Genomic DNA, 72,089 nt, shown 5'->3' on the forward strand with positions numbered 1-72,089 from the left:
ATGCATTTTTCACTGGACCAGAAGTAGGTTTACTTTTGTGTGCTGAAAAAATTGCTAACACAGGAGGGAAACTGAGGAGGGATGTTAATGACATAATGATTCTCAATTGAAGTTTGTTTCTGTGGTGGATTATAAAGGCAAAAGGCAATTTGTGACTGAGTCTACATTCAGTCTGGTTGCTGCCTTTTCCTGTACCGTTGTCATTGCCTCTCCAGTCGAGTTTTGAGAATTTTCTGTTCACGCGCATTTATTTGAGCGACTCTCATCCAGAAAGATGCAGGAGATCAGATACTCACCTCCAGACTGGATACATGTCTCTGCAGCAGCGCTGTGCTAAAGGTCATGGTGAGGCTGGCTGTGCAGTGATGGGACACCTATAGCCCTACGAGAAGAGGAAGAAATCCAGACCGGTTGGTCCAGTTTTGGGGTTACATCCTGGACTCTGTGCGTGTGCGTGCGTGTGCGTGTGAGCGTGTGTGCGTGTGTGTGCGTGTGCGTGTGCGAGCGCACAGCCCCAGCAGCTGCACAGCGGCGCGTTTCAAGAGCGCTGGATCCGCCCAGGTCCCAGAAACAAACTTTCCGCCAGCTCCAGCTCCCGGGCCCAGGCGTGGGCTCCGCTCCCCGCACTGCGGCCGCAGCTCCCGCGGACCCCCCCGCGCCGGCTCCGGCGCGCCCCCCCCCCCGCCCCCCGGCGCGGGCCCGCCCGCAGCCCCCCCGCGGAGGGGCCGCCCACCCCACAAGAGGAGCCGCTCCGCCGCGCCCTCCCCCTGCACAGCGCCCGGCGCGGGGAGGCGGGCGGAGCGGCCGAGCGCGGCGCCCCGGCACCCCGCGCCCTCGTCCCCATGCCGCGGCGGGCGGCGAGAGGCTGCGCCACCAGGCAGCCCGTCAGGCGGCGGGGAGCCGCCGGCAGCGCCCGCCCGCCCGCTCGCCCACGGAGATCCCGCAGCGCCCGGAGAGACGCGCTCGGCTCCCGCCGGGGCTGAGGGATCACGGCGCCGCGGCTTCCCGCGGGGACGTGGGGCACCCGGAGGAGGCGAGCGCGCAGGGAAAGTGACAGTAATTAACAAACCACCACCCCGGACGGTGTCCTGCCCGGCTGCCGCGCACCGCTTATGCTTATTTGGGGGGACCCGACCCGGGCGGCGGATCCCGCAGGATGACGGGGGATGGGGAGTCCTAAGGCGGCGTCGAGGCGGCCCGCCGCGGGCTGCGATGAGCCTGGGCCAGCCGGTGCCGGCGGGGAGGCGGGGAGCCAGGTAGCCGCCGCCCGCCCGCCGCGTCGCCCCGCGCCGCCGCCCGCCCGCAGCCCGCCGGGGGCATGGGAGCGGCGGGCGGCGCTCGCTGAGACCGCGCCCGGCGACAGGTAAGGAGCCAGCGCACGGCCGGCCGCGTCTGCCGATGCCCCGTCGGGTGGTGGTGGGGGAGCGGCGCGGCTGCCTGGCTGGCGGCGGGCGGGTGCCCTGCGGGCCGTGCCGCCGTGCGTCGGCGCTCGCCCGCAGCCCGTCCGCTGCCGTTGCTCAGCCCCGCGGGGACACTCTTCCCTAATGGGAAGCATCTGCCCTCCGGTACGGCAAAAAGAAGTGTGTGGGGGGGTGCCGAACCGCACCTCCCCCGCAGCCCCCTCCGCCAGGGCCGCGGCTGGCGTACGGCCCGGCCCGGCCCGGCTCGGCGGGAGGAGCAGGGCGCGCGGGACCCGCTGCCGCCCCCGTCGCGGTCCCCGCGCGGAGCCGTGCAGGCAGCGCCGCCGCCCCAGGCCCCGCCCCGTGCCCCGCCCCGTGCCTCGCCCCAGGCCCCGCCCCGCGCCCCCTCCCGGCAGGCAGCCCCCGGCCCGGCGGCGGCGCCGCAGCCCATCGGCTGGCGCGGTGCGGGGCACTCGAGGGCGCCCCCTGGCGGCGGGGCGGGGGCAGCCGGGACGGGCCCGCCAGGTTTCTCCTCCCAGCCGCCCCGAGGAGCCGCTGCGGCCGCGGCGCTGCAGGCCCCGCCTGGGCCGCCGCTGGCTCTTGCCCCGGCAAGTCGCTGCCATTTTTTCTAAAGCTCAGCGAGCACCTCCCATATGGAAACCTGGTGCCCCCTTCCAAAACTTGTTGAAATGAGTAGGATGTTTTTAAAGGGAGTTTTCATTAAAGTGACCATTAAGGAAAACAGCACCTTAATGTTTTTCAAGAAATTAAACGCTATTTGTCTTGTAAAGAATGGTAAACGTCTCATTAACTTGACCGCAGATATTTGAGAAACCTCTTCATCCCGATGAGCCTCTCCTTTGAACTGTAATGGTTTGCACATGATGGTCTTAGGAAAAAAATGTGTGTCTCGTTGCTAGCAGATCTGAGAAAATCTGACTTTTATACTAAAAGCAATGAACTAATGGAACTAATAATAGCTAGTGGAACCGAATGTCTTTCCATCGTTGTCACAGTTGTACAAGAGCAGGAATACTACAGTTCTGTTACTAATAGTAGCCTGCATTCTTGTATGGCTTTAATCTAAGAGCTTTCAGATTCTCCTGATGGTAGGGATAAGAATAGGGATGTTTCAAACTCATTTCTCCCAAGTTAGGCTGCTTAATCTGTAATTAGACATCTACATAAATTATTTTTAGAAATGCTTAGTGCTCAAGGTCAGTAACAGCTGTGTTTTCTTGTCTGTTCTAGCACAGTGTGCATCTTTAAATGATTCTCCATGAGTCTAGCCATCCAATTTAGACACACAGTTCTGAAAATCTGAACTTGAGTGTTGATAGCCAAGGAAAGATTATAAATATAAACTTTCTTGTTTACATTTCCTCTGATGTCTGTGCTTATGCTTTTAAATAAGTTGTCAAGTTTTATCAATTCTGTTCATTCATAGTTCCCATTTGGTTAAGATTGCAATGTAAGAGCACATCCAGCATCTTATAGTAATAGGTGGCGAAGGATGACAGAATCCAAGTCCTCCTTTCACTTTCTCTCTCAATTATACTGTTTCCCATATACTTTATGAATGGGATTAATTCAGCCACATTTTACCCTCCTGAAAGTCTGCAGACTGCATAAGAATCAGGCAGCTAGGCTAGGTGAGTTAGCTAATTAGGGACCTAATGAGGTGGAATTGCACTATTTCTAGGTATCTGATCAGGTAGATACCTGCTGTTATTCATCTTCAAGTGAATATGGATAGCCTTTTTTCGTTCATTGACTGTAGAGGGAGCCGTGGCAATTTGCTCGAACTAGATGCTTCCCTTGAAGTTTTCTAATTTTCAGGTGAGACAAGTACTACCCTTGGTGTGTGGAACAAAACTACAAAATCTATTGCCTTAGGGAGACAGCATTACTTTAGTAGAATAGATATTTAGTAGAATAGTAGAAGCAAATTATGGGGGGGAAGTTAACTTTGAAGTAGCAGATGACATGGAAGAAAGAAAACCACTTTCTGGCTGAGCTTTGCCATGAGTCTACAGGCTCTCTGGGGTGCTGCAGAACATCGCTAGGTATATAGAAGTTTTTACAAGGATTAAAGAAATCATCGTTTCTTCTCTGTTTCTTCTCTCCCACGCCCCGTGTCCCCGGGGCGACGCAGGAGGAGCGAGGCGAGGGGAGGCGACAAGATGGGGCAGCGGGCGGTGGCGCGGGCGCTCTCCGTGGTGCTGATCGTGGGGCTGGCGCTGCCGCCCGGCGCCCTGGGCTGCCCCCACCCCTGCGCCTGCTACCTCCCCACCGAGGTCCACTGCACCTTCCGCTCCTTGGCAGCCGTGCCGGCGAGGATTTCTAGACATGTGGAAAGAATCAATTTCGGGTTCGTATAGCAGTCTGTAGCAAAGAGTTTTATGTCCTTGGTGCATGAGCCTGGAACGCTTCGCACGCGTGCGGTGTGCCGGGATCTCTGTGTACTTTTCAAGCAGTATTGCAGAGGCAGGTGGTTACTTGCAAGCACTGTGTTTCCAAAAGCTACAATTATACTGACATGGAGAAAGTTTTAGTGTAGCCCTCATCTTTCAAAGAAAAGTTACTGTTATTTTCAAGTAAATATTTTTATCGTGGTGTCAGTTCTTCATGGCAAATAGGACAAGTAGTCTTTCATAGTTTATCAAGAAAAAAAATGTTTTAAACCTACTATGGGATTTCTACTAAATGCTGAATTTTATACCTGATGTAAAAAATTGTAGTAGCAGTAAACTTCTATAATGTAGCCAGGTAGCATTTTGGAGAACAATGAGATATGGCATATTTTAAAGCAATGCAGTAAAACCAAAGTTAATCCATTGTCTTTGGAGTGGGTTTATTTTGTTTTGTTTCCCAAGGAAATTAAGTGTAATATAAGCGTCTTTGGTGAGAGATTGCTCAGGCTCCAACTCACTTTCCTCTGCCAGGGTATTGCCAACTCACATCAATCTGTCGGATTGTGAGACAGGAAGGCAGGGACAGCTGGTAGGCTGCATATCATAACAGTGCTGTGTAGGGTCACTATGTGACATGGCATGGTGCAAGAGTTGCAGTCCTCTTCCGCTTGATAGCAGAGCTGCCTCACTACCTGGTATGAACTTACCCCGACTGCCTCAAGGCCTGTAAGCTGCAACTGATCATGCAATGACTGACTGTAAGGACCTTCATTTTTTTTTGTTGTTGTTTTTCCACAGTTAAAATTTCTATCCAGCAGCATTTTGTCCACCTAAAGACTAATTTTAGTCTCAAAATGCCCTTGTACTCAGTAAATCTGTATTAAAGCAATCTGTACTTTCATGCCATTTCTGACTTAAAAATGCCTCCCTCTCACCTCAAAACCACACATATTCACAGTCAACTCTCCCCCTGTACATCAACATTCTATGGCAAAACGTTCTATACCTAAATTGCTTTTGAAAATGGAATGTAGGCTTCTAAGTTTTTGCTGTTTTTATAATAAAAGTACATTATTTGATACTGCTAACATAAAAGCCCTTTCCTGTCTGTCTTTTTGTCACTACAGATGACATTTTCTGACTTGTGTCTCTTCCCAGGAAGAAACAGTCTTAACTATCTGTTGTTTCATTTCTTTCATTTTGGAAAAGGGCTTTTACCATATTTCTATTTTAAGGTGCTGTATATTTACAGGGTAAAGTTTATTTTCCTAACTGGAACTAACTTAGGAAAAAATTATTTGGAGAAGTTCATATTTTTTTAGAAAGGGTAATGTTTAAATAAATGGTTTTAATAAGACTGCGGTAAGCTTAGTAGATCTGTAGTAGGACTAAAAATATCAAAACAGTAGTCTAAATTTTTAGCAAATTCAGAATGTTCAGATAGATAACATGGTGAGGATATAAAAGTATTTCCTCCATATTCAAAGTATTTTTATTTCTCACTGTCTCCTCCCCTCCTCTCTAGAAAGTGTTGAAAAATAGGAAAAATGTTTAAAATTCTATGCTTAATTTAGAGACTTCATGCCCAGATTAGCTCATATGTTTAATTTTATGTGTACATATGGAAAACCCAAATGTAGAGCTACACCACCAAACTTATGACTTCCACATTAGCAAATAAAACCTGATTTATTTGTCCAAAGTGAAACTGAATTATTTTCAAAAAGTAGATTTTCTGTATTCCTTCTCTAAAAGCAGTTTCTGGGCTCAAATTGTATAATTGGAAGGTCAGTTCCTAGATCTTATGTAATTAGCTGATGCAATTACTTGTTGCAACAGTAAGTGAAGCAGGATGTGAGTTCTTGCTTTTCTCTTGTGCTGTTTGGGAGATATCCATTTTTAATGTCCTCTCTCCAAATCTTTATTCATTTATTGTTAGATGCTGTTTTGGCAACACTGTAGCTTTTCCAGTTTGCCAGGCTCCATAGCATCATTGGTTGGCTTCAGGCCATTAATTTATTACCATTCCATAAACTGAGCTGCATGGAAAAACATACTGACAACTACTAGAACTTAAATGCCTATTTATTACTCCTACTCCTAAATTATGGCTGAAGTGCCACAAATGGAGTGAAAAGAAATCTTAATGTAAACATGAACTAAGTATACTTGGCCTTGTAAAAATGTTTCAGTAACTTTTGGCCCTTTGACAATGTATTAGGATCTCTCCAGTTTTTCCTGAAAGTTGTTATACTAATTCTACATTTGCAGTCCATGATAGTCAGTGCATAAAATGTAACTGCACATGTGATTTTTTTCCAGGTTTAACAGTATACAGTCTATATATGAAAACTCCTTTGCAGGACTTACAAAACTGGAATTGCTCATGATACATGGAAATGACATTCAGCATATACCTAATGGTGCTTTGAAAGATCTTGTGTCTCTACAGGTAATGATAAAGTCTTTCTAAATTTTATAAGTTCTAAATTCTATGAATAACAGAAGACAAAAATAAGCATTTTTTGTAGTGTCTTTCTTAGGATTAAGGTACCATTTTCCTCCCAAATACACTGAAGATCTATTAACTATGCCTATGTCATGCTTGGTAATGCTAACTAATACTCAGTTGTATTCTCCCTCTTTGACCAACATATCATTTTTCTGTGGTGCAAAGGACATTTGAATGTGGGAGGAAAACTTTTGCTTGCTTGCTATTCTGTTTGGATGTAGATCAAAACCCAAAATTAATCACAGGGGGTTTTTGTTGTGTTTTTTTTTTCTTTTTTAGGTTTTCAAAATTAGTTACAACAAATTGAAAGTCATAACTGGCCAAACTCTCAAAGGACTTTCAAGCTTAATGAGACTGCACATGGACCACAACAGAATTGAGTTTATTCATCCAAATGCTTTTAATGGATTAACTTCTCTGAGGCTGGTCCACTTAGAAGGAAATTTGCTCCAGCAGCTTCACCCCAACACCTTTTCAACATTTATGGTCCTTGATTATTTCAAACTGTCAACAATAAGACATCTCTACCTATCTGAAAATGCTCTTAGGACCTTGCCTGCAGGCATATTTCAAGGCATGCCACTGCTGGAAAATCTTTACCTTCATGGGAATCCGTGGGCCTGTGACTGTAGTTTAAAGTGGTTCCTTGGATGGAATAAAGTTTCTGGAGGTAAGAACAAAAATACCAATGCTTTTTCAATTCATAATGTTAGATTTTTTCATTCTCATGTTCTGTGTATGGATGGTTTTGTTATTTCCTCAATATTATTACTTATGTGATGTCTATATGCACTATTACGTCCTGTTGCCATTCTATAAATGCATGTATTTAAAAAACAGCGTAAAAAGGAAGCGGTTGTGTGTCACTAGCTAAAAATTTGTATTCAACAACAGCCATTACATTCAAGATGGAAAAAGCAATAGCGAAGTTTATCATTGGAAGAAAGAGATCTGTTATAACCTTTTAGTCTGTTTGTTTGTGCAGCGGTGCACCTTTGACTAAGGGCTGGCAATTGTCCCCAACTAACAAAGCTAGTAACTATGTGCTCTCATAGGAGGTGAGAACATTAGATATGAGCTTGTTCAGCTAATGAAGGAATGTTAATCACGTTTCCAGACTCTTGGGTGAGTCCTTTAACTTTGATGCTATTCATGTTAAGTCTGTTATGGAATCATAGAGTCGTAGAATCATAGCATCATAGAATGATTTGGGTTGGAGGAGACCTTAAAGATCATCTAGTTCCAACTCCTTCCACTAGACCACATTGCTCAAAGCCCCATCCAACCTGGTCTTGAACACTTCCAGGGATGGGGCATCCACAACTTCTCTGGGCAATCCATTCCAGTGCCTCACCACCCTCATAGTGAAGAATATCTTCCTTATATCTAATCTAAATCTACCTTCTTTCAGTTTAAAGCCAGTACCCCTTGTCCTGTCACTACATGGCCTTGTAAAAAGTCCCTGTCCAGCTTTCCTGTGGGCCCCTTTAGGTACTGGAAGGCTGCTGTAAGGTCTCCCCAGAGCCTTGTCTTCTCCAGGCTGAAAAATCCCAACTCTGTCTGTTTTCATAAGAGAGATGCTCCAATACTCTGATTATCTTTGTGGCCCTCCTCTGGACTCTCTCTAAAGGTCCATGCCCTTTTTAGATTTGGAGCCCCAAAGCTGGGTGCAGCACTCCAGGTGGAGTCTCACAAGAGTGGAGCGTGAGAATCACCTCCCTCTACCTGCTGGCCATGCTTCTTTTGATGCAGCCCAGGATTCGGTTGGCCCTCTGGGCTGCAAGCGCACATTTTCAAGCCATGTTGTGCTTTTTGTCCAGCAAAACTCCCAAGTCATTCTCCTCAGGGCTGCTCTCAATCCATTCTCCACCCAGCCTGTATTTGTGCTTGGGATTGCCTTGACCCAAGTGCAGAACTGTCCTGTTTTCGGCTGGGACAGAGTTAGTTTTCTTCTTAGTAGCTGGTACAGTGCTATATTTTTTCTTTGGTATGAGAACCATGTTGATAGCACACTGATGGTTTTGGTTGTTGCTGGATGATGTTTGTACTAAGTCAAGGACTTCTCAGTTTCTTGGTTCCTGCCAGTGAGGGGGCTGGAGGGGCACGGGAAATTGGGAGGGGACACAGCCAGGGCAGCTGACCTGAACTAGCCAGAGAGGTGTTCCATACCATATGACATCATGCTGAGTATAATACATAATCTGAGGGAAGAAGGAGGTGGCACATCCGCAATTATGGCAGTCATCTTCCCAAGTAACCATTACGTGTGATGGAGCCAGGCTTTCCTGGGGATGGCTGAACTCCTGCCTGCCCATGGGAAGTGGTGAATGAACTCCTTTTTTTTCTTTGCTTGCGTGTGCAGCTTTTGTTTTACCTGTTGAACTGTCTTTACCTCAACCCATGAGTTTTCTCACTTTTACTATTCTGATCCTCTGCCCCATCTCACGTTGGGGGCAGTGAGTGAGAGGCTGCGTGGGGCTTGGTTGCCAGCCGAAGTTAAACCATGACAAGGACCTTGCACTTGGCCATGTTGAACTTCATGAGGTTTATATGGGCCCACTTCTCAAGCCTGTCAAGGTCCCTCTAATATGCATCCTTCATGTGTATCTGTGTTTCTTCATTGACCACAACTTCCTTTTGTGACAGAGCAAATCTCTTTTTAAGTATTATCAGAGAACACCTACAATCTTGCAATGTTTTTCCCTAGACTAACTGGTCTACCTTTGCTCAGGCTTAGGTGTGATGTAAGTATCACACAGTTTAGGCTGGAACACTTCTGGTCATGTGCAGAAGCAAAATACTAGAAACAAAAAAAAAATGCAGAACAGTTTTATAATCCCTTTATATCAGGAATACACTAAATAAAGGAGGTTTTGAATGTCAGTTTTAAATTTTGCCATCTGAGTTCACTGGTGTCCCATCTCAGGTAACTAAGTGCTTACTGTGGTAAGCCAGAGGGACTGGTGTTACATCAGAGTTGCCACTAAACTATTAGGAGGGAATTCTCATTTAATTGCAGCTGAAGATGTGGTTGAGTCACAAAGTTTATATAATGATCTGGAGCATTTATGGTGGATGATGATGGGTCTTGTCATCTTAGAATATGTAAGTCATTGTAGTTTTGTACTTGGCTATAGGACAATACTTTTTAAGAGCGTGTGATACTTGATTGTGTAATGTAAGTGTTCCTGCCTGAACTGATACTTGAGACATCCAACTTTCATCTTATATTTCGCTAACTTACATTTTAATATTCTTATATACTCTCTTGTTCCAAGTATGTATGTGCATTAGTTGTACTCAAGTTGCATTGTAAGTTACAACAATGAAATATTAGATGAACTTTCTTTCCTTGTATAGTGTTGGTTTGTTAAACATTTTTATTCAATTAGATTCCCTTTTTGCACTAAAACAGTAGTGATTATTGGAAAGAGAATTTATTCATGCCATTTTCATGTATGACAGATTTTATATCTTTATATAACTATAACATTAACTTCTTTGGGAATTCTGTCCAGATAGAGTTATTAAATTTCTTCAGACCAGTGTGGCCACTGCCAAGTTGATTGTGGGCCAGTTCTGCCATGAAGCATGCTTTCCTTATCTTTGAAACATCATATTTAAATCTGCAAATGATAGACTGGTTGAGTTAAATATTCTGTTTGTAGTAGCTTCTCAAGAAAATTGATTTGTCAGAGTAGCAAAGCATCTTTTTCAATTAAAAAATGGTATGAAATTTTGCCACTCTCTTCCCTTTCTCCTAGCATTTTGTCTTATAACCCACCCATATATTGTCCTTTCATTCCAAGATCCCTCATTCCTCAGGAGCGATTAGCATGACACTTATTCCTAGAATAACTGGAATACATTTTATTTACAACATGTTTCCAAATTAAATATGTAAGGCAACATTACCATTCTAGTGAGCAGAACAATGTAATAAATATATGACTGTTATTTTGCAGACAAGAGTCTTTCTGGCATTGAAGGAGAGAGGAGTCAAGGCTGTCATTTCCTGTTTTAGCACTCCTTGTCTGTTTTGGTGTTTATTTTATCAATACAGAGTTTACAGTTATTTCAGAGGTCAAGAAGAAGTGGCACTTTCATATTATTTTCTTCCTGCTGATGAATAGCTTGTAAGTGCAGGAACTAGTCAACAGATTTTGGTAGCTAAAGTAGAATGTTTTGTGTATTGCCAGTACTGTTGTTAATGAATAGAGAAAAATAAAAGCTTCCTGAATTATTTAATGAGGAAGTCCAGCATTTCTCAGGTAAATGCTGCATGTTTGAAAGCTGAGAGGATCCAGTCCTTCTCACGTCAGGTCCACAAGTTAGACAGGTAGGCTGTCACTGCACAGATGCAAACTTTTTGACACAACATAGGTTTTTACCAACTTACTTAAAAAATGTTGCTCTGAACACTTCAGTTCCTAGGCATTTTATTCAGAGGCAGTGAATCTAATTTTCAGAAGGGTGGAGTATTCAATCCTCTCATTAAAGTCAGAAGATAATGTGGTCAGTTTTGGAATCAGGCACCCATTTAATGGTAAAACAGGGAGGTGCCGTTTTAAAAGCCTTTCCTTATGTGTGTTCTGCCATAAAATGTTCCTCATGTGGTCCATTTAACACTTTTCAGAGTTCTGTAATTCTAGAGTAGAGATCTTCAGCTTATGTATCCTTTTTTTCCCCTTTTTCATTTATTTTTGTTTCTTTTTTTTTCCTTGCAGGTGTTTTAAAGTGCAAAAAGGACAAAGCCTATGAGGGAGGACAGCTCTGTCCTAAGTGCCACAGCCCGAAACAGCTGCAGAAAGAAGATATTCAAAACTTGAAAGATATTTCCTGTAGAAAACCTGTCATTCAGTCCTCACTGAGGCAGAATAGCAGTACTCAAGATGAAGAAAGTGGTGACAGTTATGAACTCCCTCTGGAAGAGCTTCAGTCCTCTCCATGGAACATTGTTCTAAATATGACTGATGAGCATGGCAATGTAGTCCACCTGAACTGTGAAATCAAAAAACCAACAGGCTCTACCAAAATTCAGTGGAATCAAATCCAGACTCAGGAGATTGATATAAATGCTACAATTTCACTGGATTTTGAATGTCCAATGAATCGAGAAAACTATGAAAAACTATGGAAGCTTATCGCTTATTACAGTGAGGTACCTGTCAAATTAGAGAGGGAAGTTATGCTTAGCAAAAAGCCTAAAATAAGCTATCAGTACAGGCAAGGCTCAGATTATGATGCTTTTTACTACACGGGTGTAAAAGCTCAAATACTGGCTGAGCCTTCCTGGGTGATGCAACCTCTTATAAATATCCAATTAAACAGACGCCAGAGTACAGGGAAAAAAGTGGTGCTATCTTTTTTTACTGTGTTTTCTCAGACGATTCTTACCAAAGACACTGGGCAGCAGAGAAGCTGGGTAATGATAGAGCAAAACCAGAGCACAAGGACAGCACAGAGTGTGGTGGAAGGTTCAGAATGTCAGCTGAGCTGCAACGTGAAAGCCTCTGAAACCCCCTACATCCAGTGGCTCTTTCCAGATGGGACTAAATTGCAGGCACCGTCTAATCAGAAAGACAGTAGATTTTCCATTCTCAGTAGTGGCCAGCTAATAATCAAAGCAGTGAGTTACACTGATGGTGGTTTGTACCACTGCATTGCCCAAGTGAGAGATGATATGGACATAATGGCTTACAGACTTCTAGTGCAGCCTCCAGCTGTTCAGGTAGCTGATTCAGATACAGTGAGAGTTGAAAAAAATGTTGGTGATCCAATAGTTTTGCCATGCAATGCAGTTGCCATCCCAGAGCCACAGTTGAGCTGGATTCTTCCAAACAGCCAGGTACTTAATGATTTATCAAACTCTTCAAAAGGATATATGTTGGACAATGGTACTTTGCTTATTCCAAAAAGCCACGTTAGGGATAGTGGCCATTACAGATGTGTGGCTGTCAATCAGCAGGGATCAGATCAATTTGTCGTAAGGGTCACAGTAAATAAAATGGTGTCTGACAGGTCATTTAAAAGGATAAAACTAAAAAAACGCCCCGGCTCAAAAAGTTTGTCAAGAACAAGGGGGCGAGTCATAGACGATGGAGAGGGATCAGGGGCAGGAGCAGTAGAGGAGTTACCACAGAGAAAGAACCATCTGAAAGACTGGGAAATATCCTTTAAACAAAAAAGTGATCAGGTGCCAGAGGCTCAGATTAAAAAGGGTAAGAAGAAAGGCAGAAGGAAAATGAAAATATGGAAAAGTACTGATAGAACCCAAGACAGCAATGTTGCAGAAGGCCGGAGGGTATTTGAATCTCGAAGGAGAATTAATGTGGCAAGCAAGCAGATTAATCCACAGCATTGGGCTGATATTTTGGCAAAGGTCCGTGGGAAGAATCTTCCTAGAACAACAGCTACAGCCATTTCTTTAACAACTGCACTGCCATCAGTCATGCAAAAAACTACTGCAGTCCCTCATCCTGTAGCCAGCCCCCCACCTTCAGAAACAGCAGCTGATATGGTAGATTCCTCTGCTGATGCATCACCTGTGGGTGAAGACGAGCTGTTCTCAGTCACTGTTTCCCACAACACTAAAGCATCTTCAGCCCAGTCCATGTTAACAAGGTCAGAAACTGAACCCTTCTCTGACCACAGGGCTTTAGGAACACCTGCAAGTATATACTCTGCAGAAACTGCTGTATCAGGTCCATATGTGACTCCTGTCTCTGTAACTGTGCAACCCCAAGGCCAGCAGCGTCTTGACGTCAGGACTGATAATTCAGTTGTAGCCAAAGAAAATACCCATGTTTTCACTGAAGAAACTCTATCCAGAGAAATTGTAACAAACTTCCCTAATATTCAGAGTAATTCAGTCACAGTGGGAAATGTAGAAAGAACTGTATCTTCTACATCAGAGGAAAATTCTGCTTTTGCTGAGCTACCTCTTGATGCTACTGTCCTAGCTGAATCTCAGCCTGTGGATCTTCACAGCGCCTCGGAGACAAGTGTGAAGTTAAATGAAGTGGACCCAGTAAGCACTGACACCATAATTTTAACACCTTCTCGGTTGGATGGGGCAATCCCAGCAGATTCTGTAGGCACTACTGCCATTTCTTCATCTGTTTCACTTTCTACAGAAAGGAGCAATGACTTGATACACCAGTACAAAGAAGTATCCACAGGTCAGACAAAAATGCCAAACTTAAGTACAGGTTTTCCAGCTGTCATACCTGTCAGAGTTCAAAGCAAGGAAGAACCTGAGACCCACGGGAATACAGTGACTCAAGAAAGCATGTCCAGCAGTTATGTGGAGAGTCTTCAGGGAGGAGAACATAGGAACCTGGCTACTCCAAAACCAGATCCCACATTCATTTTGCATAGTACTAATGCTCCTCATAAAACAACAGAGGGGATAAAACCTGCTTCTTCCATCAGTAGATTGACCACTCTGGCCACAACAACTTCCTATAGAAAGACTATGCCCTCACCTATTACTCAGCATGCTAGAAAAAGGCCTTATGGGAGAAGGAGATTGAGGCCAAACAGAATTCGACAAAGGCCAAGGCCCTTCCCCGCTGTTGTTTTAACCATGGAGCCTATTGTTCCAAGGACACCTGAAGTTGAAGCTGTGACCAAAACTTCTTCTACCACTCCTGAAAGCCCTGATCTTAAAAATAATGTCAAAATGCAGACTAAGGAAGAGGAGCATACAGAATTCACTGCTTCGTTAGTTACTGATCCAGTTGTCTTAGAGAAAATTACCAAAATCAGAGAAGTGGTCACAACTTCCTTCTTTAGGCCTACTGCTTCTCCACCTGAGGCAAAACATGTGACACTCTCTACTGCTCCTGAAACCTTTCCACTTCCAGTTACTGCACCTATCACAATTTTATCATCATATGTTGTACATGTCACAGTTCCCACAAAAGAATCAAACACACACCTTGAACTAGAGCAAAGCAAAGTGCCAACATACCACTCATTAGGCCATATATCTGAGGAGAAGGGCAAGAAAGCAGTTTCTACAACTATGGATAGTAAAGCAGAACAATCAAGCACAACAACTTCTCCTGAGCCTATGAACAGCTTGATACCATCTACAAAACCAGAATCTCAAGAAAAGCCTATCCAATTTGACTCAGAAGTCATAGCTAATGAAACAACCTTTAGAACATTCCAACTGATATATCCCACTGTGACTGATCTAAGTATTCCTGTGGGCACTGTGGAAGTTTTTAAGAACCGCTCAGTTTCAAATGAGCCATGGAAGCTCACAGTATCTTTAGAAACACCAGCAATAACTGAGCCACCTCAGCAACGTGAGATAAATACTTTGTCCTCCTCCTTCAGCACAACAGAAACTCAGACTTTCTCTCTTAGAGAAACAAAGAAATCTGTTGCTTCTCAGACTGGGACAAAGACATCTTCCTTGGATAAAAAGGAAGTTGTGTCACATGTATTTCATCATGATCCCACTTTGCAGACAACTGTAAAGCCTCCGACTACATCCACTACCTTTATTCCATTTATAAAACTTCCCACTCTTCCCCCTTCCATTTCAGGTGCTTCACATCCTTCTCTTCATTATACCACTGAGGAAAGCAATGCCTTCAATCAAGACAGGTTCCCAGAAGCAAAACAAGTTGAAGCAGATGGTGACAAAATGGTGGTGAGCTCAAGACACAGTGTACACCCTACTCCTTCCTCCAGCCAAAACAGGATTAGCATAGAGTCAAAAGAGGAGCAATTCAAAGAATTGTATAATAGCAAGTCAAACAACAGTTTACTGCTAAATCCAAACCTTCCCCATCCACCTGCTGGAATGATACCAGTCCTAAACCAAAGACTGCCTGTTGTGCCTCCAAAGCATGTTCCAGTAAGAGGCACAGTGAAGCCTCCATATGTTGTAACACAAGGTTCATTTCGCTATTTTATAACACACCAGCCTCTTCACTACACAAACAAACCAGAGATAACAGCATATGCAGCACACACCATCCAGGACAAAAAATCTTCTGCCCCTCAAACAACTACCCCAACACAAACCTCTCCATTTCACAGAACAAATTCGTTCACTGCAAATAAGTTCAGTAATCAGGGTCAGAACAGATACAATATTAATTCAAGATATTTTGGAAATAATTATGTTCCAGATAACAGAGGCACAGCAGGGAGACTACCAAGTCAAGGGATGCCCTATTATCCCAGTTCCAGAATGCCATTCCTTTTCAACAGAACAAGGATATTCCCTCACATAAGTATGCATCCTAAACCAGTGGTCCCTAGTCAACTAGTCCCAAAAGATACAAATGAGAAGGTTGCCCAGGTCTCCCCTACTAGGATTACAGTGCAGAAAGCTACAGCTATTCCAGCGCCTCCAATGCCACATGCTACAACCACCATATCACCATCACCAGTGATTTTGAAGATTATCCCTCCAACCTCTCTCTCTCAGCACGTAAAACCACACATATCCGCTACAGTTCATCCTTTTAAAAATGTCCACCATCGTCATCAAAAAATTCCAGCTGTGCCTTATGTGGGAGGCATTTTGCCACACAATTCAACTGTAATTCAACCTTCCACTAATTTCAAGGTACATGGAGAAAGACCCAAAATTATCATGAAAGGATCTCAGAGCATATCCATCCTTGCTGAAACAGATGCTTTTATCCCTTGTGATGCAGTAGGAGAACCCAAGCCTTTTATTACTTGGACAAAAGTCTCTACAGGTGAGCCACAGAAAATGTGTTCCTTCCACATGACTTTTAAGGTTACAAATACTTGGACCGTTGCATAGAAATTCAACATGATGCAGGAATAGTCCAAAACACTGAAGAATAATGTCTGTGTCTTAATCATTATAGATAAAATGTCACTATTAGCAACTAATCATTCCAGATAAAAATAACTTTGTAGTAGTTGCTGTTGTAAAAGAAAACCTGTGCAATGTAATGAGTTTATTTTTTTGAAGAGGGAATAGCAGCCAACTCTGATTATTCACAGCAGTTAGAATTTATGATGACAACACTTATAAGTATGGGGGGGTTTAACATTGCTGCCTTAAATATTAATGTGTGTCATCTCCATAAGCAAAAGGAAAAGAGAAAGTATGTAAAGATTTAAGAGGAAACCTAAAGCATAAAGCCCTTGAAAGTTCCCACGCTGTACATGCTTGCAGACTGGTATGGTTAGTTCTGCAATAGAAACAAGACCAATTTGAGCTATGGAGAGTGTCAGAAGATGCCATGTGATACATCTGAAGTTGTAGTTGGTGTTAAGTAAATCAAAATCTTACATAAGACTTTTTCAGTGCAATGCATGTCTTAAACCCTATGACTTCCCATTTCTTTCTTTCCTCTCACCTTCTCAGGAGCTCTAATGACAGCCAACACCAGGTTACAAAGGTTTGAAGTCTGGAAAAATGGTACCCTCCTTATCCGCAACGTCCAGCTTCAGGATCACGGACAGTATTTGTGCACAGCTCAGAACCTGCATGGCGTAGATAAAATGACCATTGTGCTCACAGTTGTAGCCCACCAGCCCAAGATTTTACTTTCCCGCTATCGAGATGTCACAGTCTATTTTGGAGAGACCATAGCAATGGAATGTCAGGCTAGTGGGACTCCAAGTCCACATATCTCATGGATTTTCCCAGATAGGAAGATTTTGCAGACAGTCACTACTACAGAAAGCAGGATAATGCTTCATGAAAATCGAACCTTGTCTATCAAGCAAGCAACTTTTTCAGACCGAGGAGTTTACAAATGTGTAGCAAGCAATGCTGCAGGAGCTGATAGCATTGCAGTGAGGCTACACATTGCAGCCTTACCCCCCATCATTCAGCAGGATAAGCAAGAGAACATTTCTTTGCCCCTTGGCAGCAGTATTAACATCCACTGCACGGCCAAAGCAGCACCTTCTCCCAGCATCCGCTGGGTGGTCTTTGATGGCACACAAATCCGACCTTCTCAGTTTGTCAATGGTAATTTATTTGTTTTTCCCAATGGAACTCTTTATATTCGCAACATCTCCCCCAAGGATAGTGGGACCTATGAGTGCATTGCTGCTAACATGGTGGGAGCTGCCAGGAGAACAATACAACTCCATGTGAAGAAGCATGCATCTAATGCTAAGATCACTGGGAGCTCTCCTCAAAGAACAGATGTAACATATGGCAGCATCCTGCATTTGGACTGCAGTGCTTCCGGTGACCCCTGGCCTCGGATATTATGGAGGTTGCCTTCCAAAAGGATGATTGATTCTCTACACAGGTAAATTACGATTTGAGGTGTCACAGGTAAATTACAGTTTAGGTGAACTTAGGCAAAAGACCATTCATATCTGTACAAGTTTCATTCTTGATTTCTGTGAGTTTTGAATGAGACCTCCAAACCTTAAGAAATTATATCAAAAGATAGCCAAGTCAGAATTTAGCATAATTTTCTTGAAAACAATAGTACTCTTGAAAAGTTAATTTCAAGTGTTTAGGATAATCTGCCATTATCTGTCTTTTGCAGCCACTTGTAAATGTAGTAAAAAGTCCAATGGCAAATGTTAAGATATACAGCTTGTGTACTGCTTGTTCCAACGTGCTTAGTCTGCATGGAGTTGAATAGGTGCTTGCTTCACTTTTCCCCAAGAGAAATGGGATCACTGAATTTTGTTTATCTATCTGTTGTACAAATTGTTATACACAGTAAATATGGGGCAAAGAAAACATCTTATAATCATTTAAGTAAGCATGATCATCTTAACATTGTTGTAGAAATAAAAATTACCTTGCAATAAGGTCTGTGCAAACCCAGTTGCATATAAATGCCTAAACCAGTACCTTCTTCAATGTTCACATTATCAAGTAAAATATCACCTCCCCAAACCTGCAATAACTGTCCTAAGAACTTGCTGCAAACAGAATTTCTGCTTTAGAAATTATTCATTACTCACTCTTTGAGAACTATAGACAGATGAGAAATGTACTGAAATTGAAAGGCACAATTGCCAGCAACCTTCTTAATAGCTGAACATAGTCATCATTTTTCTCATATTGGCAAAAAAATATATTTATGTAGCCTGTAGATAGCACAAAACCCAGAACTGCTTTTATGTCCCATAGCGATAGCAACAAAACATTGCAGTTTTTTCATTTTCCCTCAGGATCTTTCTGTGGGCTGTTTTTCAAATACAGGAGATCTTTGTTGGGGAGAAAACTGGGGCTACTGAGGAAATTAGTTTTGACAACAATACACTATAGTGGTGTGGAAAGGAATAATACCTTTTTAGCACATTGAAAATCTTCTTTTCCATATTTCAAAGCTTAGCAATATTTTGCTTCTTTCTGATTGTTCTAAGGGTTTAAAATGTTATACCTGTGCCAGGGGAAGTTGTTCATCTTGATTTGTTTTTAGCTAAGGACCCAAGTGCCAGACTCTGTAGTTATGGTCCATATAGGTTTGTGTGCAGTATATCATTCAGAGAGTCCATATTTGAATGTTACAGAATACTGGACATGCAGTCAGAAGAGTCAAAAATACCGTCATTTGGTATTTAATAGTTGTTTAATGGTCAAAACCACCACTAAAGTCATTGAACAGAACAGAATTGCTTGGTTACAAGTGAGACAAATTATTTTTTTTCCATGTGATTTTTGGTGGTGGATATTTTGAACATTTCAGACCATCTAATTATCAAAAATAGTAATGCTCCTCTCCTTTTTTTTGGTATTGTTATTAGCTTCTTTCCTCAGGTTTGTCTCAATAATTAATACCTAAAATGTGATTTTGCAGCTCATGTTCTGTTCTTTTTTCTTTCCTTACAGTAGCTTGGAGGCTAGAATCAAAGTATTCAGCAACGGGACTCTGGTTGTCCATTCAGTTACAGATAAAGATGCAGGAGACTATTTGTGTGTGGCCCGCAATAAGATTGGGGATGACTATGTGGTCCTCAAAGTGAATGTGATGATGAAACCAGCAAAAATAGAACATAAGAATGAGAATAACCACAAGGTCAAGTATGGAGGGGACCTGAAAGTTGACTGTGTAGCCACAGGTCTGCCAAATCCTGAGATCTCCTGGGGTCTCCCAGATGGCAGCATGATCAATACCTTCATGCAGTCAGACGACAGTGGCAGCCGGACAAAGCGATATGTGGTCTTCAATAATGGAACCCTGTATTTCAATGATGTTGGACTGAGAGAAGAAGGGGACTACACCTGTTATGCTGAGAACCAGATTGGGAAGGATGAGATGAAGGTGCGGGTCAAAGTAGTGGCCGAGCCTGCAACTATCAAGAACAAAACATACGTCATTATTAATGTACCCTATGGTGATGTCGTCACAGTAGCATGTGAAGCCAAAGGAGAACCCACTCCCAAAGTGACCTGGCTCTCCCCAACCAACAGGCCCATTCCTGCCCTATCTGACAAATACCAGATATACAGGGATGGCACCCTTCTCATCCAAAAGGCCCAAAGGTCTGACAGTGGTAACTATACTTGTGTAGTGCGGAACAGCGCTGGAGAAGATCGGAAAACCATCTGGATCCACGTTAATGTTCAGCCTCCCAGAATCAATGGTCATCTCAGTGCAATAACATCTGTGAGGGAGACAGCCATCAGGGACAGCCGGAAACTTATTGACTGCAAAGCTGAAGGCATCCCTGCTCCCCGGGTCTTATGGGCTTTTCCAGAAGGAGTAATCCTGCCAGCTCCCTACTATGGGAACAGGATCACTGTGCATCGCAATGGTACATTGGACATCAGAGGGGTGAGGGAGACAGATGCAGTGCAGCTCATATGCATCGGACGGAACGAAGGAGGGGAAGCAAGACTGATTGTGCAGCTCCTCATCACAGACCATTTGGAGAAACCCTCCTTCAGAGACCCTGTCAATGAAAGGATCACTGCCATTGCTGGTCACAGCATCAACCTGAACTGCTCAGTCCAGGGAAACCCCAAGCCCAGCACAAGCTGGATCCTTCCCAACGGCACCGAAGTGCTGAGTGGCAACCGTCTGCAGAGGTTTTACCATAAGAGGGATGGGATCTTACACATCAGCAACCTCTCTGCTGGGGATGCTGGGACTTACCGCTGTACAGCCAGAAACCCGGGAGGTTATGTGGAACGAGTAGTCTTCCTGAAGGTGGGACTCAGGCCAGAAATCAGCAACCAGTACAACAACCTGGTGAGCATCATCAATGGAGAAACTCTGCAGCTCCATTGCATCACCCAGCCCAACCAGCGGGCGCAGATCTCCTGGACTCTGCCCAGTGGAATGGTTCTGGATGCCCCCCAAGCTGTGGGTCGCTTTTCCCTGGTGGAGAATGGCTCACTGACAGTGCATGAGGCTTCTGTATTTGACAGGGGCACTTACCTGTGCAAGGTGTCCACAGAGTATGGCACTTCTGTTATGAATGTGCCTGTCATTGTGATAGCCTATCCTCCCCGGATCACCAGTGAGCCAGCACCTGTCATTTATGCCAGGCCTGGAAATTCAGTAAAACTGAATTGCATGGCCATTGGGATTCCTAAAGCAGAAATAACATGGGAGCTTCCAGACAAATCACATCTGACAACAGGAGCTCAATCCCGTCTATATGGAAACAAATTCCTCCACCCTCAGGGGTCATTAGTCATCCAGCAGTCTACTCAAAGGGATGCAGGCTTCTATAAATGCACTGCTAAAAATATACTAGGCAGTGATTCAAAAACAACCTACATACACATATTCTAACACTAAAACAAATGCCTTTGGCTGAATACTGGTGTTCAAGTCACTGCCAAGCGAGTGCAGCAAGGAGAGTACTGCTTGCAACAAAGCCAGGAAGGCTGAGGGCAGGAAAGAAAAAGAATTAATCCTATTCTCATGCAAAGTGCATTGCTTTTGTACTCCATATGGTAGTAAGTCCCTGTAATAAAAGGAGGCAGTAGACATACTGAAACTGAGAAGACTAACACATTGGAAAAGGTCTTTAAATTGTTAGGACTGTAGTGTGGTTTTTCATGCTATCCAACAGCATCTGAGTCCTAAAGTGCTCTGTCCTTGTCAATAGTCCAAAGCTATTCCTTGTTCTAACAAGCACCTTAAAAGTACCAAAGAAGTATTAACTGTTAATAAATGAGCTGCAGTGATAGAAGTGCTTTAGTAAAACATAATTTTCCTTATACCCTGCAGCGCTTTTACATAATCTAGTCTTATAGAATATGATTACTAACCTTTCTGTCCATTCTTCTATCAGCTCTTAAAAATCAGACTAACTTAGCAAATAAGAGTGATCTATTTTAATAAAAGTACATGCAGACATTAGTTACCTTAACATATGAACAAACCTTTTCCAGATACTAAGGATGTTACAGTCAAATCATTCATTATATATTTTATATATATTTTTAAATCAGACTATGAGACTAAAAAGAGTAACAATGAACTTGGTCTCATTTTATAAATTATTGGTCTTTACAAGACTCTGAAACGTTACAGTGTTTTATAATATTAAGGTCAATATACTGTACATTTTATAATAAAAAAATATTTTCCAAAAATTGTGTTCACTGTGATTTTCATTCTGGTTTTAGAAAATAAGGAACTCCAAACAGTTAGAGTATGAAGTTCAGTCAAAAAACAGAAGTCAGTCAGTTACATATGCTCTTTATCTTTTTAAACATGATTTCCTAATAAAAACTTAACACTTTCATTTTGTATATTTCAGGTTACATTACAATTTCAATACCTTTTCTGCAATCAAGGATGGTTTATTGGATAATGTACATAATTTTGATAAGATGTATTGATCATGCTATAGAAATAATTGCTACAAGATGCTGAATATGCCCATGTTTCAGCAAATAACTCCAATCAGAATTCTTCAAATGTTAACTCACCTATAAAACACATAAATTCTCTGAGATACTCCTGAATTCTTAAAGTTCTGATTGTTCATAAGACTTATGTTCATGTTTTCAGACTATGATGAGAATAAAAGCTTTATTTTTATTTTCTCTATTGATCAAAACATAGCAGAAAGTAAAGAGTTATTCTAATATTTAGATTTTGTAAAAACTGTAAACTAAAGTTTTCCTCACTCCACAAATTTATCTAGTTTAGGAAAATTGTAAGGTGTTGTGAAGTACGTATTTATCATCGTGGTAAACAGAACTAAGCTAAAAAAGTAAAAAGTATTTGATTAGAACAAAGATGTTGAATTAAAGGATAAGGACAAGGACATTGCTGAAGATACAAGGGGCATAATTTATGTGATAGCATATTTTATAAAACTTATTTTTTACCAAGTCAGTGCAGGCTAAAAGTTTGTAGTTGCTACACAAACATTTAATAAAGCTGCAGTAATGTTACTGGCCTAATTGAATAGCACTTAATTATGTCTTAGTTTCTTTTTTATGGTTTAGACCCTTGGGCCCTAAATCAGCAAATCTGTGTTCAAGGTGAAACGTGTGCCTAAATATCTGGCAGGGATGTGGCTGTTTGTGAGAGAGAAGAAAGGAACAAGTATTCAAGATTTTTAACTAGGGTGCTCATGTGGTCTTTTCTAATCTGGCTATTTTCCTTGGACATGTCACAGATTAGATATGTCTGTAGTTCCTTTACTTCTAGTACTTTTTTTTATTTTATAGAAGCTCTTGGAATATGATAATAAGATTTTTAATAATAACACATCTTTTAAAAGAGTCTGAAGTCAGCATTTTAGTATTGGAGTAGGAGTCAAGCACTTCTATTCATTTGTCAGTCCAGTCTTCAGTTAACACTTACGTGAATTTAGAGATATTCTTGGATGCTGAATGACTTCTATATATTTCCATTAAGCAGAATTATTTTTTTTATGTTAAGAGAAGAAAATATAATCCAAAATCAAACATTTGATCTGTTGGGATCAGAATAAGCATCTGATAATATTTATTCATCAGTCCAGAATTTCCACTGCTGCCAATGGAAGTTTTGGAGGCACAAGAAATAAAAGGTTTGGCTCAAGACCTTTTCTTAATTCAAGTAAAGACTTGCATGCTTGCAAAATCCCCTCAGATTTGGACTTAACATTTTTCTATGTCTTATACTTTCCATGATGTTTGCCTTTACCCCTTTTATGAAAACATACTTCCAGTGAGAGGCCTATAAAATATAATTTTCTTCCAAAATAAATTAAACTACAGCTTAACAAATACCAGTGGAACACTTCTTACATTCAGGCAATGTTTGGCCCTATGTCCTCTCTGTCATATTCTCTCTCTACTGAGATACCTGTTGTCCAGGATATCAGTCCTGAGTTCCTTTTGTAGAAATACAGAAGTTCATGGGGAAACTAAGTCTGTTCCAGGACTTCTGTTCTTAGGTACGAATCTACATGTCACTTCACGTGCTGAATCGTGTCAATTGAAGGCAGTCACAGGACACTGAATTTAAATCATAACTTCTTCCTTTATTCCTAAGTAATTCTCTGCAAGTTGTGTTAAATAAATAAATGACAATTTCACATTACTTCAAGGACACAACACTTCATTAATTAGATTTATTTCAGAAGTCTTCATTCATCTTTCAGACCAAGCAGGAGCCATGCATTCAAAGACAATGGAGCTTGTACCTATTCTGATTTTGAGAGGTGCTGGGAAATGAAGTGCTTGCCCTTGGTTTGAGAAGGTTTCAAAATTTTCACTTGGTCAATCAAAGCAGGTCCTGGATAGTTTCCATGGGAAGGAAAACTTGCCATTCCTTGCTTTTTTCTTTGAAAATGGAGAAAAAAAAATGTTTGATGTCTTTTTTTGAGAAGCAGAGTAACAAGATGTCTCATCACAACTGCACAGATTGCAAATGGCAGGAATTTTGTATACATTTTTTGCTTTTGCTTCACAAAAAGAGGTTCACTGTGACCACGTCACTAACACAACCAACTGCTAATGATAAACATAGGGGTAGGAATATAGGTCAGAAAAGAAAAAAGCAGAGTATTCATGTCACCAAGGTCTGGTAAAATTCCTAAAACACCAGCCAGTTCACTTATGCGTTTTAGCGATTATCTTCAAAAGCTCATGAAGGCCAACTGAGGCACAAGAAGACTGAAAAAATGCTAAAGCTGTAGTTGAGGAAACATAAAACAGCCAGACCCTGGTATCAAGAGAGGTACTTTGTTTAATTCATTGCTAAACAATCAATCTAAAAGCATCTCTAGAATAACACAGTGATAAGAAGGAGCTGCTCTGGAAGTTTCCACAACAAATTGTATAATAGCAAACTAGTCACCTTCTCAGAAAAGTAATTAGTCCAGAGTACGGGAAGAGAGAATTAGAATGGTATATCTTACTTTAGCAGAACTTTTTGCATAGTCACACAGTATGTTCTCATGTCCAAACCAAAGAAATGTGATTTATTTATTATAAAGTGGGAGAACAGGTGTTTTCAAAACAGTTAAAGGGAAGCTTGGTGAACTGGTTGTCAATTAACAGGACATATCAACTGAATCCAGTTTAGGCCTGGTACCATTTCCACATTTTCATTAATGGTTATCAGGTATAGAGAAGACACTGAAAATGTCAGTATGGAAAAGACACAGAGAAAAAACTGAAAGAGATTAAAGCACACAGGACCAAATTGCAATTCAGACTGATATTTCTAGATTGGTGAAATGAGTGGAAATTAAAAAAAAAGTATTCAGTACATACAAATGCAAGAACTATATTCAAAAGGAAGAAACTGACTACGCATGCAGCAAGTAATTAGTGAAGAAGGACTTGGAGTAACTTAACAACATGATGCCATTTTAAACTGAACATCATCATTTTGACATCTATTCACAAGGACTGTGTGAAGCAACATAATGGAAATACCATGGATAATTACTCTCTTTGCAGCCAGGCCCAAACACAAAGAAATTAGAAAGGATGCAAGAAGGTGCTTTAGGGAAGATAATCTATAAGAGTAAGTTTAAAGTTGGGGTTGTCTGCCTAAGAAAAAAAGGCCAAATATTAAAAAAAAACAGTTAATCTAACGTGTAGGAAGTCCTTACAGAGGCAGTAGTCAGTTGTTTTTCAGGTAGGTTAGTGTGAGAAATAATAGTGTAACTTACTCCAAGCAAGCTCTAGGCTAGATACTAAGAAAACTTTGTAACTGTAAGAACAGTTGAACAATGTATTATTTTTTCCTTGAGAAGCTTTTCAAATTGCCATCTTTGGAGAAAGTTCAAAACAGTTTTTGGAAGAAGGGTTCACCGGAGTCAAGAAGACGCTCAATATGAGTTATGCATCTTCCTCAACTTTATTAGTTTCTAACACTACTTATATAGAACCGATACACATGCATATTCGTAAAGCAGAAATATAATTGCTTAGTAGTCACTAAACGCGCGCGGTTCTCACACCCCTAATTATCATGACTAAAATAAGCATTCTATCCATGCAGCTAATTGAGTTGCTGTGCTTCAGCCTTGTAGTTTGTTGCTTCCTATTTTCCTATACCGGGCCCTATCTTTCTTGGCCCTGCACCTGCTTTCCCAGCTGCTGTAGCTTGTTACAGCCACGGCCTGTTGGCACAACATAATTACTTGGTCTCAGGATTCAAGAATAGCTCAAGGCTACCTTTCTTGTTAACTTCATCACAGCAACTTCGGTACAATTCTGATTACAGGCCTATTCTAATACCAGGCCTGGATTGTGCAGATCTTCAGAGATTCTAAAGCCATGCTTCTGCAGCCATTCTTCTGCAACAGTTTGGTCTGATAACTGGTCACAGGTTGTCGAGATCCTTGTCTAAGAAATTGACAAATCTTGAGGTTCCCTCAACATCTACATTCCTATATTCCCTAGATTTTCCAAGGACTATGGTAAATGTTAATTCTATACACCAGTAATAGAAAGATTTGTTTGCTACTTTAAATCTATGCTTGTGATTTTTATCTACATCATCTTCATGATAATCTGAACTCCAATTCTTAACTTTTTATTACATGACAGGTATGGACACCTGAAAATTGTAGACACATGACAACTATGTCCACTGTGACCACATCTTTATGGTGGAAAATTCATGGAGGGATTTCTAGAAGCAGCTATGTCACAGATCCCTTTATTATTTAAGGAGTGTAATTTACAAAGGCATCTCACACCAGACCATTCACAGAGTTGCACAGAGCAGCAATAAGAACTGCAAGGAGTTTAGGTATTTATTTTACCCAACCTGGGTTTTATTTTTCCATATGTTTTCAAATAAGTATTCACCCTCTTTCAATGTAGCCAGCTAGTATGAAAATATTCTAAAAGCTGTACAAACACATGTATAGCTTGTACTCTCATTCCCTTTATTTTATTGTCTGCAACTTGAATTTTGAATGATGAAATACAGTGTAAGTCTTCACAGAGAACAATTAACACTCCATTAATCATTCCTTAAACATGTTTCCTGAAAATTATAAACAATAAGACAGAAGCCATTGCACACAGTGGGGAAATGCATGAAGAAGATCTTGGAGGATTATCATCTTGTGGTAGAAATAGGCGCTTGTTAGATCTGTTGCCATTTCTTGATATGTAAATCTGAAGGTTGGTTTGTGTGCCCTAAAGATTTGTGTAATTTTTGCAGCTATTCTTGTTGGCCTAACAAAAGGTATTATATTTCTCTGAAAAAAATTTCTTGCTGCTTCAGTCCAGTAATGCCAGCACTGAACAGTTAGCATGGATGTTAGTAACTTTGGTAAATATCTGGGTTAGAATCTCATCTGCCATAAATTGGCTAAGTCTGGCCAAAGAGCCACCCAAAATATTCACCCGTTCTGTGAGCATCCCCACCTCTTCTTTTGGAGGGAAGTTGAGTTTCATAGGTGATGTAAGAGCAAGAGAAAGAGAGTGCAAGCAATAGAAAGCATGGCAGTAACTGAGGATGTTCCTGTTTTTCAAGAGTCTTTTGCACATGGGAAGTTCTGACTCTCTACTTTTTCTTTTGAATAAACAATCTTTTCCTTGCCTGGGAGGTAGACATCTCATGTTTCTTTCCTTCCCATAGGCAAGACCCACTGTTACTCTTCATATAGTGAGTGATGCACCTGACACCTGGGGTTAGTGCGACAGGGAAGATGCTATGACATTGGATGGCAGCTGTGTAGCACCTACTAAGCACTTCTTTGAATGTGGGGCCTCCATAAAGGGAAATGCACGTTGGCAGCAACACTGTGCTATGGCTTCTTCCCTACTCCATGACCCCATTTGTCAAGCACAGCTGGCCATAATATCAAAGAATTCACAGACTGGCCACATCTGGTGTGCCAGACCACTGAGTGGGAAAGAGGCATTAATACATGATGTCTCCCAGCTGCCAGGGACTGGAGATGGCAGCCAGTAGTGCAGGTCTTGATAGGTGTGGGAGTGGAATGTCATGAGATGGATAGTCAGGTTATAAAATGAAAAGAATAAATGGTGCTGTCAATTACCTCCTGTGGTGCTCTGTATCACTCAAAGCATACCTGACATCATATGCATGTTCCATAACCCCTGAATTAACAACACATGCATGGGCTTCACCATTACCTTTACTCCTAGCATCAAAAAATCATTAAGGATCTGACTGAAAACTAGTTTTTTTTTCCTTGTTTCTACCACAGATGGTCAATGGTATACTCATCAACTAAGAGCTGCTCTGTACTTTTCTGGAATGTTACAATTCCAGCTTCTCTGGAATGTTACAATAACAAACCAAATGAGCAACATTTTCATAAACTCCTGTATACCAACCTGGGAAAAGAGAACTAGTAATTACGGATGACAAATGCACGCACTTCCTGTAGAGCTAGCATGCAAACTTCCCACTGAAATCCATAGGAAAGTGCTTGGACTCAAAATTGTCTATAAAAAGAAATCCTTAACAGTTTCCTAACTGAATCATCATTTTTGGTATAGTGGGCCTTGGAACTGTTAAGGAAATTGAAAATCTGAATATTTTGAAAGCAAAGGAAAAATATGGCAATTGGGACTTGGATATTTCATACAAGGGACATTTCCTGTGTAAAATGGAGGTTAACATTTAATAGTATTCTTTTAGAGAGCTAATACCTTGTTGAAGTCTCTTCACACTGTGCAGGACAGATACTACCCTGTTCATTTGTTTATATAAATCCTGCTGGTGTCTTCCTTAAAATCTGAATAGAAGTCTTACTAGGCAGTCATAGTGGCAGTATTACTGTGCCATTATTACAGCATCCATGGAAGGTGTGTTTACATAAATAAATATACATATTTATGAAAAAATGTAACAAGCATCATAATATATTCTTAGTAAAGTATTGTAACCAGCAACGTTGACATAATTAAAATATATTTCTAGTCATCTTTAGGTCTCACATCTGTAACTCAATATGGTGTGCGCGTGAAGAAGATTGCTTACAGTGTAGTCAGGCAAGGTGGGTTGAGCTGATCTATTACTAGATTGCTGCTACAAAAAACCCCCATGCTCTGCTTTCCCTGTTCCAGCAGTAAATTTCCCCTAGATCCCTTTACACCAGCTCTTTTGTTAATATAGGCTCCCTCTCAGCCAGTTCAACTCATTAATTTCCTAAAAAACTAATGGTGGGGTGGGGGGGTGGGGAGGGGCTTGGAGATTGTGGAGTATATAGTTTTCTGCCTGGTTAGTGAGCTGAACTGGCTCATCCAGGTTACTAGTGAAAGGCCCACAAGCAAGAAAACAAATATGCAGTGATTTGCAGTGAAGGGAAGCAGCATCATCCCTTCCAACAGCAGTAAACTGTTATGCTTGCCCTGACATTTCATCTGACTTTGCCCTAGGAGTAACTAGGAAAAAAAATCTCTTAGAATATATTGAAATTTTTGTATTATACCTAAACTAGTCAATATATATGTTTTTCCACAGTCTTCTGAATGCTTTCCTGAAGCATATGTAAGTGTATATTTCTAACTGTATGTGGTGATGCTGACCAGAAGACCACTGTAGATGGAGGAGTCACTGACCCACATCACAGCTACCCCTGGCAGGTGCAGGCTCATGCAACACTCTGCTGCACATACAGTGTGGCCTTCAGACCCATCTTGTGCTGCTCACATCCCTCCACTGTAGGATAAATTTGGCCAGTAACTGTAACAGAGGAGCCTGCAGGCAGCTCCCACTCAATACCAGTGACTACGCCACCTCCATGGCCTTGCCTTTACCTGACAGTGCAGCAACAAGTTCACACATGCATATCTTCTTTGTTTGACAGTAGCAATGATGACTAGAGTTGTTTTCTTCTAAAAAATAGCTCAAATGACCAAACTGGGGCAACCCTACCGTGGATGGGCATTGCACAGCGTTCTGCATCCTGATTAGAGGCCCATTTGGTACTGCATGACTCCGGGTTTCCAGCACCTGAAGGGAAGCAAGGTTATCTATACCACCCTTTCCTTCTTTATAGTGCTAGCTCTAATAAATGCCACTGTAAGGTATACTTTACAGAGTGCCTTTCTCACTGCAAAGCACAGTGTATTTATTCCTCTTGATAACATGAAAGCTGTACAGTCTAATAATCATTCTAGTGAAGAAGTGTTACCTTTATAAAAGACAGATTTGGTAAGAAAAAGAATAATCAGGCAAATTCTCTTTTACAATGGTTTTCATTGTTTTTCACAAACCATGACTTAATTGCACATTCTCTAGACTATAAAGGAGGAACTCTCTGAACCAAATTGGTAGCAGCTTTCCAAGGCCAGAGGAATTTATGCTGATTTTTCCCTGTATTCTGGATGACTTGAAGACACTTGCCCTCAAACAGACCACAACCCAGCATTTCTCATAACCTTGCGCAGCAAAAGAAACATTTATCTATACCCTAGTCACCTCAGCATACTGAACACACAATTATGCTTAATAATGGCCATGAAGCTAACAATAATAAGAAAAACAAGTGTCTCAAGAAAATTCCTTTTCCCCTCATTAATGAACATTTTGCGTACCCTGGGAAGCACTGTAAGACACACACTTAAAACAAAGGTCTGTGTGGCCCCATGAACTTATGCTGTGTGTCATGCTGTTTCGTTAATCATAGTGTTTTGACTCATATAAATGGTTTCTTGCTGTGTCAAGAGAAAGCCATGTAAAGGGTTAAATGGAGAGGAGACATAAGTCTTTAGATACATGACCCCACAACATTAAAATTATGTGCAATAAAAGGCTTGGGGGACTGAGTTTTGAGTTTTCTTTATTGTGAACTTTTTTGGTATTTCAGACTTCATTTTGAATGTATTTCAGCTATGGGGTGCCAAGCCTTTAAAACAAAATGTATCCCGTTAATGGTTTCCTCTTACATCTTTCAGTTCCATTCTTAAACTGCTGGACAACGTTTAAGAGTTTTCAGCTTATGCAGCTCAACTTTTAGAAAAGTACAATTATTAGGATAAAAATAGTCCTAGTGATTCATGCAACATGTCAGCGAATCTGAGGGAGATTCCTAGCTCATAAAAAGCAAAACAAATAAGAAACAGGCTCTTTTTTGCATAATCACACACAGCAAATGCTGAAAGGCTTAATATTTGTTAGTTAAAGGGGTCAAAAGACTTTTTTTCCCTCTCTGATTAACCTCACATAAAACAAGGGTAATACATGTATACATAACATACAAAAGTTTAAGAAGCAAAACTACTTGATCATGGGAAACTTAGTTAGCAAAGACTGTCTTGAGCCCTTCCTCATTAGAGATTTCTTCATCTTGGCTGATGTAACCTGTCAGCCAAATTCAATTACTGAAGACCAGAACTGTGCTTCCTGACACTGTATGGTTTTCCACCAAACTGAGGAAAACAAAAATCAGCAGTAATTAGAGATGTCAGACAATCTCTGAAAACAAAATATAGCTCAGAATAATTTCTTATTCTCAGTCATACTGCTTTTGCCACCCTTGCTACTAGCTTTCTGTAAAATTCAATTGAAGTTGATAAACCTACATATGCAGCAAGGTATTACTAAATATAGACAGAAATGTGATAATCTGGTTCTGGGTATGGGAGAACAAAATGGCTAAGGTCTATTTCCCATTCAGCAAGAACCAAATGGATTGTGCCATCCCCATTGTTATAGCTGTTCTCTAAGTGCCTTTGGGGAAAAAAAAAAAAAAAAAAAAAAAAAGGAGGAGGTAAGAAGCTGTTGCTTATGGCCATATTCTAATAACCTGGGTCATAGTGACTTACTCCCAGAGTAATCCTATGTCATGCTATTCAGCATGGCTGTCTGTATCATAATCTGCTTTCAATCTTCATCCAGATAGAAGCCTCAGGACTAAACCGTTACATCAAGTTAGTTATAAATTAAAGATAGCATTCTACACATATCCATTTTCTCCAAAGGTGCAGACCCTGATATGTGTGCATGTGTTTGTATGACTCTCTCTCTTTAGATAGGTATGTATGTGTGTGTGTGTCTTTTTGCATGTGTATACTTTCTGTGGTTTTACACATATATTCTCTTTGTGTATATATGTATGTATAGATGTGCATACATACATTTTTGTTTACACTCTGCCCTTATCTTGTGGATTAATGAAGAGGATAAATTGTAAAGACACACTGATTAAAATACAGTTTGTCCAGATTTATTTGCCCTGATAAGAAAAAAAATGTTCTTTTCCTTGACTGAAAAGCATGAAGTACTGTACAGTCCTACAGAATGAAATCTCAGATTTGAGGAAGACCAGCCAGTGTTCCAAACTGTTAGAATACCACACTTGCCTTAGGCTAGTGGAAGGAGCACTTTTTGTTATTTTGGAAGTACCTAGATAGTCCATGTCACTCAGGGGCTCAGTTATTGTTTTTTCTGGTAAAGGAGTATCTTCCAGTACATCTTTGAATTTCCCCTCTTTATCCCTCTCAGCCAGCATGAGATGCTTTGGAAATTAATGACCCAGCTGCAGATGCTACAGTGAAACAGTAAATTTTGCAGTTTTTATCATGTCAGGAAAACTCTCAGCTCTGGAAGTCTTTTATCTTATGTTCTGCCAGCATGATCCAGAGAAGAGACTAGCAGTAGCTAGCAGTAACTAGCATCTGATAATGTTACTTGAATGAGATTTACAACCTACAGAAAGAAAATAGATATTTTTTTTCTTAAATCCATCTTGATTTTCCTTGGCTTACTAATGATAGAAATGAGCTGGGGAGGATCACACTGTACATTTGAAAATACATATTTTAAAAGGGCATTGATGAAGTTTTCAATTGTTTTCTTGGTCTTGCCATTTTTCTCTTAGAAATGTAAAGCTTCCCATTTTCCAGACTGCCAAAATCTGTATCTAACACAGCAAGGGAGAAACAGTGTCTGTTCTCAGGCATGCATGGCTGGTGGTGGATATTTATACAGCACTTCCTACCTAACCTTTCCCTCTATTTTTTACTAATCTGCAAGACATGCTGAGAAAGATAAAAAGCAAGATTACAAGATACAACAGGCAAGACATGCAGAAGTAATCAAAAGAATTATTGCTGTTACAACAGGCTGATGAGAATAGAGGCAAGTGAATAAATACTGCTTTGTTTTGTGTTGGTGTAATCCTATTGACTTTGGTGATATTACACAGCTGAAAATTAGGAAAGATTTTAGCCTGTGGTCTCATTTGACACATAGACATAGTACACTCAAACCTTGACAATGACTATTTGGTGAAGAAAAGTTAAGAGGATGCAGATATAAGCTAGCAAATTCGTTTTTTTGGAGGTTACTTTATTAGTATTAGTATTAGTATTAGTACTAGTATTAGTATTAGTATTAGTATGGCATCAAGACTATTCTAGGTTTTAGTTCAGGAAACAAAACTTTCATTATGTTTGGCACATATTTTCAAATCACAGGACAGTAGCTAGCAGATCTTTGTGTAAGAATAGTACATGAAAAACAAGCACTGAAAATGTTGAAAAGAATTATAAGAAAAACATAACTGAACATACAAAGTGAATAAGAATAGCACCAGAAACCACTGGATTGTTTAAGTCAAGTTAAATTTTGGAAGATTTATTTGCACAGTAGTTCAAATGTGAACTGCCTAAACTGCCTGAACTTGTTTGTGTCTGATAATTTTATTTCATGTGTCTATTAAATTAGAATAACACTCAGACACTGAGTCTTATTTCTACATTAGCTTCATAAAGTCCCTGAAAGGGTTTAAGTATGAAACCATCAACTAAGTGATCCAGCAACTCCAGCCTTTGCATTTTGGGACGGGCAGGGGTATGGGATTGTGTTACAGGCATAGCAAACAGTAATGTCCAAATTAAGATTTCCTAAGTCAGTGCAAACATTGAAAGCCTCAGTTTGCAGATATTTATAATTTCACTAAACTAATTGTTTGGATTGAAATTTTCCATGCTTGTCCTTTGCTTCTGATTCACGATTTATGTTTTTATTTTGTTTCTTTGTAATTCTTAAAAGTTATTGCTGAAAATGGCTCAGTTTTTTCCAAAAACAAAATTAAGGAAAAAAAATCTGCCAATATTGCAATCATTTTCCAACTATTTCATTGAAGCATTTGGTGAAGACCATGATGTTTGGAAGAACATAATTCTAGGATTCTAGGATCAAAGAGGGGAGGGGTGTGTGTTCTGTTTTATATCCCAGTCTCAGTTGGCTCCTTCTTCCCCCAAGTGATGTGCGTAAGGGTAGAACAACACACTGGATAATATGACTCCCACCATGAAAATGCTGTGAACTAAATTCTCAGTGCTGCTCCCACATCCTGTAAGGATTCCAGATTCCAACTTGTGGAACAAGAACCCAAGATTAAGTTGCCACACGTTTGGCATGAACTTAGATGTTCAGCATCTTTCAGAATAGGCTAGGCTTCTTCACTGTGCCCAAATAAACCTCAAGTCAAATTGAATAATGATTTGATTTGCTTACAAAGTATTGCAAACTTTGAAAATGCTGAACTAGATTATAAGGAAAGGAAAAAATACCCAAACAACAAAAAAAAAAAACCCACCAAAACATCCACATGGGAAATCAAGATGAATCCATGATACCAAAGGAATGTATTTTTAAAATGTCTTGACTCTGACAAATGTAGTTATATTGAAATCAACATTAAGTACATTGCTGGTTCGGACGTCACCATGTGAAAAAAAAAAAAAAAAAAAGCAAACAAATTTCTAAGTAAAACATAAAGACAGGCAATTACCAGAAGACCATAACCTTCCAAAAAGTGTCTCACATCTACATGCAAATGAAGACACATGTGATTCAATAATTTTACTTACAACTGTTCTGGGAACCTCAGCCTGGGACACCAAGAAGATAAAATGGGGGCCTCAGGTCCCCAGGTAGTGTGCTAATTAGTCATAACCCCATATAGCCGTATTGTGAAATTCTGGGTAAGCATGATATGCTTAGAGAGCTTACTAAATGTTTTCAGACATTTGAGAAATAATTATCTTGGCAGAATAGCTCTTTTAGATGGTTTTATGTCTCCTTTCAGGAAAATGTAACCAAATATATGGCAATTGAGATCTTCCCCCTCTGCTCCAGTGTGATTTTGAGTGAGACTGAGGGTTTGGAATTGAAATAGAACTGCTAGAGTGATCAAATCCCTCCTGCTTTATAATACAATGTGTGATTGAGAAAGAAACGCATTGTCTAGACTTACCTGCTGGGATTCACTGCAGTGAAACTCAAGGTTCTGGTCTCCTGGTCTTCCAATTTAGACATCTGTTGGAGCACGTCAGGGATCCCTGGAAGCTCACATGCCCAGGCCTCTTTTCCATAAAACAGAAAATTTAATATGGAGCAGAAACGTGGCTAACATGCCAATATCTTGCCTTGATACGAATACAGGATATGGGAATTTGGAACCCTTCCTGGGCTCAGTAATGTAAATAAATGTGTTCATTCTCAAACAGACTAAGAAGAAAACATTGTTGCTTTAGGATCTTTCTGGGTTCTTGGTTTTTTTCTTTCTTGATCTAAGATAGGGCCTTCTGACAGGCAAACACAGTAAGGTAGGAAGGATATCTGCTTCCAGAGATTAAGTTTACTAGATGATGACTACAATAGTAGCCATACATTTGATTTCCTTTCTTTCAGAGTTGTCTGCAGTGAAATATAGCTGGAATTTAGCTGCCATTTACCTGAAGTGTAAAAAATGGGTGCGTGTTTTATGCCCAGATGAGTATCTAAATAAGCAGATGGACATACCAGAGAACAAAAACCTGAAAAGAATATAATTATGTAATTTTGTCCTTATTCTTTAGGTGGTTTACATAGTGGCATGGAATCAAATGAAATATATATTTGTATGACAAAAAAAGCCTTTATATTTCACATTGTTTAGAGATTCTTTGGAATAAGAGATGTATTAAATGTATTTACCAAAATAAAGCAGCCCTAAACCAAAATGTGCTCGTATGTACTAGCAATGAGAACAAAGTTGGAAAATAACTCATGAGTGTATTAATAGAGTACATAGGTCATCACTGCCTTTGATTACCATTTTTTTTCTAATTCAGACTTTTTTATTTAGCCATGATATTGTTAGTGCTTCCTGTTTCTCACCACATTGCATTTCTGTATGTTTCAGAATCTGCTTCTGCAAGGTAACAATTATTGGCAAGACATTATGCTGATTTATACTGACATTACACTGGCATTAGATCCGCTCACTGTCTATTGCCAAAACTCTACTTCAGAAATGCAGGTACCCAAAAGTGAATCTAAGATTCAAGACATGTATCATGACCTCAGGAAAAGCTTTTGTACTTAATGTATCTTTCAGATGTTCTGAATGTATTAGTTGGCATTATAAAATGTATTCTCCCTTACTGTCAACCTTGTCTTGCATTTGGCAATAGACTTTTATGGCTACACCACCATTCCCTCTAAGCACTGTCTAAAACTGGACAAAAAATATATATAGTTTGGGGTAATATGAGGACAACTCATGTTAACTGGAAAAATTAAACACTTCTGAGTACATCTATCACATTATTTTAAAATTTCTCATGACAGAGGATTTCAAGATGTATTAAAGATATTGAGTACCTTCCTTCTCAATTCAAGACATCTCTAAAGTGTATCAGTTTATCAGAGGGAATAATTCACATTGGTCCCACCACTGTATTGCCATTCTCAGCTCTCGATTTGTACTTGCCTAAGAGGTCTTCTGAATTCAAAAATGTTCTGTATAAGGGGGGTTGTGTGGGCACAGGGCACAGAGCTGGTAAGATTCCCTTATGTTTTCTTTACGAGGACCGTAAGAAATATACTTTTTGTGTTTTTTCACTGGAAGGAGTTAGAACTATTAGGGATAGCTTGTATTCCAGTTGCTATGTGCCGGATTCAATCTGTATGGCTTTCTGAGATTCTGCTTTAAACAATTAAACACCAGAGTACCAAAGTTTCTTTCAGTTCTGTATCAATATTGATCAGTTTATACCTAGGAAGGTATTTTGCCACCTCTTTTAAACAAAAATAACCTCAAGCACTATGGACCTGTTCAGTCTTCACCTTCTAGGGATTCTTTAACTGTGTTCAGATGCAGCTGAAATCTGTGTGCCTGCATGTGTCTTCCTGTTGTTTATGCTTTCCTTTCACTTTGGGATATTTTTACAGTGCTTCATAATGTTAACCTAAATAGTGGTTCTTAAATTACTACAAGTTTTAAAATGTGTGAACATATATCTTGCAACACAAGACTCTTTCTAACCTTACTTTCTTCGGTATTTGCATTACTAAGACTTAGGGTTTCCTGTCTCCCCAGTCAGTCAAATTATGTTTTCTGGGATTCCTGATGGCATACTTCTAATGTAGATTTTCAGTTTGATATCTTAGCCATATAGTAATAAAAAGTTTTTGAATGGGGACAGCAATTACTGAACCTGGGCTTGCATTCTCACCAACTGATTTTAAAAGAATACTCAATAAAAGAAATATTGCTGATGAAGGTCGTAATGCAGGCCACTTGTATTTTCCTTTGAGGTCTTGGTATCTTTGGGACTTGAATGTAACTGCCCAGCTTACCAGCACTGAGACGATGCTAGACACAGGCAGCCAGAGGCTGAAATGACATGACACTGCTCTCAAAGTGTGGTCTCACATGAATACTTAAAACATGCGTTTGTTTATATTATATAGCTTCCTGGGCATTTGTCACCTTAGCAGTCTAGTCCTGCTGTCAGCAGTTTTGAAGTATTTGTTATTTTATACACTGTGGACTCCTCTGTGCTCATCCTCCCTTTATTTTCAGTTGAAAGAATCCTTAGAGCTATCATTTAAACTTGTTTTGATTTCTCCTACTGTATCTGCTGAAACTGCATGACATTTCTTAGCCAGTTGGTTTTGTTTACTGCTATAAAAATGTCCCTGACATTATATGTCAAGGGGATTGATATATTTTTTTAACAAAACCTTTTTCTCCTTTCACAATATAAGATTTTTAATAATGAATATAGCCATTGGTATGTTTTCTTCTTATATGAACAAGAATATATTATATAAAAACATATCAGGGTTTAAAATGCTACCACAAAAGTAACCAGAACATGTGGTGTTCAGCCACAGCAATAAGGAAGGGTCCTTTCTTCAGTTGTCTGGGGTTTTGTCTTCAGTCTAGTTCTTGGAAAATAATTCAATTTATTGTTCTTGGGAAAAAATATTTTATTTATTCATAACTTTAAGTAGGTGTGCCTAGTCAACCACTGTCGAGGGAAGAGGGTACCCACACCTAAGCGCTTTGCTGGACTGGGGCCTTAACCATTTTTCAAGCCATCTGCCAGGGCTGTGTGTAGTACACAGCGATGGCATAGCCTTCCTCACCTGAACTATCCTTTCCTGACTTGAATAAAATCCCTCCCTTTCCAGCTTTTCTTGGCAGACAGTCAAACTTTTTGGTTCTTAGCTTTGTGAATCTCTCACAGGAAAACTAATGCACTCCCCAGAATCTTTCTGCTTGGGTTGTGTCAGGTTTTGTTATCATTTTGTTATCATTAATTAGTCCAATAGTTTTAATAAGCCTGCAGTAATTCTTTGAGCTTTGTTTCTTATCACTCCAAAATAAAAAGCAGATTTGGTGAAGGAAATCAGATATTTTTTAATTAAAAGAGAAAGACCTTCTAAAGTAAACCCAGGCAACATCAGAGGTAGCTTAATTCTCTACTAAACTGATACAGTTTTTCCTATAAAGGCAAACTTTCTCAAAACTGCAAACTAGATCTTTTGAAGGACTTAGCACATAGTCCTCGCTCATATTTTACATTACTTCAGGGCTAGGCTGCAGCTGGAAGGATGAAAAATTTGATACCAAAATCCATATCTGATTAGTGTTTCAGAAACCAGGTTTCCCTAGCTGAAATTCTGTTCAGAGAAAACTCAACATAAGCAATGCTGTGCAGTTGCAGTCTGTCTCAATCCTATTCCCAAATTAAAACCCAATGTGCTTGCTCTGTGGACAAATACTCATTGATGTCTACACAAAGCTTAAGAAAAAGAGAGAGATGGATCAACATGGTATTCTTGCATCTGTCTTCCCTGCTCTCCTCCTCCATCTAGTCCCCAACCAAAACATCTGTAGTTAATATTTTCATAGAGGGAATTCTCCATCTCACAAATAAGATGCTTGAGTCAGTTGCTCTCTTCCAAAAAAGGATTAAAACTATAGCTTACAGAAGTGCTCTGATTCAGGTCTTCTAGGGAAAGGTGACTTTCTGTGTCCCTCTTATAGCTACTGTACCTCAAATTAAGAAAATTAGATATTTATGGAATCACAGATAGACCAAGTCCAAGTGCTATATCTTATAACATGGACCGCTCTCCCTGTTCAACCGGATTTTGCTCCTATTGTCCTAGGGAGAGGTTGTTTCAGTATCTAAATCCTCTGATGGTTAAATGGCTGCTAATATCTAATCCTTTATCAGTTTATACATAATTTTCTCTTTGCAAGATTATCCTTTACAAAATTCATGTTAGGGATGATTTAAAAATGTAAATCTGTTCATCTCCAATCTTTCCTCTGAAAAACCTTAGGCTTTCAAAGGGACAACTCAATTTGTTTTTTCACAGTTTTCGTTCCCTGAATTTTTATTTCCCCCAAAAGAAGCTTTCTTTTCCGAGCAGTTTGCTTCCCCTGCCCCACCTCAGTTTAATAGGACCCTTTCGTATTCCTAAATTCTTTCCTCCATTACCTTTTAAGACAGTTCTGTCAATAACTCTTCCCTACCAAATTTTTCCTGTGATTTAAATACAACTTCAAATAAAAGTTTGTTAAGTTTGGGGGTTTTTTTCTTTTTTTAAGTCACTGGTACACAAACTGTGACTTATCCCATACAGCTCCCTGATTTTTTTGTTCTAGTTGATTCTATTGATTAGCTCTCACAGCTTACTAAGGCTTATTTTTTTCAAAAAACATTGAATGTTAGATTATTTATACTGAATTATTTTCATTATAGAATGTTAATTTTTTCTTAATAGTGACTATTGAATCTTAGATACATTTGTATTGGGGGGGGCGTGGGCTGTTTTGTTTAATTACTTCTGGGGTTTTTTTCTATTTAAACTCTGTTGGCTTGCTATGGCCCCATCCAAAATTATTTTCTACATACAGTTTCTATAAATGTCTTCACTACTTTTCAACAAATCTTATATAGCTTTATTTCTTCCCAGCTGTATAACTGATTAAGGTATTTATTTCCTTCTCAGACATCCTACCATTACTTGTATCATCTGTTCTGAGAAATTAGTGTGTTCTATAACTGCATAATTCTCAATAGCACTTCTCTAATAATAGTTGACAATCACATTGAATTCCAGCCCAGGGGAGGTAAAGCAAATTCCCATATCAAGCTTCATTTTTACACAGCTTTGAGCCAACTAGTTTAGTTTTCCATATTATCTAACACCCCTATTTGAGACTGTCATGACATAAATGTAATTTTTTTATATTTTTTATCTTTTTTGAGAAGTTCTTGTGACATGTTCAATAAAGGCTGAACCTACACTGACTTGATTTTGTTGGTTTTAGTTTTATATCCTGAAGTATCTAAGACAGACACTACTCTGATTCTTCTATAAATATCCCTTCATCAAAAGCCCTGGGAATTTTTTTTTAAAGGAGGTAGCTCCCATAAACTGTGTATTCTTTTCCTTATTATGGTTTTGGCATAAATTGTGCATCCTTGCTCCCTTCTATGCTTTCCTTTCAAATGTAGATTATGCTTTATTTTTTTCTTGCTCAAGATATCCTATATATCAGCTTCTCTCCCCTTGGGGCCCAGTCTCTAGTATCTTCATGCCACAGCTCTTCCTGCTTTCTTATGGCAGCAGATGCTCTCTGTATCGCTTTAGCTCTGCATCTTTCATTGCCTTTCTGTATTCCCCAGTGTACCAGATCTTTTCTGCCACTCAGTTCCCCACCTTGAGTTCCAGTGCCCTGATGCTCCTATGCTTACATTATATCAGTGTGCTTGTTCAAATAACATAACCTCCTGCTCATCTCATTCATGAGATGTCTGCAAATCCTCCTGGCCATCTCATTCATCAGACTTCTTTCAATTCTGACTCATTTTTCAGATGTCTTTATTCCATATGCTCTGTCAATGAAGCAAAACATTCAAATGTCGCTCACAAGATTTTCACACGTGCTCAACACCAACATCCAGTTCCTTTTGCTGCCTCTTAATTCTTCAGAATCTCTCACTGCTGCTCTTGGTTGTCACTTCTGAAAGAGTGGGAAAAGGACATGTAAGACTATGTGTCCTGCTTTCAGGATGCTGGCAGTTTGCTTATTTGAGCCTTTACCTTCAGGTAGTCCTGCTGTCTGAATAGCTTTGGAATTAATTACAAAGCAGTAGTGAAACCCGAGGGCTTCAGTCCCATGCTGAGCTGCAGAATCTCTGTCCTATAGGTAACACACAGCCCCCAAGCAGACAGCAAACTAATAAACTGCTTGCAAACCACATGCCTTGTAAAGTGCATCAAACAAAACAATTTTGGATGGACAATTCATTTACCACCAAAATCACAACAGACACTGTCATCTTTCCCCTTCAAAAGCAAGTATATGAACTGTTACTGTTTTCTCTTCTCTGTGTGCAGGAGAAAAATACCTATGAATATTGCTTATGTAAACATTTTACAGATTGATACTTGAACTGGACAACAATACTTCTAAGTGGCCTTACATTCCTTATCCCCTGAAGTAAATGTCCTAACTTCTATGCTAACATCATGTATGACCATACTTTCTCTGGGACCTAGTAGTTGCGTGACTGGTCTTTGATTAGATGAGTAAGTTTGGGTCACGCAACATGGTCACAGAGAACAGAGCACTGATCCACGGCAAAGATGTCCAGGAGGTCTGGATTTGTTCAGGCTATCTTTGCACTCAGAGGCTTTAAGCTGTGTAAGGGACCATCTGGTCGTGCACAGCCAGAGCCAAGCTGGGACAAAAGCACACAGCAGCCTGAGCTCCATATCGTACACTCTAGCTAATCGGACAGAACAGAAATGTTGACATGACATGTGCTTACAGCATGATCTGGATCATGTTTGTACCCGTGGGTGGTGCAGAGGGGCACAGACTGGGAAGCCTGAGCCTATTCATGCACAGAGGAATAGCTTCCATGGGAGAGAAGGCAAATATTCTCTCTACCCCCCAAACATATTGGCTCGAATCAACAACCTTCCCGGAGTGGTTTGGCACATCACATTCTTCTCTCTCAGTGCTTGTGGGAACCAGAAGATGCTGTCTCCCAAGAAGCAAGACAGCAGAGCAGTCAGCAGCTGGAAACAGCTGGCTCTCACAAACATCTCTCAGTGCTCTACCAGCTCCTGGCTCTGCTGAATGTCATTCAAAAGCTGCTCTGCCTTTGGCCTCGGTGTCTTTGTTGTTGACCCTGCTCTATTTCCGAGTTAGCGTGCTTTCTCAGAGCAAGGTATACGTGGGTAGAGATGCAATGAGACAGAACAGGGCCCAGTACTTCATACCTTCCCCCATGTGTTTTGTAAGAAGGGACAGAAGATAATACCTCTGCAGCACTAAAGCATCTAACTGCAAATGATGGGTCAAGGCAAATCCCAGGGGGAAGCAAGATAGAGGGAAACAACCAAGTTTCATATTTTAAGTGAGACTCAGAAAGCCCAGCTGTCTTCACCAGCATCTGTTGGTTTCTTTAGGAACATTATCTTACTGGCTTTGGCAGTCCTTTAAATTTCTGTATTATACTGAGTTCCTAGTCAGTTCATACAGGGCTTAAACCCTGCTGTTCAGCATAAGGCTATTTGTGCGTGGAGGCCTGCATGTCTGAAATGGTAACACAAAGAGAAATTAGCTTGTCTGCACTTGTTTATGCATCTCAAAAATATTTGATTTGCTCAACTACTCAGCAATCATCAGAAATCATTGATGGATTACAAGATAAAACACTTTCTCCCAAATTGCTTTGTAGGTTTTCCTGTCCTATAAGCCTGGTTTTGCTTTGGGACACAGAAAAAGAAATATCTCTCTTTTTTAATAATTTAAACCTTTTTGGACAACATGTTTTACAGTTCTCAGTGTACAGCATATATTGGACCAATGTCTTACTGCATGTGTATCTTTTCTACTAGGTGTATTTCATTAACACCTCACATATTTGAATTTGATAGGTTACATTAAAAATCATACAGTGATTACACAATTTAATTTGGCATGAGTAACAGGTTTGGTATGCACAGTAGATCAGGCAATTCCCTGTTTCCCTCACAAGTGCTAATGAAATCACCTCATGTTCTGCCCTTTACCAATGGACGGGCTGTCATATAACGAGCCAGCTTGCTTGCCACTGCTTTTATAGGGCATTGACTGGTGGATTTCAGCTGGCAAAGTTTTAGGGCTGGCTGAGACACCCAGAGCAGGAGATTTTACCCAAATGTAAAATAGGTCTCTTGCCTCTTGCTCACCCCCAGCCAAGAACGGTAGAATAACACTTTGTCAATTTGGGGTTAGACAAAAAGAGGGCAAGGGAGAGAGACCGGCAGGCCTCTCAGAGGCAATCTCACCAAAATCTAAACTCACACCTCCTGGGGCCTGAAGAGTTTAATTCCTTTCCTTTCATGTGGAAGCACGTCTTATTTTAATATCTATAAGTTTTCACCAACTATATACATTCCTTTTTCCAAAACCATTGTAGATTCATACTCAATTATTTCCTTTATTTACCTCTGTGACCTGTTAAAGGTTTGAAAAGCTTTATATGGTGTAAGTCAAATTCTGGTCGCAGTTGTGCACATGTAATCCTGATACTCAGAAATATTACCTCATTTTCTTTCCGTAAGTCAGGTACTAATATTTTACAACCTATTGACTAATTCTGAAAGCTGGATGGGAAGAAGTGATTAAACAATATGGCTCTGAAATACAGAAGAGAGAAATTTTTGTTTGGTTTTTTGTTTTATATAGGAACGAACAATTAACTGAACTGACACGGTGCGAAGCTTGAGCATGTGGCATGCCAGTCAAGTTAGCTCAACCTTTTGTGTGCTACAATGAATTCCGAAATGAAGCTATGGTCCAAGGCAGTAGATCAAAAACCCTTATCCAGGCTCCCTGTGGGAATTAGGTTGGATCTGACCCAAGGTAAGGCTCCAGCTGTGCCTCCCTGCTCCCATCAGACAGGAAACTCAGAAATCACAGTTAATCTAGCCTAACCACAAAACTTTCATAGCTATATATTAAAAGCTTTCCCTTTGCAAAGAGACCTCCTTTATTAATCAAATGAGATCGCTTAATCTCATATAAAGTTTTCCTGTTGTCTACCAAGTGTCTTTGTCTTCAGCAGACCTTTATAGTAAACATATGAACATAGGCTCTCCTTGAAGCTGTGCTATGTAAAGGAACACTTTTGTAATATATTTAAGCAAATTACCTGATACTCTTTTCTTTGGCTTGTCACGCATTTTTGTATAAGCAGAAAAATAAACGTTTGTAATTCTGTACATAATGGCTAAGAAACACATTCTGTCATTCTAAAATTATCTGGAGCCATAACCAAGTATTGCCATCTCAAAGAGGCAAAATCAATCACAGCAGTGCCAGCCAGAGCCATTACAATGATGTCTGAGGCAGAGTGCTTTTTGACAGATGGACCAAGCATGGAAAGAAGATACAGGGAATTAAACATTGTAGGAGAGGCTGTTCTAGCAATAATCAGGTCTGGCAGAAAGCACAGATGTCTTTGAAAGAAACTTTACTGGTGGCAAGATTCAGCAGAAAAAAAGACATCTGGATACTACTGATAAACATACAAAGTAAGCCTTACAATCCTTGGAATTTTCCTTGCACAAGACTCCAAGGACACAGTTGTACTCCTATTTTCAAATGAACAACACCCCTTCTACCTTAGAAAAGCTGTGGAGTATGCACCCAGACACCCACACAGCTACTTGCTGGACACTTGCCACAGAGCAATTGGTGCTTTACATGTGCAGCAGTGAAACACCGTGTGGTTCCTAACAGGTTTTGTATACTTACATTACATTCCATTGGTGTATCTTCCTCCATTATTAAAGCTATGGTCCCTCTGTTTCCAGCTGTTCTGCATTTCCACCTCTGTTTTCAGGGCTTAATAACTCTGTCTCAAAAAAAAGTTGCCACAAGCTGTTCTAGCAAATAAAGTCTCAACAGAAGTAAACACTGCAACATGAACTTTAAATTATCATCATGTTTATCTTCCATTATTTGTATGAAGTATTTTTTGTTTCTACTTTCCTAAAGAAACAATTTACACAATAAGTCAGAATTTTAAAATGCGAGCTTTACTTTTACAGAAAAAACAGTGGTGAAAATGTAAAAAATATGAGCTCTTCTCATCTAGTGTTGCAACCTTGTTCTGTTCATTATGTGACTTATTATGTACCTCACTATCTGAACAAGGACATTCCTATTTCTAAGTTCAATTCTTTTAGTGTCAGTCACTTGCAACAGCAGGGATATGACACCAAAACACATATTACTGCATGTAGGTTTGGGCTTATATACACATTTCACCCTCATTTTAACTTTCCTTCTGTTACCCTAATTATCATCAAACTGTCTATATTATGATGTTACCATAGATGTGGCCATGTCTACACTGCCCCTTACCCTTTGAATAGTTATCTGGGGAAAAACAAAAACAAAAAAAAAACAAAAACCCCAAGTGCATTTCACAAGTCAGACTAGTAAATGTCTCATAAAACTCAGGTTTTAGTCATTATAGATACTCTTTTTTGAATCATCTCTTACATATATCTTCAAACACAGATCTTCCCACATAACCCAGGGAGATACCAGTGCACTGTTCAAAACAAATCTTGACAAATGAAGAAATAAGTTACAGGGAAATATTTCTATCATCTCAGAATTTAGAGAAAATGAATGCCTGATGCAAACATTGAACAGAGAGTCTTAGCTGGCGTTGTTAGGTCACCTAGTAGGTTTATGTCTCTTGACAATGACCATGTGTCTGTTTCTTCTTCCTTTTTTTTTTTTTTTTTTTTTTTTTTGAGCAGTTCAAGAACCTTATCACTGACCACTTAGGATGCAAGTTATTCTTAAATCACTCTTGAAGAAGGAAAGTTCCTCTCTTTCTGGAAAAAGATGTTTTTCTCTTTTACTGGCTCTTATCCAGGAAGTAGACTTTTATGAAAAGAGGCACTGATGTCCAGAAATGCCAAAACACAATAAGACTGTTTTTTTTCAGCTTTTGAAATATTTCTATAATGGATACCAAGGGTATGACAGATAACACAAGATTTACCTTCAAATTGCTGGGCTTTTCTTTAGAAATATAGATATTTCAGACATGTGAGGAACATGATCTAGCACACCAAAACACAACGTAGAGATTGACCTATTTTCCTAGCCAAACTAGTTGAAATCTGGGCTTCACTGATCTCTCCGGCAGGAGAAAAAAAAAAAAAAAAGTCTGTTTTCTTAGGAATGGAAGGAGCCACAAATCTAGACATCAAAAGCAACAAAAAAGGAACAAACATCAAGACAGAAAATACTTCAAAGGGGAGAGTGAGCAGGAAACCCTCCTCCTCATGTCAACTGAATGGTTTGAATAAAAAAATTATGTGTTTAATAGAACATTTACAAAACAGAGGTCCTCAATTTAAGTCCCTCAGACAATCCTAGTTTTGGCCCTGAATCCCAGTCTACAGGGACCAGTACTGTGGCAGATATCTCCTCCTCCACTTGTTCTGATATATACCGAAAGAGAATGTTATGCTTGAGGGTGAAGGAAAAATTTTAAAAACCCTACAAAAGGCATTGAGTAATAAACATTAAGATCATATATTGAAAAGTTTAAATTGAGATTTAACTCTATAAAATTTAGATGCTTTTATCCATTTAGGTCTTCATACATACATTTGCATTGTTTTTCGATTCTGTTCTGTTTAAATAACAAATGTGTTTAAATTTTCAATTTTTTGTTACCTGTATTGTGATTATGTTCTTAAAAGCCTCAGAAGGGAAGTAGAAAAGGTATGTTTCTAAATGCAGGCATATGGCTTTTAATATACAGGACAACCAGTCTAGTCTATGACTGCATTGTGCTTTTGGCAGGGTTGAACTGACTGGGCATTAAGAGAAAAGAAAAATAAGAACAATGTTGTCTGCATCTCACTTATTAATAACCAGAAATTATTATTACAAACAATTTAGGTAATCAAAATTAATGAGCAATTGTCTTTGCTGGTCTGTTTGAATTTATGACTTCATTATGGACACACAGGCATCCTTTGAGTAAAGCCCTTCATACTTGCTCTCCAAGTGCCATGCCACAGGATTTCAGTTCTGCTGCCTGACTGGAATAGCCAAGCTCTACAGCTGCTCCACCCACAGCGAATTTTGGTTCCCTGTTTATTGGAACACATTTTGAGACAAAACCATGACTTATGGATCTGGAATCTACTGCCTGAAAACACTCATGGCTACAAAAGTTTTCTCAGATTATTCACAAATGTTACTGAACAATAAAAGTCTCTGCACAGGCTGAAGCCACACCCAGCATCTAATTAGTTTAAAATGGGGGGGGGGGGTATTTCTTTTACACTGTTTCACCACTTCTAATCCAACATATTGTCTTTTTTCTCTCTTTTTTATGTACTTCCTTAAACCATGTGTTCTATTAAAATGGTTCATCTTAAAATGTTTCCTGCCTTTGAGCCATTTTCATTTTTATTTTTATTTCTGCCAAGTTTAAATACAAAAATCAATGACTGAGCTTGGCTAAAGCAAATATAATGAGGATAAGAGGTATGATCCTTACACTCACAGATTTCTATGGTAATTCAGGTTGGAAGGGAATCACATGTATCTTTCATAGATAGTCTTCTGGCTGTATTGATTATTTCATATTCCATCCAATAGTTTGCATTCTGGAAGTCATAGAATAAAAGATGCAAAAAATTCCTGCACTTCATACAGATGGCAGTACACTATGCATTTTATAGATTATACCTCCAATATCACAGACAATCACTTAAGTTTAAATAATTATAAATAAAAATAACTTATAACAATATACAACAGCTTATTTAGTTAACATCTGGATGGCATCAAGATAAGAGGAATTATTTTTCTTAAAAAAATCTTCAATATCAAGAGAAATAGAAAAAAAAGATTCGAGTTCTCGTGAATTGTTATTCAGATTGCAGATTTTAAAGTTCTCTATAAAGTACATTCCATGCTTCATATTTCCATTTATTTTTCAGTGTTCCTTCTCCTTCATGAGGAATATAGAAAACATTTAAGATAAATAATGCTTAAAATTTTAAACAATATTTTAAATATTTATAACAATTAAATACCCTTTGTTCCCCCAAGATGTATTTCAATTCATTAATTTTTTTGGAGTCCATTTTATTTTCAGAATATCTACTTTAAACAAAATGTACTCAGAGTTGAGTACATCCAGAATATTCCCATTGGCATAAAGTATAAATCACAGCTATAGGCATAGATGATCTTTGTTATTTTTAAGAGGTTGAGAGTCATGTTTGAAAATGATCTTTTCCTTTTCTTTTTTTTTCTTTTTTTTTTTGGGGGGGGGGGGCATTTGTTGTTGTTTTGGTTTTTTTTGGTGTGCTTTTTTTGTTTGTTTGTTTTAGTCCCTCAGGAAACCTTATGAAGGTGTGCAGGTATTTTTCCCTGTTCAACAGCATGCTTCAATTAATTCATTTTATACTCCATTTCTCATGTGTCTTTGCTCAATGAATAAGCTTATATCCAAATTCCAATACTTGAGAGAAGGCTAGTAATAAGGAGATTAATTCCATATTTGGTTCTGACTGGCTAACCATCTAAGGGTGGATAAGGACCAGATATTAAACAGAAGATCCTGAGGGGCATATTCAAAGCATAATCTTATATTGTATACAGCATCTGCCACAACACAGCCCTTGAGTGTTTTTTATGTGCTGCAAAAATAAAACTCTTCTACGAATACCAATCCCATGCAGTCACAGAGCTTCATGGAAGCTCAGATGTGATGTCCAGGGTATTGGACATGCCAGTGTTTGTTCACAGATGATAATCTGAAGTTATTAACAGCTTCTCTGTTAGGGATAGGTGAGTTAGAAAGCTTTATTTCAAACCAGATGTCATGGTTATTCATCTCAAGAACTTACATTGCCAAAAAGGAAGAAATGGAAATAGATTAATTGGTAATCAGATGGATATTAGGCTTCCAAGTGACAGCCTCCAAGACCTGGAATTTACTTGTCAAATTTGCCTGCGCTGTAATTAACCTCTCCTGAAATTGAAAATCAGGGAACCACAGAACTGCTATGTCTGAAATGACAGACTGTGGAGTAAGAGAAGCTATATTTGAAGGATGCTTATATTTAATGAGTGCATACTGGCTAATATGCTAAAGCCAAATTGTGTGTGTACCAAAAAGAGGAAACATGCACAAGATATTAATGTAAGAGATCTAAAATATTCTTAAGCTTCTTTTAACTTGTTAATGCAACTTTCTCCAGATTACCCATATCATTATAGACAATTTGACAGATTTTGTTAATAATTTTCAACAATGAGAGAGCAGTACTTGCTTAAGAGGAAGGGAAACACTTTCAGTCTGAGTAGGGCATCACTCCACAAAACAAAAACATTGACACTGGAGAAATGTGGATACATCCCTATTTACCTTATCCAAGCACTTGCATCTGCAAATCTTCCCTGAAAATTTCACAACCCATGGGCATGAGGAGGATGGTGTCTAGGCATTTGTTGCTCCAGTTGGTCCACAAGTACTTCCAGAAATATCATGGTCATCTTGTGTTTCTTTTCTACATTAAAACTGATTCAGGCATTGCATTAGAAGAAATGGAAAGAAAGGCAGGTTAGCACAGAGAGGAAGAGCATAATGTGCAATTTATTTATTTTTTACATTCACATAAATGGTATCTTTGCAGGGAAGAATAAATTATTATTAATCATCTTCCTCCCTGCCTAATCCATATCTTCAGGATTTAGTTATTTTTTAATAAAAGGTATACAGGAAAGTTATTGTCTTACATAAGCAATGTGAGAGATCAGACATGAAAGATAAATGAGCATACAAGAACCCAAGAAATGTAAACTATGCTTTATGAAATAACTAGAAATCCTGTAAGCAGTACTGCTAGTAATAATACAAATTTTTTAAAGCAACAGTTTGTTTTTAAACAGTTTATGTGTCTTCAGCAAAATTCATTCCTTGTGTATGTGTGCTCACACAGATTTTTTCCAAAGACTAGTAAAGCAAATGGTAGGAAAACTCCCACAGCAGACTCCTGACTGAGACCATTAATCAGTATAGCTTCGACCCCATATGCTAACTGATAGACTAGAAGCATGATCATTACTTTTTTTCATGAAAAAGCCTTCAAAGGAAAGTTCTATGCTCTCAATTCATAAATGCTAACAAGAACACTCTGAAAAAAATGATGAAATAGTTTTTTTTAATTTAGTGATGAATTACATATGCCACTGTATGGTAATATGTTACATGCCAAGCCAGAAATTTTAATCGCTTTTCAGATTAATTTAAAAAGAAATAACACGTATGTATTCCAAGATGGAGGAGTTAATCACAGCATACAAAACCCACACATATAAAGTAAAAATATGCATAAGGATCCGATTCACATGCCTATTTATGTGCATTCTTTAAAAGAGATGGTGTTAGAGTTAAGGCTGCTTCACATATTTCCTGGGCCTGGGCCTCAGCTGTGCTAACATCGGTGGTCCACTGACTCCTTAATGGATCTACTCTAATTGTGCACAAGGTGAGGACAATAGTAGTTAGCCTAACCATGACATGAGGCAAAGGGATCACTGAGCAGACCTATCAAATTCACGGTATAAAAAAATGAAGTGCAGTAAATCTGTTTCTCCAGCTATGATAGTTGAATTCATCCCCCTGAAGATAGCTGCAGAATGTTTCTTTTAACTCTAAGCCAAAGAAAGGCTTTAACGACAAGAAGAGAATGCTAAAAATGTAACTAGAGTCCCTACTCTAGTGGAAGCAGAATTCCTTTAAAGTTATCTATGGAACTATACAATACATGCAAATCATTACTGCCTATGTCTAAAATAATGGGTGACAGATTGGAAATATATGAGGTTACAGCTGTAACTGACTTCCCTTTTGTACCAGATTAAGGAACTCTCATGTAAAAGAAAAGGGGAGAAGAAAAATGATCTGGCATTAGACCGAAAAAAGGACTGTTTCCCCACTTACAGCAAGACTAACCAAGCTGGCTGCAGACAAAACGGGAAAACTCTCCTTGATACAAGCAAAGATTTGCCTTTGGTGAAAAAATGAAGTTAACAATTATTAATTGTTCGGGAGCTAAAACAAACAATATAGTCAAATGGAATTATTTAAAAATAATTTAGTAAAAACAAAGCAGTGCCACAGCAGCAGAAGTATTTGCATAGTGTGATTTTGGAGACACGTGGTGTAGGGCCAGGACTGCAAAGGGAACTGGGGGAAAACAAGAGGTCTAGTCACCACCCTGTTGAAAATGCAGATACTTAAAATTCCTCTGCAGTGATTTCTTGGTCTAGGAGAGGATCAAGGTCCTAATATTGTCATCTGTTCTTTGGGATGGGTGAGTGTCTGATGCGAAGCATGCACCTAAACGCTCAGTAATAGGTCTAACCTCTACCAAGATTCACAGATGACACATTTCTCTGTCTTCCTTAACTGGAAGACCAGATTCAATAAGCATGTGTAGACACAATGTGGTGAATGAAAATATGCCTGAGTTAGTCGTAGCTCTGTTCAAAGCAGAAGGGATGGAAATGTTGCTCTGCCCTTGTTGGGTGATAGTCCTCATAACAGGCTCATCCACTCACTCCTCCTCTTCCTCTGAGCCTCTTGAACACCTACATGTTTCAGTTTGGTCAAGGGAGACAGAAATCCATTGCAGAAATACTACTACCAGAACTCTGGCACATGTGAAGAAAAGAGCATGGGTAAAAGCAGAAAGATATTGAAAAAAGTGCTTTAACCTTTCCCTTACCTCCCATTCTTTAAAGCCTTGTTCTGTAATGTTTGCTGCACAGAACAACTGAAGAACCTCACTACAGGGTCTTTAGAAGTACATAAAGAGACTCAGTTGGTAATACGGGCAGTAGTGCAGTGGAATGTCAATGAGTATTTAGGTTAATGCACAGTATTACACCTTCCACCCTCCACACTGCTCCCAGACTAAACCTCTTACTGTGGTATATCTGGCTTCAAAAAAACACATTACATTCCATCAGCTTTTTTTGTTATGGAAAACAGCTGAAAGATTATATGTGCATATATGAAAGAAGAAATGGCCTAAATTTGATTAAATTTTTTGAAGATGAAATTTGAATCTCCTTTTCACAACATCTTTTCTGTGGGAAGAAAAAGAACTCCTTCTCTCTCAATCTCTTTCTGCCAGAAATTTTAATCCACTGGAAATCAGGTATGAAGAGAAAATTTTTGTTCTAATACTTAAATGAAACTTTATCAGTGTTTTGAAATTTTTATCAATAAACATTTCTTAAAAATTAATTCCTTAATGTTTTTTAAAGCTGTTATGGGTTGTTTGACTTTTGGTTTTAATTCACTCTACTCTGCCCTGCAAGAATGCAATAACTGATAGATTTTCTTTCAGAATTCAGGAGATCGGTCTTTTCTCCTTTAAAATAAAAGCAAGAAATCTTAGCCTCTTTCATTCTTCCTCAGGTGTGGCTTTGCATTTGTAAATACTGACCAGTGCAAATACTCATACGTAGAAGTCCACATGCTCTACACAAGCACAGCTCTGTTGACTTACTAATTTACAACCACAGTGCATATAGAAAGGAGAGCTGAAAGTTACTGTTAGCAGCCGTTTGCTTTCCAGACTCTTCTGAAAAGGGTTGTCTGACCTGATTCATTTCAACCAGCTAGACTCCAGAGCAACACTCTTCCTTTTCAGTCAACGCAGGAGTTTCTTCCCACCAGGTCCTGGCTAGGCCAAAGCACTATTACTCATTCCCTCCTTGGGAGGGAAACAGCAAAGGATGATTCAATTCCCAACATCTGTGGTTCAATTAGATACCAACATGAGGATGAGATGAACCCAGACCTCAGCAAGGAATATGCTGGAGGCACGTTACTCTAACACAAGCCTGTAGTCATTAGATACTTAAACCTAAAACACCTAGAATTAACTTTAAGTTATGTACTAACTCATTTTAATCAGCAGCTTTTTTGAGATCATAATTTAGCCTTTTTTCTTTTTCTTTTTCTTTTTAGTGAAACAAATTCTTAATATTTATGTATGTGGGTTAGTTGTTTAAAGTTAGCATGCATATAGACTTCTCAGGATTCGAAGGGTTTTGCTTGGCTGGTTTTGCTTTTGGTGGGAGGGTGAGGAATAAAAGAGGAGGAGGGGAGATCTAGTAGAATATACAACAGACCTGAAGACTTTAAAATTGTAAGCAATAGACAAACAAAAGAGACTAGATTCTGAACATGTGTTGGAGATAAGGCAACAGCTTCCCATCTGCACTTCCCTGTCTGTAACCAAGTAGAGACGTGTAATAAAGGAAACATCTGGGTTAGAAAATAAAATTCCCAAATTAGATCACCACAAATCAGTAGTTAATGAAACACGAAGCTCTCCTCAGTGTTGGAATAAAGTATTCATTTCCAGCTAAAATTGTGGGGTAATCTTTTTTCATCTGAATGGAATGTTTTGCAACAATTATTTGTTTTATTTGCATTTATTCCCTTTTCCTATCTAAACTTTTAGTCCCACTTGAATTAAATAGTAAATACTAGTAAATTAATTTCACAGTGTGCTTCATTGACATTCACTTGAACAATTACAGATAGTGAGATTTGATTTAAAAAGAATGTATGTGAGACTCAAATGTTAATGTTTATGCAACTGTACATAGCTCATAAATTCTGTATCATGGTGTTGAAAGTGTGCATGCTAATTCCCTACCTGTCTCTGTCTGTTTAGGAGAGCTGCATCTGCCATGAAAATTCCTGTTGCAGTCTATTCTCTATCACTTGGAAACCTTAAGAACCACAGTGCACCATCTTACGTGAACAGGAATATTTCCATTTCAGAAACAATGTACCAGGCTAACTTTAATTGCTCCAGTTGGTTCAAATTAGCACAGTACTCCAAACAACCTGGTTAAACACAGATTACTCAAGCATCAGTAAGATAGAAAGCAAATGAGTAACTGGCATGAGTGACATAAATGGCATAAAACCAAAACCAGAAACAAAAACAACACTCCAGTAGCAGTTGTTCTTAAATCTTTGTCCCAGGTTTTTCATATGTGATATGTATTTTGTTTGCTGATGACTGCTGAGCTTTTAATTAAGCTTGACTAGAATAATCAGTGCATTAAAAAAGTAGCCCACTAGGAAATTTACCATTAGCAGCAGATGCCTCGCTTCTGTGCAGTTTTCATAGAATAGTAGATCACTTTGTCATAGAAGCATTGCCATAAAAGTTTTAATCTAATTTATACCTTGCTGCACAGAAAATGCATATTTTTGCATGACTTCAGTGAGTTGCAGAGGCCATAGAAAAACTGTTCCATGACTCACACCATCTAACACATCACACACATCTCAGAAAGGTATCGAATCTCTCCTTCACTTGTCTCTTCTTAGGTGGGTAATCAGTGCTGATCTGGGACCAAGGTATTTACTTTCTGCCCCTCTGATCTAGCCAGCTGGTGAGTGACCAGATGAGACATTTAATGGCTAGTGTTGCTCCTGATCAAGATTTCTGTTTACAATAACAGTATTGAAAGGAAAATTGTGACAGTGGTTGTCATGGTTTAACCCTGGCTGGCAACCAAGCCCCATGCAGCCGCTTGCTCACTCCCCGCACCCAGGGGGATGGGGAGGAGGATCGGAAAGGAATGTAAAACTCAAGGGTTGAGATAAGAACAATTTAATAGGTAAAGCAAAAGCCACACACACAAGCAAAGCAAAACGAGGAATTCATTCACCACTCCCCATGGGCAGGCAGGAGTTCAGCCACCTCCAGGAAAGCCAGGCTCCATCACGTGTATCAGTTACTCGGGAAGACAAACGCCGTAATGCCAAATGTCCTCCGCTTCCTTCTTCTTCCCCCATATTGCATATACTCAGCATGACGTCATATGGCATGGAATATCCCTTTGGCTAGTCCAAGTCACCTGTCCTGGCTGTGTCCATTCCCAATTTCCCGTGCCCCTCCAGCCCCCTCGCTGGCAGGGACCAAGGATTTTGTCCTTGATTTAGCATAAACATCATCCAGCAACAACTAAAAACATCAGAGTCCTATCAATATTTTTCTCACATCAGAGCCAAAAGATAGCACTGTACTAACTACTAAGAAGAAAATTAACTCTATCCCAGATGAAACCAGGACAGTGGTAATCGTAACAGCCATGCTGGGAACGCATACCTGCTGGAAACTTTGCTCAATTAGGCAACTGGTCTGTTGTCCCTATAGTTAAAAAGCATTTGTTTTAAAGACACTGTGGTAAGGTTTCTTTTTTGCCCAAAAGCATTTAACCCCAGATGCTATTGGGAGGAAAAAGATGGTGTTGGCATCTGGAGAATTCCATATGTGAATTAATTAGTAGCAGTGAATGCTTTTTTTATATTTTTCTTTAAGATTCAGGGAAATATTTCTGCCATTTAAGTTGCTGCTGCAACGTGAGGAGGCCTCGTAAAAGTAAAGAGAGATCTGTTAATGAACAAATTAATCAAGGAAAGTACAAAACAAGACTGCAAACATATTTTTTTAGTCATGAAGCATTACAAATATATCCTATATGAACTTTTAAACTTAGAACTTTCTGCATATGACAATCCATTTTATATAGATAATGTAAGAATTTACTATATGCTTCCGCTTTTAAGATTTCTTATGTTGAAACCAAGTACCCTACAACCAGGCAAATACTCTTCTGTGCACCAGACTTGTACATAACAATTAAGTAAACAGCTACAACACCGATACGTACACTTATAAGTTCACATGCCTTTCCTCCCTTTGTGGGTCCTCTAGATATTTGACTGCATAAAATCAAGCTTGTATTAGGTTTTTTGGAATAAATGCATTAAAGCTGAAACTAGTAGTGATCTGTGGAATGAATTATCTAACTTAATAGCTACGTCATTACTTTTTCATCATGTACTGACAGTATGCATGCTTAATTGCACGCTTAATTGCACATTTATATTGTGGGGTTTTAATAGATATAATGTCTTGATGAGAATTAATATTCATTAGTTCATTTTTCTAAACATTTTATTTATTTCTTCTGCCTTACAAGATCAGACACATTTTCAAAAGACTTTTAGTAGAGAAAAGTTCTTTCTTCAAACAAATTCAGTGTCAGGAATTTTTTGCTGGAGAAGGCGGCTGAAGGACGGTTCTTTCTATTTTTTGCTCTACAAACCACTTTTGCATATTCTCATGCCGCTGCACTTAGTGTTTCCAATCAAGATCAAGGGGTGTTTCCTACTGTTTTGACTTTGTATTAATTATTCTACACATCTGTTCCTCCCTAACAGAGAGCACAGATGTGAATGTTTGTGCAAAAGGCAAAAGTGGGGTGGTCTACAAGTATTTTAAATGCGTACATTCCCTGCTCTCAGTAGGTAGACTACTTCAGGCTTCTGCATAACTCTTCCTAAGCTAAAGGCAATAGGGATCAGGCTGACTGATTTTCTTCCACCTTCCTGGAGCTGTGACAGCATTCTCCAGCAAACAATAATGCAGATTACTTTCACTGAACTGAGACCAATTTCTAATCTCAGCCCTACAGTGAGTTGTGCTGTAGATGATAAAAGCTTTCTCATAATATTACAATCAAGTCAAACTGACTTGGTACACAAAGGAAATTAACAGAAACATATGCCTTATGTAATGGTTTCACATGTAATTAGTTTTCCATAGACTGGATTTCAGCCACAATTCCATCATTTTCTCCATTTTATTGAATCCCTGTTGACATCTCAATAACTTTCTTCCATCACGGACAGACACTTTTACTCTGGCTGGCTGGGGCAGTGGTATTAATAGTTTTCACGGGAGTTGCTGGATAGAAAAATGTGTGTATAGTTGACCACAAACACAAATAAAAGGAAATTTCTTCAAAACCAGAAATGTGTCAGAATCAATTTGTGCAGCATTGTATGAGCCAAATTCATCCAGAGTGGAATGGCTGCTCAACAGCAGAGATGAGAAGATATACTTCTTGGACCAGCAGCTGGCCCAGCAGTGACAGCACCCACCTGCAATGTGGGCAGCTGAGGTTCAGTTTCCCCTTCTGCTCAATCCATGCCAGCAACTTCAGTTTAACTGAATTGCAAGACACTGATTTCATGACCACACAACACCTAGATATTTCTTAGGTAAATGGGTTTCCCTCTGTTTCTCTTTTCACGCTTTCACCTTTTTCTCTCTCATCAATTTCAAGATTATTTTTTTTTCATTATACAGATGAGGAAAGAAGACGAAATCGCTTAACATTTTATCATGCAAAAAAATCCACTTGTCAAAGAATCTGCTCATCATCTTTGAAATCTAAAGATTTTTCTGCCAAGCAATTGGCAGTAAAATTTGAAGAAAAAGGAGAGTCTGATCTGAAAAACTCCTAATATTCAACCCATCTTTAATCTAATTTCTATTAATTCCACCATACAGACCTAGATGAGTGTTAATGATTTAAGGCAAGAAAGACTGCTAAATAATCAAATGCAACATTTTCTACAGTGTGCCCCACTGATGGTTGAGATGGTACCAAACCATATCTGTTGACCTGGCCAGCGAGGAGAGATATTCCCTCAGGTTCACAGGGCAGAGCTATGGCAGATGGCAGGTACTCAAAGTGATTTGCTGGGACACAGCATCACATTAACACAAAAGCAATTTGAGTACCTGAAATAGCCTGGGCACCTCTTACAATGTTGTCCAGTATGGAAGGGAGTCATGATCCTAGAACCCTATGAATTTTGTTTTCAATGAAAGAGAAAAGAAAACATGGATGCAGAGAAAAGGTAATGTAACGTGACCCACAGAAAGAGGTGAAAGAAAAAATCAGTTAACAACTTTACTGTTTCCATGTTATACAATAAAAAGCTATGAGCATTAGAAACAGGCCACCTACCAAAACAGTGAATATCTATACATCAGCCAGAGGCTGATGCAGTCTGACTGTACTACAGTTTGCTGGGAGGAGCTACTCCTGTCATCTCTAAGTTAGTGCAATATTTCAACCAGATTTCAGTACTAAAATAAGTTCAGTGTGCAAAATGAGTTTAGAAGTGGTTCATGACTTCACACCAGCTCATTCTCAGAAATCTGTTTTATTTGGTGATATTCTTACTTTTAGAAAGCATTGGACAGTATCAGTTTGGCACAATGAAAAAGATGTTATTTTTGGTACAGCTCCTGTTACCAATAACAGGATGAGGTGCAGTGATGCAGCCAAGGAATTAAGAAAATCAGTTCTGCTTACAATTGAATACCAGGGGTTTGCTCAGGATTTTTACTATTTTCAATAGCAAAAGAAGCCATGATGTTCTTTTTACACAATCACTTCACAGATTAGATTATAGACCCAAACTTGCCGTAAGATAAGAATGTTGTCTCCTATAGAATAAAAGAAATCTTGGGCCTCCATGTCATGCAAGAACTGAGCAGTAAGAAAAAATCCAGTTTAGATCCTGGGTTTTAACCTGGTGAAGAGTCAACTGAGTACGTGCCATGCTCAGAGTCAGGATCCTTTTACTACTTCCATGCTCATTCCCTTTCCTGTCAGTTTTACCAGAGCCTACTTTGGAAAGAGCACAAAACATTTATTTTTTTTTCTTTTCAGATGGTTTCTGCCACTGAATTCAGTCAGAGCAAAGCCACTATGATTTACAAAAGGAAAAGCAGTATTGGGGACAAACTTTTTCTTGACCAGGACCTTCTCTGTACATCAGAGCTCACTTTATGTGCTTCAAAAGTGATGAAGGAAACTTATAGCATGATAGCATCTGAATAATGAGACCTGACTAGCCAACACTGCTCTGCTAACAATCTCACTGCAAGAAACGAATGCCATGAGTTACTTCTTCCTCTGCTCTTGTTTTCAAATATCAGAACAGAGACTGTAAGATTGTTTTTTTTTGTTTTACCTGTGAATAAAATACAAAGAGCATCACTATAACTGGAGACATATTTTACTTTTTGCACTGAAGTACATGCTCATTTCCTTTCAGTTACATGTATAAATTTAAAACACATGTTGCGAAGTCAGAGTAGGTAACTGGGAGATCATTTCATACTTTTCAGTATAGTGGTGCTGACTGGATTTTGTTGTTTATGCAATGTACTATTTGAACTGATTATATTGATTTCTGACCAATAAAACCATCACAATATTCCCCTGAATATGAAAAGTATACAACAGTATTTTCTTCTTTTTTTCCCATTGATGACCTCTGAAATGACCCAAAGCAGCAAATCTATAAGCATGAAGTCCTATTATTAAAAAACTTACTCGGATAATGCAAAAAGATATAACTGATGCAGAATATTTAACTTTACTATGCCAAGAATGAAAATATATTTATTTTTATCCCCTTCCCTGTCTTCTACCCAGACCTTTTTGCTCTGCTTGAACATTTTCTACTTTTCTGAAACTTGTCCCAATCTTCCTAAGTATGATTTAGGGCATGTGCCATCTGCATATAAACTAGAGCAACATCTGACTTTCTTCCCCAGTCTCTAAGTGTTTTTTAAGGTAACAGGAGTATTAAACAAAGATCTTTAAAGACCATCTAGCCCAACACCACTGACATGGGCAGGGACACCTGCCACTAGACCAGGTTGCTCAAAGCCCCGTCCAGCCTGGCTTTGAACATTTCCAGGGATGGGGCATCCACAGCTTCTCTGGGCAACCTGTGCCAGTGTCTCACCACCCTTGTCATAAAAAATGTCTTCTTACGTCCAATCTAAATCAATCCTCTGCCAGTTGAAAACTCTTGTCCTGTCACTACAATACTTGGTAAAAAAGCTCTCTCTGTCTTTCTTATAAGCCCCCTTAATATACTGGAAGGCCACAATAAGGTGTCCCTGGAGCCTTCTCTTCTCCGGGCTGAACAACCCCAACTCTTATAGCCTTTCTTCACAGGAAAGGGATTCCACCCCTCTGACCATTTTCATGGCCCTCCTCTGGACAAGCTCCTGCCGGTCCATGTCTTTCTTGTGCTGGGGAACCCAGAACTGGATGCTGTACTCCAGGTAGCGTCCCACCAGAGCACAGCAGAGAGGAAGAATCACTTCCCTCAACCTGCTGGCCATGTTTTTTTATGCAGCCCAGGATATGATAGGATCTCTGGGCTGCAAGTGCACATTGCCAGTGGATGTCCAATTTTTCAGCCACCGCTATCCCCAAGTCTGTCTCCATAGAGATACTCTCAATCCTTTCATCCCCCAGACTGTATTAGTACTGGGGATTGCCCTGACCCAGGTGCAAGACCTTACATGTGGCCTTGTTGAGCTTCATGTGGTTCACACAGGCCCACTCCTCAAACCTGTCAAGGTTGCTCTGGATGGCATCCCTTCCCTCCAGTGAATCAGCTGCACAATTCAGCTTGCCGTCGCCCACAGGCTTTCTGAGAGTGCACTCAAACCCTCTCTCTATGTCATTGACAAAGAAATTAAATAATATTGGCCCCAGTAAAGACCCTTGAAGTACAGCACTCATTATTGGTTTGGACTTGGACATTAAGCCATTGACTATAACTCTTTGGATACCTAACATGTCTTTGATGTCATGGATGTTCTTTATCCATCTAACAGCTGATTCATCAGACCCATCTCTTGCCAATTTAGTGGCTAGAATGTTTTGGAGAACCAAATAAAAGGCTTTACAGAATTCTAGGTAGATGATTTCTGTAGCCCTTCCCTTGCCCACTGGTCCAGTCCCTCCATCGTTGAAGGCTACTAGATCAGTGAGGCACAGTCTGCCCTTTGTGAAGCCATGTACTTCTACTCCATAATAACAGCACTAGTGAATGCTTCTATAAGAAGATGGAAATAAACATTACTGATGCATCTATGTGCAAAGAATGACTAGAAGCAACCTTTCTTACCATTTTTAATTTTATATTTATTCAAAGAACTCATGTAAATCTTTTAACAATTTGGAGAATTAAATGCCATATAAATATTTTCTTTCAGGCATGATTACTGAATGATTTACATACAGAGGAACACTGCATGATTTTTTGGAACTTACTTCTCCAAGATAGGGCACTTTAAATAAACAGACTTCTCTTTTGTGGAAAAATGGTATAGATAAGTGCCATTAATAATATATTTTACCTGGGGGTTTTATACCCCTTTTTTAAACAAATGTCTGCATTCCAAAATTATTTTTGTCACTGAAATATGTTAAAGATTTGAAAGGTGATAAATCAAAAGACGCAAGAACACTTTAAGCTTAGGGAAGTGGTCAGGAAATCAAGGGTAAAAATAGTGTCCTGTCAGGCTGCCTTAGGAAATGTACATCCTGCAGTTATCATCCTGCAAATTTCATGTATGTGAGTTGTCCTACTAAAGAAGGTTGTGATAAATGCTATAAATAAACACTGCAGGATCAGAATTTGTATCTGTAAGGCTCATCTTGTCAGATTGTCAAATATATGCACCTTTGACTAAACACATGTACATTTTATGTCTTCATAGTAACTATTCCTTCCAAACAGCTGGTTTGCATCATCTTGAGCCAACCCTTGATGCTGTGTACAGAGATTTGTATCAGAATCCCTGCACAGATTTCATCTGTGTTTGCAAAGTGTGAATAACTAGTTTCCTAAGAGGCCATATTTTCTCTTGAGTCTCTCCTACAAGAACAATTGTCCTGTCTACCTCTATAAATACTCCATGAAATATACTGGGAATATTTCTCTATACTGGGAAATCTGAAAAGATCACAAAACATGTCTAAAATTTAATTTGAACTTTGGAGGTGTTACATGTCATTTCATTTCTCTGTGGTACATAACAACTTTAACATTTGTCTTCTGTTACAGACAAATGCATCAACACAAACTTCCAGTAGTCTTTTAATACTTGATTTTGAGAAGTGTTTGTTGCATCTTTTGAATTAAAGTGGCTGGAGGTTAACATCTTGGGTTTCTAATATGAACATTTATCTTAGATCTTCCAAGTAGAAAAAGTACACGCACTGTACTAGACAGAGTAGAAATAAAAGTTTCTGAATGTTTCTGGCCTGTACATAGATGAAATGGAAACTTCAGTCTGAAATTTGACTGTTTAGTTTATTTTAAACAAGTATAACTTTAAGGGACTGCATTAAATGTATTTATCTTCTGTGGAAAACAGTTCTTCAAGTCTTAAAAAAATTAAGTATTTTTTTCAAAATAGATGCTGGGAAGCGAAAACTAGGAAGGAAATACTTGGCTTGTCATTTAGATTTCCTCTGTCTTGTCTAAATGTACATACATAATATTAAGTAAACACACCTATAGACTGGGAAGTACAAATAATCTTTCTATATAGGAAATTGCTAGAAACATATTTACTGCATTTCCAGGATGAGTCAGGATGGGTGCTTTAGTTGTTTGCTTTTAAAACAGGTGTTCTGTAAACAGTTAAATTTACCACTTTGGACTTTTTTACAGCTTTTTTACAGAGTAGGTAAATATGATATCTTTACTCCTAATAGTCTGGAGTATCCAGGATTTTAAAATCTATCACACGTGCTAGCTAAAGTGGGAAAAAAAAAAAGTTTCTTGATTGATTAAACATAACCCACAATGCAATATTTTTTTCCTGTGTTCAGCTGAAATATCATGTGTTTCAGTTTGCACACATTGCCTTTTGTCCTGTCACTTGGCATCACTGAGAAAAGCCTGGCTCTGACTGCTTTTCCTAGTAAAAACAAGTATTTCCGATGCTGAATATTCTTTGCTTCATTATTAGTTCCTGAGAATTAGGCTGCTTGGTACCAATTCAAAATATTTATTCTCACCCAACTTAGGACATCTGAGAGATAGCTAACTCAGACTTGGAAGCTTACCTTCTGTAGAAAATGGAGGAAAACTGGGAACATTTGTGTGGAGATTTGTCACACCAGAGCATGCCATTCAAGCCTGGACATACCCTGTTCTTTCCACTGACTACGTAGGAGCTCCTCCATAGGAGGCTGACAACTGTCCTCTGGACAGGCTGATTTGCAGAAAATGGATTCAGAAATCAATGCATAATTTAAACAAACGTTCAGCTGGATTGCTCTTATAGGTAAGTAGAACCTAACAACATATTTCTATACAATTTTGTATAACTCTGTTGATCTCCTTTGCTCTAAAAATTATACAATATAAAGAAGATAAATTACAAATCCTATTGCTATGAAGCTAAGTGATTTGCATACTACACAATTCAATTGCATAGTATGTTTTTAAAGCTTAAAGGAGACACTTAGCCATCAGAATTAGAGACATCACAATGATTCAACTTGTAACAAGTTGGTTACACCTGTCACATTCAAGTTTTTACAAAAGCTAAACCGTAAGCCTGAACCTAACAGTAACCCTCTAAGCCACTTGATTTATTCTCTATAGATTAAATTAATTTGAAGAAATGTTGTATTTATTCATTTACATTGCTATATTCTAAAGGCTAGATTGATAAATTGATAGAGGAAAAAACCTGCCCTCATACCTTGCTTTCCTTCAGGGTTGTCTTCTTTCAATTAAACAGGACACATTTAGAGAGAAGAAATAAGGCAGAAATTAACAGGTTAGTCTGCAGCTTCTGTCAGATGTAAGATGACATGGATTGTGTAGTAACATTCAAAAATCTTTACATTTCAAGAATCTTTAAGGACAGATGTGGCTATATTTTGTAATTTATGTGCAGTGTGTTGGTTCAGTGAGTAGGAGATTTCCTGTACAGCTTATATGTAAATACTCAAGGAAAAAATACAGGAAAGAAGGGTCACTGTCTTCCTTTCCTGTATGTTTTCTAGCAGACCTTACCATTTATTACAAGATGAGGAAAAGACAGCAGTGAAAACTTGCAGGTTACAAGAAAATCCTGGGAGACTCATAGCTTGAGTTGACTTGCCACACAGCCTACCAAACTAATTTAAAAATGTAATGACCCAGGTCAGATAAACAGTCTCTCTTTCTTTCCAGGAGGAAGGCTTTCTTTTGAATCCTTTTGAAGATTGTTATACAATGATCCGTGCTGGAGCAGGCTGAAGAATTTGGGTGTACCCTCCTTTCTAACACAGCATGGGCCGACAGCAATGTGAAATGCATATATATGGACTTTTTGAAAAGCCCTGCATTTTACTGTGTTTTGTTCTTATAGCTAAGATTAAAAAAAAAAAAAAAAAGACATGCAGGAAATGGGAAAAGAAGGAAAGAAGGAAATTCGAGATGCCATTTATTCCATCATCTGTAGATAATGTCATTCTCATTAGCATCTGTATTAGCATCTGTTTAACATGTTTGTTTATACATACTTTTATTGGGGAAGACTTTACACACTTACTAGATAAATTATTCCATAGACTTATGACTGTTGGCAATGAGAATGTTTTTGCCCTTGTCTCAATTAATCTCACTTTCTGCAATTCAGATCTGTTATTTCTTATTGGTAACATGTAAAAAGTTGGGGTTTTTTTTATTCCCTTCTGTATTTGATTGATACATTGAAGACAGTTATCATGTTCCCCTTAGGATTTTGGCTTTCTAGGCTAAGCCACCCCTGTTCAGTCACCCTCCTGATGTCGGTTTTTTTCCAGGATCTGATCATTCTCAGTGTTCTTCTCTGGTCTCTGTCCAAGTGGTTCACATCCCTTCTTAATTACAGTACCCCAAATAATACTTAGTGCTCCAGCTGAGGCTTCAAGAAGACTTGAAGGACCACTTAATGTGTTGTGCAGACAATATGCCTCCTAGAGTGCCTTTTTCGTAACACTGTTGGCTCACATTCAGCTTGTGCTCTGCAACCAGCACAGATCTTTTCTGTTGTTAGAAAGCTGCTTTCTAGCCAGCCCTTCCCTACCCTGTGTTTGTGCAGATGGTAGTTCCCAATAAATACCTTGCCTGCAGAAAGCTGCCACCAGCTCCCAAGAGAAGCCCAGAAACTTCTGTACAGACCCAGAAAAAAATCAAGACTGATTCAAATATTGAGAGAATGAGGCTTTTCTACACTGGGAGAGGTAAAGGCTTGAGATCCAGTGTCTCAAAAGACACCATTCCTGCAGACCACAAAGGGGACCCAGTGCAGGCTCCCTGGAGCCATGGCAAAGTTGGAAAGAACATAATAACTGAATTCACAACAGTGAAAAGGAAAATGGAATTGATCCCTCTACTGGGAAATATTATATGATAAAGTAGCATGTTGAGATAAAAAAGGGATTTGGGAATAGAGTTAACTCTCCCTTCTCTGAGCTACCATTCACCAGAAGTTCATTTCCAATTCAGTTACTTTTGACAGATTTACTAGGAGAGCCTAAAGCAGCTGCATCCCTTTTTTCAACCCCCCTTACACATACACACACATACAGACACATGGAGGCTGGCAGAGGACACACTCCTCCTCATGGAAGGCAAACTCCTCCCCATTTACAGTTGCTTCCTAATCATCTTGTGGCCCTGTCATCAACCCTCTCCTCCCATTAGCGCCTGAGGTTAATTGTTTGCTAAATGTGACTCTGACAACCAGTCCTTCAGAGAGGTAAAGCACGTAATTTAAGTAATAACCTTTCATAATCTTTCCTGTGTCACGTCAGCTTTTGTAATGATGATCATGGCCAAAGGAGTATTCAAACATGCAATTCTGTTACCAACCTTTTCATTTCCTTTCCCTTTACCACTTCTTTCCTCCCTTCATCTAGATGTAATAGCTTCATGCTGAAACTTGGTTCTCTGTGGAGCAGCTAGGCAGAGGTGAACTTACAAGCCACTGAAGAATGGATTCAATGTGTAATGTATGTGTAATGGCATTTTTAAAAAAGAAATTAAAGTGGGAAGGAGGAACAGATTGCTGCCAAATGGTGAAGGCTGCAACTGGTAATGGAAGAATTATTTTCATGCATTTAAGAGAAAGTGCTGAAGTGCTGAAGAGCTTTATAATCTGTTTTATAAAGTACTTGACAATGTCGTTCTAGCATAAACCTGGCCAGAGTAATTACTAGATTCCTTGGCTATTCTCAGCAAGTTAAAATAAAAGCACCTCCTTTCCCTGTATGAAGAGTTGTGATTTCTGCCCCTTCAGAGGGAATGAACTCACTCTCCTCCTGCTCATTCCATCACATGGCCTCCTCCAAGCAGCTGAGGGCCAAATAAAATGCAAGCATTTTTCTGCTTGTGGTTCTTTTTCCCAGAGCTTGAAAGGGCTGCTGGGCCTTTTCTCTCCTGCTTCAAATTTGTAACAAGCCTCTGCCAAATCACAGGTCAGCAGTTTGCCCAAGTTCTTTTCTTTGACTTAATCCTCCTGACAGGCACAGGTCCAGCACCTCATGAAGATCCTCATTAAGTATGTCTGCCCCATTTCAGTCAGGTGAACATTGTTGTGTTGATGAAATGGCCCAGAGGAACTGCTCAGGCACAACTTTATTACTTACACCGAAATATCGCATCTACTAGTCTTGGCAGTGAAGGGTGGTGTTTCTCTGAAACTCCCCACTTACCAGATGGACTGCAGCAGCTCCAGCAGCATTTCAGCCATCTTCTTTTGGAAAACAGCACAGACAACTGGGTCAATGAACAGCTATGAGGCATTTGAGCACATACTCACTTTTATTGCGCCATTAATGCTGTCTCTGTAAAAGATACTTGTGTTTTAATGAATAGCCTGCAAGACATTGCAGAAAAACTCTGACTACCAAGTGCACGAACAAACTTTATATCAGATGTTTGGGACTGTTCTTTCAGAGAGGAGCCTTTGCCCCTGCAAATGTTTCAGGAGATCTGGTCAGCCAGCGTATGGCATGTGGTGCTGCCTGTGAAATCCTTGATGGCTGCAGAAATACCCCATACGTGTCTTCTCTGACTTGGCAGAAAGCTGCACGGTGTGCTAGGACAGCTTACAGAGTAACAAGGGGTGGAGTGCTCACACACCTTTTTTCTTCAGCTAGTTGCTCATGTGAGTGTGAGGGAGGGAAGTTCTGTAGTGTATCTGTTGTACCCCTTTGGGAGATGGTCAAACATAATGGTCAGGTGCAAGTTTTTATTTTTCCAGACCATGATCATAGTGCTTTCTGCAAAGCAAGGATCATGTTTCAAAGCCTCTTTTTTTAAACAGTGTTAGAAACTTGCAGAGGTACACAGCAGGCACAAAATCTCAAAGGGACTATTACAGCTATTTTAGTTGCGGAGGTGATAGAAATTCAGATTTCTGATTCCCCCACACTTTCTAGAAAACGTATTGTGGATAGGCTACAGTGTACGTAACTGGGACTGAAGTCCAAAGCACCAGTACCTGGAAATGGGGAAAAACATTTAATAACGGTCCTAGATGTAGCAAGAGCCAAAAAGATGTAGTTGATGTCAAACTGGTTAAATACTTGCAAGTTACCTATTCCTTCAGGAAACAAAGTTTCCTCCAAAATACTTAGGAGTGTAACTCTACAGGAATAAACTGCATTTGCCCAAAGCAGTCGAGCCCTTCGTTCACCTCTCTTCAGGCCTCCCATCTCCCACCAACAGGATAACACTACTTGAACTCTGCCTTAATTTTCAAAAGCCCATAATTACACCCTGTTATGTTATTTACTCCTTAATACACCTTGACAAAGCTATACTTGGTCAAGAGCAAGAGTTTCCCAAGCATGCAAAAGGTAATTTCCTTTCAAACACCCATGGGATAAAATCCCCTAGAACTAACTAAGGTCCAGCAAACAAAGCCAGACAAAAGCAGGTCCTTCTTTCTCATGGCTACAGGTCCCTTCATCTTGCCTGAATGCTGGAGGACATGGCTTATTTCTTTTTCTAGATTTCCTGCCTGTTAAGGCTCCCTCATTAGTGAGAGAAACCTACTGAGCAATGAAACCACTCCAAAAATGAGTGTTTACTGAAAAACTGGCCAAGAAATTGTGGGCAGGAACTGCAGGGTGGCCTTCTGCACTAGCTCTGCCCTTCCCAGCAGGGGAGCTGGGTAAGCTCCTTTTTCATTCTGCTAATGAAACCCAGGTGAACTCTATCTTTTCAGAAGTCTATCTGACACTGGTCACCTAAGCAAAAGAGCCCCAGGCATCCCAGCTTCTTTTGCATTCATTAAAGACAATGGCAGAACTGTGGTCAGAGTGTAGCATCCTTTGACTCACAGCTCTACACCATACTGAGCCATTTCCACAAGGTCATGAACATCAGTTTTCAAAGGGACCATCTACATCTCCTGAAATAACCACTACTGTGTAACCTCAAGATACCTTCCAAGAAAGAACCATACTTTTATATTGAAAAATTAAACAGATCTAGCTAACTGTCCAGTAAAGTGAAGATGGGTCACCTCATTCAAGGAAATGCTGGATGCTGAAAATCTCGAGGCCTGTATTTTGGTTTCTGCTACAGGTTTCTGCCCCAAATATTGTTATTTATACTCCAGTAAGCTCCCAGGCAGGCATTAAAGCTCCATTGTTTTAGGTACAGCACATTCAACAAAAAGATGACTCATGCACAAAAGATGTTAAGTTAATCATGACATCAATGTTTTCGTGGTTAATCATGAATGTTTTGTTTTATCTGCCATGAAAAATAAGAGTAACACTGCCTTCTACTATGTATTTTGAGGCTAGGAAGTGTAGTTCTTAAATGTTTGGCAAGTGCTTGATTTTTAAGGTGCAGGATACTAGGGAAGCATAAAGTAATACATAGACTTTCCCTCCAGAGTAAAATATGCATTGGAAAGATACTATGTAGCACATGTAGCTGTTGCAAAATAAGCATCTGCAATATTTCAGATTTTTTTCCATACAAATATTGAATAATACTGTGTTCTTTAAATGACCCCAGGGTGTTACGGTAACTGAGACCACATTCCTTCACAAGTCATCACGGCCCTTTGTTTTATTATTAATTATACTACAATGTTCAGTAAGTTACAGTAATGCTGGAAATCTCTGTCTCTTGTACACCCTCACTGTTAGATCATCAGTTTGACAGTGAAATACCCCAAATCCCAAACCAGCTCAGAAATGTATGTCTTTCAGCAGACATTAAAATTACTTGGTCCTTAACCAGGTCTCTCTGGCTTATCAACAGCCAAAGTTTCACAGCAGATGTGTTTGCTATTTAAGACTTCTGTTTGCCAAAGTGTTCTTCTGGCTGGGATCAACCCCTTGGGTGCTATGCTGGAAAACTTGCCAAAAATAAAGGGGCTGGTACAACATTTGGATCTTTCTGTCTTTTCTTCAGTTTTCTTTTGTAGCTTGATCTTCTCCCCTGAAAAAGGTCAAGGAAATGACAATGGAGTTAAATAATTACAAAGCACGATGCTCATGTGACAGATCTACATAATAAATATATCTTCTCACAAGTTCAAAATTTCCCATACTCTAAATATAATTATGTAGAAGAAATCTGGAATCAAACTTGTTCTCCTTTATATTAAGCTATTACACCTCCAGTTACTAACTGTAACAATACAGAAAGCAGCTGCTATAATAACCTGTCTGGTATTTTTTTCTTTCTCCTTTTTTTTTTTTTAATCTTTTTTTTTTTTTTTACTTGGGTACTACTACAGAACCTTCTATATTCTCTGCTAATTTTCTTTGCAAAGTATTTCCACATCAACATCTTCCACATGGTAACAAAGTGGTTGCAGGCCTCTGCAAAAGAAAAAAGTGATTGATAGTCTATTGTATGACTAATCCAAAGCTTACTGAGGTCAGTGCAGTTCTTTGCTTTGGCTTCTGTTGGTTTCAGGATCAGACTCTACAGCAGTGCTTGAGAAATCTTGAAAGTTTATTTTAAATAGGAAAGGGTGAACTGCAAGCCAAACAATTTATTCAGGATAGAGAGAGAGAAGAGCAAGGCAGAGATTGTTATTGTCCCCATGCTGCGGACTGAGGAAGCACAGTTCTGTTCATAGTTTTGATTTATAAATAACTTCGTTGCCAATCTGAAAAATTTAAAAAACCAAAAATTTGACAAGAAGCAATACTAAGAACATGAAGAAATCTCACACCTTCTGAGGCAATAAGCACTGTGAAGTCTTAAACACACAATATGGTGAGTTTAGAATTTAGAATCTCCCTCTGTTTTTTAATTCCCATTAAATTAACAATTTTGGACACCCAAAACTACTTTAAATCTTGTATGTATTTTGAGATCTGAATTTCCATTGTGTACTTAATTTATCCCAACATTCCCACTGGATCCCAACTGAACAACTGGATCCCACTATCTGTTCAGCTCATCTCAGTGATTCTGCTGTTCCTTTGCTTTATCTGGCCCTATTTTCCAAGACCTGTTTCACATTAAGTGGAGAACTCCTGCCTTTGGAACAGCTACTGGAGGGCTTAAAAGTTCATTCTGGAAAAGACTGATTCAAAAGCAGATTCCTGTGTGTTAATGGACTCTTTCTTCCTCTTAAGAAAAAAGTGGAGCATAGATTTTCTCACCCCACACCAGACCAGTGATACCATATGTTGTCTCTAGCAGCATCCAGCTACAGGTCCATCTGACAAGAACACAGGGCAATCGGAGATGCATGGACCCATTGAGACATTTCCCCTCACTCTGGCCACCAAGGAGTTGACTTACATTTTAAAGCTTGAGGGGTTTATGCACTTAACGTTGTGGCCCGCAGTTCTCCAGGTTGATTATACATTTTTAAATGATTTTTAATCCATCTGTTCTCAGATTAATTGGAAGTCTCATACTGCTGTAATGCAAGAGGGAATAAATATCTTGGTTACCTCCTCCACAAGTTTCCATGTGTTTTTCTTCAGTCTCACCTTATCTATCTATGCTAACAGGAAACAGATCCAATCTCTTTGATATTTCCTTCACCTAAAAATGTCTAAAGGAACCACTTTAGGCTTTTACAGCAGTGTCATTTTATCTCTGTGAGTATTACACAAAATGTTGTGACTAGAACCGAGAATAATATTCCAGCTAGGAAAATCTTACTTATTTATCCAGTGGCATGGTAACCTCTTCCCTTTCACAAACTCATTTTATTTCTTACCAGGTTTGTCTGGCATTAGGTGGATGTTATTTTAAGTCAGGTCATTCTCCAGCCTGAACTTTCTCACTACTTTGAGAGGGTTTTCAGCCATCACAAGTTTTGATTGATTTTGAATAATGTGTGTCACCACTACTTGAGCTTGTTCCATGATCTTTGCCAGCTCTGAAAAGCAAACAAACAAAAATGTAAAATCAGTTGTAGGATTATTAAGGCAATTTTCTGGTAATTGTCATGTAACACTTTTCTCCTCAGGAAAATGATGTTTAAATTATATCACATTTCTTCAAATTTTATATTTTTTTCCAGAGACATACTCTTTGGCAAAATGAAGACTATAACTCCTGCATGTGATTTAAAGGATAAACCAAAAAAAAAAAAAAAAAAGGGGGGGGGGGGGGGGAGGGCTGGGGGGCAGAAATCTGGTAGTTCAATAAAATAATTCTGCCAGAGGAAAACCATAGCTAATGTCAGATTACTGTCATACTGTCAAAGCCTCCCTGTGCTACTTGTGCCTTGCCTTTTCTTGAGGCTACATTTCACAGAAGGATGCTGGGCTCTCACCAGCAGCCTACATCACACTAACTCCTCGTTTTTGAACAGTGCTGCTTCTCCCTGCCTGTAATAACTCAGTGACAGACACAGCAATACATAAATCACAAGAAATAGGAATCTTTAATTTTCTGAGTAGTACTGAGAAGATAAAGTCTAAGATGAGTGCAGGACATCTCTCATAGAATCCCCTGCCAGCAGTTCCCCTCTATGCGGTGTGGAAACCACCCAGGTATCTCCATTTCCAAAGGAAACAGTCATCTTTTGTTCAAACATTAAAATTAATTTGTTTTACAGTCTATAATGTATATGCTATGAATGCAACAATGTCATTGCTGTCAACAAATCCATGCAAAAATTATTTACTGAGGATTATTTATACATCATAAGTTGTTGCAGAGAAGTTCACCTGTTTAGATTCAGATTTACTAAGATGAAAGGCAAACCAACAACAAGGACATAGGGTGTAACAATATCAATCACAGTTACTGAGTAATACCACCGTATGACAAGCTGCAAACTTTTCTAATTGTAACTA

General features: G+C 39.4%; 1 protein-coding gene and 1 long non-coding RNA gene across 3 annotated transcripts; one reads left to right on the top strand and one right to left on the bottom strand.

Annotated features, from left to right (window-relative positions):
- The first annotated feature begins 781 nt into the window (after window positions 1-781).
- MXRA5 (matrix remodeling associated 5) lies at window positions 782-22,023 on the top strand. Of its 2 annotated transcripts, none has more exons than XM_056329021.1 (7): window positions 782-1,363; window positions 3,556-3,771; window positions 6,137-6,266; window positions 6,606-6,996; window positions 11,054-16,057; window positions 16,699-17,599; window positions 19,144-22,023. In XM_056329021.1, the coding sequence occupies exons 1-7, from the start codon at window positions 1,167-1,169 to the stop codon at window positions 21,053-21,055; spliced, it is 8,751 nt and encodes a 2,916-aa protein (XP_056184996.1). In that variant the 5' UTR covers window positions 782-1,166; the 3' UTR covers window positions 21,056-22,023. The 2 variants fall into 2 exon arrangements, with proteins under 2 accessions (XP_056184996.1, XP_056184997.1); XM_056329022.1 differs by having other exon boundaries at window positions 19,147-22,023.
- An 18,837-nt stretch (window positions 22,024-40,860) lies between these two features.
- Window positions 40,861-51,757, bottom strand: LOC130144972 (uncharacterized). Its single transcript, XR_008820329.1, has 4 exons — window positions 49,444-51,757; window positions 47,569-47,671; window positions 44,778-44,877; window positions 40,861-40,985 (listed from the first exon to the last, which is right to left on the bottom strand). It is a non-coding gene; the product is annotated as an uncharacterized LOC130144972 (long non-coding RNA).
- Window positions 51,758-72,089: the final 20,332 nt, after the last annotated feature.

The sequence above is a fragment of the Falco biarmicus genome, chromosome 2, assembly GCF_023638135.1.
Source record: "Falco biarmicus isolate bFalBia1 chromosome 2, bFalBia1.pri, whole genome shotgun sequence".
NCBI lineage: Eukaryota > Metazoa > Chordata > Aves > Falconiformes > Falconidae > Falco > Falco biarmicus.

Bases quoted from the DNA above. Each gene is read 5' to 3' on its own strand.
- MXRA5 (XM_056329021.1), top strand. From the start codon at position 1,167: ATGGGGAGTCCTAAGGCGGCGTCGAGGCGGCCCGCCGCGGGCTGCGAT. The intron at 3,772-6,136 runs GTTCGTATAGCA...ATTTTTTTCCAG, and splicing joins GTGGAAAGAATCAATTTCGG to GTTTAACAGTATACAGTCTA. The intron at 16,058-16,698 runs GTGAGCCACAGA...TCACCTTCTCAG, and splicing joins TTGGACAAAAGTCTCTACAG to GAGCTCTAATGACAGCCAAC.